This window comes from Mus caroli, unplaced genomic scaffold, assembly GCF_978045245.1.
Source record: "Mus caroli unplaced genomic scaffold, Mus_caroli_1 scaffold_2, whole genome shotgun sequence".
In the NCBI taxonomy this organism is placed as follows: domain Eukaryota; kingdom Metazoa; phylum Chordata; class Mammalia; order Rodentia; family Muridae; genus Mus; species Mus caroli.
The window spans coordinates 1,604,629-1,665,576 of NW_028227257.1; the positions used below are offsets into that span (position 1 = coordinate 1,604,629).

The 60,948-nt window shown below is 51.5% G+C and overlaps 3 protein-coding genes across 5 annotated transcripts; 2 read left to right on the plus strand and 1 right to left on the minus strand.

Moving 5' to 3' along the window:
- The first annotated feature begins 23,310 nt into the window (after nucleotides 1-23,310).
- Nucleotides 23,311-37,913, plus strand: Rbbp8nl (RBBP8 N-terminal like). The gene is made up of 14 exons (XM_085828750.1): nucleotides 23,311-23,433; nucleotides 28,337-28,471; nucleotides 29,903-29,945; nucleotides 30,682-30,777; nucleotides 31,049-31,161; nucleotides 31,527-31,599; nucleotides 31,943-32,085; nucleotides 32,188-32,270; nucleotides 32,471-32,634; nucleotides 33,837-34,548; nucleotides 34,910-35,036; nucleotides 35,369-35,439; nucleotides 35,532-35,649; nucleotides 37,450-37,913. The coding sequence occupies exons 2-14, from the start codon at nucleotides 28,411-28,413 to the stop codon at nucleotides 37,569-37,571; spliced, it is 1,926 nt and encodes a 641-aa protein (XP_085684876.1). The 5' UTR covers nucleotides 23,311-23,433; nucleotides 28,337-28,410; the 3' UTR covers nucleotides 37,572-37,913.
- A 2,494-nt stretch (nucleotides 37,914-40,407) lies between these two features.
- Cables2 (Cdk5 and Abl enzyme substrate 2) lies at nucleotides 40,408-55,934 on the plus strand. Of its 3 annotated transcripts, XM_085831672.1 has the most exons (10): nucleotides 40,408-40,766; nucleotides 49,845-49,916; nucleotides 50,013-50,105; nucleotides 51,296-51,373; nucleotides 52,216-52,324; nucleotides 52,756-52,921; nucleotides 53,257-53,360; nucleotides 53,732-53,838; nucleotides 54,003-54,207; nucleotides 54,298-55,934. In XM_085831672.1, the coding sequence occupies exons 1-10, from the start codon at nucleotides 40,411-40,413 to the stop codon at nucleotides 54,436-54,438; spliced, it is 1,431 nt and encodes a 476-aa protein (XP_085687798.1). In that variant the 5' UTR covers nucleotides 40,408-40,410; the 3' UTR covers nucleotides 54,439-55,934. The 3 variants fall into 3 exon arrangements, with proteins under 3 accessions (XP_085687798.1, XP_085687797.1, XP_085687800.1); XM_085831671.1 differs by lacking the exon at nucleotides 49,845-49,916 and having other exon boundaries at nucleotides 40,411-40,766; XM_085831674.1 differs by lacking the exons at nucleotides 49,845-49,916; nucleotides 52,756-52,921; nucleotides 53,732-53,838 and having other exon boundaries at nucleotides 40,411-40,766.
- Nucleotides 55,935-56,026: 92 nt separating this feature from the next.
- Nucleotides 56,027-57,096, minus strand: Rps21 (ribosomal protein S21). The gene is made up of 6 exons (XM_085831675.1): nucleotides 57,004-57,096; nucleotides 56,768-56,830; nucleotides 56,600-56,663; nucleotides 56,393-56,464; nucleotides 56,187-56,242; nucleotides 56,027-56,086 (listed from the first exon to the last, which is right to left on the minus strand). Exons 2-6 carry the CDS (start codon nucleotides 56,815-56,817, stop codon nucleotides 56,077-56,079), a joined length of 252 nt encoding a protein of 83 aa, XP_085687801.1. The 5' UTR covers nucleotides 56,818-56,830; nucleotides 57,004-57,096; the 3' UTR covers nucleotides 56,027-56,076.
- Nucleotides 57,097-60,948: the final 3,852 nt, after the last annotated feature.

Here is a 60,948-nt window from a genome sequence, read left to right on the forward strand (position 1 = left end):
GGAGGAGGAAAAGAGTGGATTGAAGGAAGGAAGACAAGCTGCTAAAATGGGTTAACATAAGGATAGTGAGCTGAAATGCTTCACAAATTCCAGCATCCAAAGTTCTACTTTTAAAAGCTTCACATTCTTCTTAAGCAGCGCCCCCAGCTGGGGAACAGCGCTCTCCCAAGGGAAAAACGCGTTGGAATCCAAATCCCTAGGACTTCCGTATGACCTCTGAAAACAGGGGGTCATTGCAGACACAGTAAGGAAAGACAAGGTCATGGCAGACCGGGAATGGTCCTGGTTCGATGCAGCAGGAATCTGTAAGAAGGGAAGTTAAACACAGTCTGTCAGGGAGAGCACTATGTAAACGAGAGACAGAGGTGAGAGTAATGCTTCTATACACCGGTAAGAGGATACAGAAGTTCAGAGCAGACACCTCAGCCTTAGGAGGAGCCAAAAACATAAATACATATACATGCATACATACATCAAGAAAAAGGAAGAAATAATCTTTCAGTATGTTTTAACCCAGCACATTCAAAACATCTCAGCCTGTTGTCTCCCCAGGAAGTAACAAATGACATAATTTAGCATCTCTGGGTCATTCCAGTCTATGTAACCACTGTGTTGTCTACACTGAGTCACCATATAGCAGGACCAGCCATCCCATGACAGCCACACATGCTGTGTGAGGACAGCACCCAGATGGGTTAGGTCTATCTCAGTCTTCATGTTTGGGCCAGAACTAAGATCAAGGTAAGCTGAGCCACACCAAGGACAGTTGCAAATGGCATACCCTGCCTAGCTGGATTCTTAGGTCTATCCCTGTGAGGATGATGGAACTGGTCCAGCTAAAAGAATCGGGTCTAGGTCAAGGGGTTAAATGAAGAGTACAGGCTGTGCCAGGAAGCAGAGAAAGGGGCTGGGGAGTGGGGAAGGGAAGGAGTGAGCCAGCCTCACTCAGTTCTCTCCTTGAAACTCAGGTGCAGGAGACAGGGCCTTCTTCTCACCTCGAGCTCTGGACAGCCAACCTCTTTGTTACCATTCCTCCACTGAAAATAAAAGGCCGCATGAGCATGTGGGAAGATGAGGCCTCCGCAGCAATCCCCCACCTCGGTGATGGATGGGGTGGGTTTTCCATGAGGCCTTCCAACCAGCACCCCAAAATGCTTTGGCCACCCAGGCAGGGTGAGGGTCGTGCCAGGCTGTGCTGCCAGGCTGAGCTGTCTGCTGATGGCCCTGGCCAGCAGCCGGGGAAGAGAGACTCATATTTTCCTATGAGGAGGTTGGCCTGGCAGCTGGGAGGCCATGCTGATACGAGAACCCTGGGCCTGCTCTCGTGCCTGCTCTCTGAGCAGTAGTTAGGAGCAGAACACATGCAGAGAGGAAACCCTAGCCAAGATTCACCTCACCCTGCTCCTTAATGCCTCTGTACCCCTGCTACCTGCTAGGCTAAGAAGGCATGCTGGGTATCATCAAGGCATACTAGGTGCATGCAAGTACTCAAAGGATGGGTATATATGACAGGAATGGGGAAGAAGGAGAGAGGAAGAGAGAGAAAGCTAGGCTCTTTGCTGAGGGAAGGACCTGCCCTGTTCTCACAATCAACTGATAAATTCTATAGTGAGTAGCCCACAGAGTGCCTTGCTCACTGGCCAGAATGCCACAGTGGAAGACCTAAGTCTCAAGCAAGTCTTGACCCCTGCCATGGGTCCTTCAAACAGCAGGTTGCCCAGAGAAGGACCTGTGCAGTATATCCAGGAGCCAGGACCCAAACTAGGTCCACCAGTTCAAACCCCAGCTCTCCTCAGCAGTGCTGTGTGGCAAGCCACTGATCCTCTCTGTGCCTTTACTCCATAAAACAGCTCCGAGAAAGGCCAGGGCACTTCAGCTTAAGGAACTTGGGAGAAGGCTGTGGGGAAAATAGGGATTCCTCAGCCCAGTTAACTTCTGCAAAATACAGAAGCCACAGGCAGAGCCAGAGGACCTGTGGGGCCTGGGCACCAGCCCTACGGAAACTACACAGAGCCCAGACAGACCTGCATTGTGAGCACCATGTTAAGGGAAGCTGCACAGATGAGGTTCCCAGGATGACATCCTGGAGATCGAGGCCTCCTTGTGATGGTACAGAGGGCTGGGATGGACCCACAGCCCAGCAATCTTCTTGGAAGTTAAAGTTTTTTGTTATTTGTTGTGTAGCTCAAATCTAGTGCCTGTGGCTCACCAGGAAAAATGGCACAGAACAACACCCAAGCCCCTTCTGATTCTAGTTTCTAGAGTAGGATGTGCTCTGGGTCCCCAAATAATTACATGTTAGTTTAGAAGAGAAAGCAAGCAAACCTGACCCAGGACATTGACCTCCTCACTTCCTACTGGGAGAAATTTGGGAGAGAGCGTAATGCGAAGAGCCCAGACTCCCACACAATGTTCACACATAACCTGCCTCCAAGCTGACCTCTGTCTGGTGGCTCCATTGGCCCTAGGTAGTGTATGTACTTGCCACAAGCATGGTCATATACTCAGGGGGTCCCAGGAGGCTTGTCACTGCCTGTACAGGATGGTGAGAAAGCTCTCAGACACGTAGGCTATCCTCCAACCAGTCAACAGGACTAAGCAAATGGCCAGGAATGACCACCGGGCATCTGTCTCACACAGCCAGAAACAACAGCTTCTGAAAGCTAGAAAGTAGCTGCTGAACCTCCAAAAGCTGCTTTGATAAACCTAAACCAAGCTAATCTTCACACCTGCTGAGCAACTGCCCCCTGCAACGTGCAAACACAAAAACTCCTGCTAGAAAGCAGGACACCACGCTGGGCATCACTACACTAAGACTTATACAAGCAGCTCCTAGCCCCTAGACCAGTAGTGCCCCCATTACACAAACACACACATACACGAGAGAGAGAGAGAGAGAGAGAGAGAGAGAGAGAGAGAGAGAGAGAGAGAGAGAGAGAGAGAGAGAGAGAGAGAGAGCATCTCAGGCTCCCAGGCATAGTCCCAGAATCTTGGATCCTTGAACAGGGGATTTACATACATATGATACTCAGCAGCAGCAGGCTGGTCCTGGCTTGCAGGCATGCCAGGTAATCTGGGGGTCATCCATTCTGAAGGAAGGGAGCTCATATGGGGTGAGAGATGTGAATGTGAATGGGATACACTAACCAGGTCCATATCTCATAACATCACCCAGTCAGCACCCACACCAGGAATTAAATACCAAAAACCTGGGCTCTGCCCTACTCAGGATGGCCAGGGACAAGAGCTGACCTTCCAGACAAGTCTTAGGAAGTGCTAGGCCACTTGGGAGGCTAACTGTCATTGCTAGGAGCTCATTAAAGAAATTCTGCATTCCCCGTTGTGAATCCTCCACAGAATAGTAAATGGTTTGCTGACTACATTTGTTCCTGAGGTCCTAACAAAATCAGCAGAAATCTCAGCTGTGGCCATGAGACAGATCCAAGTGTGGGCAGGGCCTTGTTCAGGCAGAGTCATACTGTCCACAAAGGTATCAGAGAGGGTCAGGAGGGTCATTCTGTTTCTTCTAGCTCATGGACACTTGGGGTACCACTCCCATCACCTCCATCTCAGTGGGACTCCCACTCATCACAGCATGGGCACACTCACATTTGATTAGGCTCCACAATGACTTCATCTTTCCTCAATCCCATCTGCAGAGACCCTGTTTCCAAATAAGGTCATATTCTTGGGTGCCAGGGCCAAGGGCTTCCCCATGTCTTGGGTGCCAGTCACATTCTGGACATGTGGTACAGCTGTGAGAGAGGCAGGCCTTCCATGCTGGAGCTCAGAACTGGAGAGACAAGTGACAGCCAGGGAAGTTGAGGCAGGGAAGTGAGGGTTGGGTTGAGGGGTTGCTGGTGTCCAGAACACATTGGCTCGTTTCTCCCAGGCAAGTAGGAACCACTGAGGATTTGGAAGAGGCAAGAGATAAGATCTCCCTCGGGACATACTGATACTGTATACGAATGGACTTCAGGGAGGCAAGAAAACACAAGAAGATGTGGTCACCCCTTGTTGGGGTGACTGGGGCTGCCTAAAGACATAGAGGATTCCCAACCTGCATCCCCAAGAAGCCAGCATCATGCTCAGAGCACAGCTGGTGCACAGCTGGAAAAGCACAGGACTGTAAGCATGAATAAGTGGGACCTTCAGCTGTGGACACACAAGCCCAGCTTCTCAGAGGGATCCTCCAAGCCAGAGCCGTAGCCCTGTGGAACAGTAGCCAGGGTTCACCTTACTCACCCCTGCCTGCCTTCCTGTCTCCCTGCCTGCTGCCCGCCCTCCCTCCCTCCCTCCCTCCCTCTCTCCCTTTGGAGAACGAGTGACCCACAGACTCTATGCTGCTGGTCTGTTAGTGCATGTCTAGACCTTCCTAAGCTGCCACTCTCACCCCTGCCCTGTCACCAGGCCAGAGACTCCATTACTCCAGATGCTTTGGGCAGAGCTCAGCAGCTTTCAGACCCTCCATATCTTCCTCTATAAAAGAGAAAGCAATTGCTCCCATGGCAGAAAACCCAGAGGGACCACACAAGAAGAGTATCCCCTTATCAGCATGCATGTGCCAGGTTAACAATTGGTATTCATCAGTGTGTGTAACCATCTCTGACATGGAGTGGGTAACTGAGGAAGCTTCACCTTCCTTCTGAACCCTCGGTCGACCTGCAGATGGAAATCCTGACACCAGCCCAGGAAAGTGGAAGTGGTTCTCACTGAGTCTCCATTCTAGCCCCAAGCTGTCCCACTGTGCCCTAGCCACTGTGGTGCTACCTCCCCAGGCAGAAAAACCAAAGCTTTTCTAGTTTTCTTTCTTTCTTTCTCTTTCTCTTTCTTTCTTTCTTTCTTTCTTTCTTTCTTTCTTTCTTTCTTTCTTTCTTCCTTCCTTCCTTCCTTCCTTCCTTCCTTCCTTTCTTTCTTTCTTTCTTTCTTTCCTTCTTTCCTTCTTTCTTTCCTTTTTTTTTTTTCCTGAGATAGGGTTTCTCTGTGTAGCCCTGGCTGTCCTGGAACTCACTCTGTAGACCAGGCTGGCTAAAACTCAGAAGTTCGCCTGCCTCTGCCTCCCAAGTGCTGGGACTAAAGGTGTATGCCACCACTGCCTGGCTAAACCAAAGCCTTTCTACAGAGGCCCCACCATCCTCTGTGCCACTCTTCAAGCTCCCCATGACCCTCCACTAAACATGTCTAGAGTAAGGAAGCCTACCTGAGCAGGCCAGTGTCCCATCCTTCCTCATTCTCCGTTACTATGTCTCCTCAGGAGGAGGACGATGGCAACTTCCAGCCCTACCAATGATACTATGTAACAACTGTTAGACTTCTAATAGGCAAGCCTGGCCTAGCAGCCCCTCAACCTAGCAGCCCTATAGGAATGTGGCCCTTACCCTTTTCCAAAGAACATGAATGTATTTTAAAAGGATGTCACAGTCTGATGAGGTCCTGCACACCTTTAATTCCAGCACTTGGGAGACAGAGGTGGTTGTCTCTTTGTGAGTTTGAGGCCAACATAGTCTACAGAGCAAGTTCCAGGACAGCCAGGGCTTCACCGAGAAACCCTGTCCAAAAATAAAAGGATGTCATGGTGCACGGCATGCTGGGCTGCAAGGCTTGGCTGCCAGCACTCTGATGCCAGTTGTGGGCTCTGAGACCAGGCAGCTGGCCAGACACTCAGCAGCTCATTGGCACTGGCACACTCACAGCCTGCACCCTGGATGCCCTTCGATGGTTATGCACAGACATCACCAGCCCAAGTCCTCCCTCCTGCCTGTCCTCTGAGCAGCTTTGGACATCACACAGCCAGGCCTGGCCAAGACTCCCTCAGAGGCCCAGTGCTCACCCCATGGCCCTGCCCACCCGGACAGGAGGGAGGTGGGGCTTCTTTCCTGTCCCCTGTCTCTCCTAAGAGCTCTTGCTCCAGCCTTTGATCTTCCATAAGCTCTGTGGCTTCTGCTCCCTGTCCACCATGACATTGACAATTGTTTATTAGTTCTGAAATAGCTGAAATCATGTCAAACATTCCGCATGTTAGAAAAATGTTTATGAAGTGTTATCATCGTTTATGTAACCGTGCGTGTTGGAAAAGAAGTGTAGATGCTGCAGACCACACAGGCCAAGCCCAGCCTGGTCATGCCAGAGGAGGGACTGTATTCTGGAGGGTGCCCAGATTCCCCAGTTCTAGGAGCAGATGCTGAGGCCAGGGCATTTCTAGGTCCTGCAAAAACCCCAGCACCTGGTCCAAGAGTATGGGATACTCCCTCATTCCCAGGCTTCATGGTTTCAAACTTTCAAAGTTTCACTGAGCTCAGTCAATGTCTAGCTCCTCTGGGCTTTGGAGGGTCCTGGCAGTGACACCTCTGTTTCAGGTGGATGCCTGGCTTTCCTGCCAGTCCTAGAGAGGATGCTGAGGGCAAGTGAAGGGCCTATGCTGTGCCCCATGTCACCAGATGGACTCCAAGGAAGATCTCACAGCCAATCAGATAGACATGGCATCTGTCCTGCCTAGCCCTTACAGAAAGCTAGATTCTGACCTTTGCTGTCATGTTGAAAGAGTTTTTCTTCATGAATGCCAAAGGAACACATGGTCCAAGTGTGTTGTTCCTGAAGAGTGAATAGGAGTGGCCAGCATGTGCAAAGGCCCTGGGGAGAGGACAGAAAAGAAAAATCAGAGTGAAGACAAGACACAAAGAGTCATCAGACAGCAGGGGACACTAGGGCTGTAGGAGCAGTGGTAGGCAGGGGATCCCACGGCACAAATGCTAGCATAGATAGCCTGGCCTGAAACACAGCTGCTGAGGAGCACAGCATGGAGCACTGGCATTGCTTGGCTGCTATAAAGTCTCAGACAGGGCTGGTGAGATGGCTCAGTGGGTAAGAGCACCCGACTGCTCTTCCAAAGGTCCAGAGTTCAAATCCCAGCAACCACATGGTGGCTCACGACCATCTGTAACGAAATCTGACTCTCTCTTCTGGAGTGTCTAAAGACAGCTACAGTGTACTTACATATAATAAATTAATTAATTAATTAAAAAAATAAGCCCTTTTAAAAAAATGTCTCAGACAGCTCACTTCACCACTCAGAGTCTGTTTTCTGGCTTTACATTGGGACAAATACCCACAGGAATGGCTAAGAGCTGACAGGAAGTATCAGGTGGCAGAAAAGCAGCCAGTGCTCTCCTGCTCTCTGGCAGGAAGGTGGACAATGTCACTGCCAAAAGGCACTTCACTATGTCATTCCGGGGAGCCACCCTGCCTGTGGCTACAGACTTACCCTCTAAAAAAACTCATACCCACAAAAGCCCTGTGCACAGATGTCTATGCAAACTCTACTCATAATGACCAGAAAGAAACAACCTGTACGCCCACCACCGGTCAGGGGAGGCACCATGGCTCATCCTCACAGGGTTCACCAGATAAGTGACTGCTCACTGACAAGAGGGAATACTATTCAGCCATAAACAGAAACGACACTCAATAGCATCCTGATCAGAAAGCAGGGAGAAGAAGCTGCAAGAGAGTGCAGTTTTCTATGAGGTCCAAGGAGACACAGATTAGCTGTGCAGTGGTCACATCTATGGAGAGGGGAAAAAAAGTCGTATGCCTAACACTTGTACCTGATCACTCCAGACCAGGTCTGACACACTATAAATCATTTACCATGCCTGTCACCAGGCAAAGATTGCTATGGTGAAGAGGATCCTGGGAAGAGGGAGAGAAGGAAAGACTTAAATCCTGCTCGAAACACCAGAAGAACTGAAAACAGGTAACCACTCAACTCTCATACCTAATGTTCACCCCACCAAAGTGGAGATGACACTCACACCCTTGGAGAGAAGAGTCGTCGGTCAGAGCGCTTCACACAGCCAAGTGTGAGCCCAGAAACATGGTGCCAAGAAAAAGAAGCCAAACCCCAGTAGCTCATGCTGAACAATTTTAGTCACATGAAGAATTCAGGGAGGTAAACCAGGTGTAGGAGGGAGTGGGGAGCAACTATTGAAAAGTCTCCACTCTCTCTTTAGTGTAAAGGAGTGTTTGCAAACAGCCAGAGGTGGAGTCAGAACTTGAGAATGTAGTAAATGCCACCGAATGTTCTTCTTGAGGTCCTAAGTTCAATTTCCAGCACTCAAAGGGATGCTCCAAAGCCGATGTAACTAGACTCACATGATCTGATGCCCTCTTCTGGTGTGTGACAGAAGTGCATCCCAAAAACTCACATACATAAAACACTTGATCAAGTGACTTGCAAGTTTCGGCAATGCTTAACCCTCATGTGCACACACCCCTGGGCTCTTCATCATGGCCCAGAGAGAGCTGAGAACAGACCTCATGGGCTCCACCTTGCTCCTGTATAGATTCCACATAGAGCAAAGACACCGGGCTCCAGTAACTGCAGCTAGCCAGCAGTTCCCAGAGCAGAAAGACCCCTCTCTCCCAGAACAGGGTATCAAGAGCTCTGGAAAGACCCTCAAGGCAGGGCTGTGGCTGTGGTGCCCTGCCAGGACTCTGCTCATACGCAGTGCCTCTCAAGACAAATTTGTTCCTTTCAAGCAGGGTCACTCAAGCTAATCCTGATGATAAAACCTTAGGATAAAATAAACGTCCTCAGACAAGGAGCATATGGCAAATAGACCTTCCCACTGAAAAGAGCAAAAAAGAGCACCCCCACCCCCACCCCCCGTAGGCACTCTAACCTGGGAGAGCCAGGTTTTTAAGGTGTTCTGCTCCCGTGGTACACTCTCCTGCCCAAGGATGTTCTAGTACTTGCCCACACCAGCCCCATTATCACAATATACCTATGTATCCCACACCTCTGCTTTCCAGACATCCCCAAGAGAACATTTCCGTGGGAGTTTGAACTTCATCGAGAGGGTCATCAGAGGGGAGACCACACCCCACATCCCATCCAGGGCGCTGAGACCCAAGGGCAAAGACAACTTCTCCCTTCCCATATCTCCATTGTTTAATTGTTTTTAGGCCATAAAATTCTGACTTTAATATTTTCAACTCTTGTTTCTCATAAAACAACATTAGTATTTCTCTAAAGACACGCAGACCATTAATGTATCTTTATGATGTGCTCAGGATCCTTGGTGCCTGGACCGTGGCCTGCTGACACCAGACCCTTGCCACGCAGCATTAGTTACAACATCTGGGTCTGACGCCGCCTCTGCGTGCACGGCAGGGCAGTGCAGTTTTACTATCTGTGACGTGCCAGCAGACAGCCCGGCCAGGTCCTAGGATCTGCTCGCTCGTCACTAACACCTCCTTGTCCCCTCCGAATGCCCTCCTCCAAAGTCACAGATCAAGTTATCCTGACCGACAGTCATTTACAGTTCCCATCACAAGCTCATTAAGTTCCTCCAACTCCAGGAAGCTGAGGCCACTCTAGGCAGACACACAAGCCTGGGAGCCCTGCCATCACAGCCCCAGGCCAGGGGACAAAGGAGCAGAAAAACAAGTCTGCGCTTCCCAGAGTTGAGTCTACAAGGAAGCCCAGAACTCTGCCCAGAAAGGCTGCCATATTACCTGCCGATATTATCCCTCAGCCCCCTTCCCCTCTGTTAGATAACAGACTAACTAGTCTGACCTCAACTAGTTAGGAACAGAAGAAGCTGCTAGGGAAAGAGTTTGCCTAGCCCAGGATGTTCTTCCTGTGACCCCCACACGGTCCAAGAGCATTCCCCTCTACTGCCTTGCCAGCAACTGAAACTACAGAGGCCAAATGTGACTGAACCATCTATGGTTTGCCCCAACCCCTGAGCCCCAGGCAAAAAAAAGTCAGCCCAGCATACTGGGATCTCCAGAAATATAGCCAAAAAGACAAGACAGGAAGGGTCAGACTGGATACAGCTGGCGCGGGTCTTGCCAGAGCTAAGACTTGGGCCAGACTTAGCCAGGCATAGTTGTGTACACCTTTAATCCCAGCATTTGGTAGGCAGAGGCAGGTGGATCTCTGAGTTCAAGGCCAGCCTGGTCTACAGAGCATGTTCCAGGACAGCCAGGGCTACACAAAGAAACCCTGTCTCTAAAATCCAAAAAGATAAAAAAGGCTTGGGATTCCAAAACCTTAGCAACCAAGAAAAATGCCAGCCATTTAAACATTTTTACTTCTTTTTGTTTGTTTTTGGATTTTGAAACAGTGTCATACGACACAAACTAGACTCAGACTTACTGTGTATCAGAGACTGGTCTTAAATTCCTATCCACCTGCCTCCACTTTCTGAGTACTGGATTATAAGCATATGTTTATACTTGTATATCAATTGAATATTTTTAAATAAGTGTGGGTTCACAAATCTTCCTGCCATCCCAGGGGTCTCTAGGCAGACCCCTAAAGACTGCTGAGCGTTCTCAGCCATACAATTAAGCCACCGAGAAGTCCAATTATTCTCCATCCTGGGAGCTGGAGAGAGAGCTCAGTGGCTAAGAGATAGTAGTTAAGAACACATACTGTGGGGGCTGGAGAGATGGCTCAGCGGTTCAGAGCACTGATTGTTCTTCCAGAGGTCCTGAGTTCAATTTTCAGCAACCACATGGTGGCTCACAACCATCTGTAGTCATATTTAATGCCCTCTTCTGGTGGGTCTGAAGACAGCAATGTACTCGTATAAATAAAATAAATAAATCTTTAAAATATTAAGAACACATACTGCTCTTGCAGAGGACTTGGACTCTGTGCCCAGTACCCATGTCAGACAGCTCACACACAACCATCTGTGAGTCCAGTGGCAAGAAAACCAGACACCTCTGGTCTCAGAGGGCACTTGCATACACATACCCACCACAAATATACACATATAAAAGATCCTTTTATTTGAGAGGGCTGGGTATGTGGCTCAGTGGTGGAGCCCTTGCCTAACACGTGGGAGGCCCTGAGTTCATTGACAAGTACCACAAGAAAAGAAATAAAACTTTAGCCTCTTGATGGGTCCTCAAAAATTAAGCATAGGACCACCATGACACATCACGTCCACACCTAAGTTTGTGTTTGTACCAAGGCAAATGAAAACAAACATTCACCCAAAAAAATGTTCATCCCTGCCCCCAAGTCTCCTGGTGGCACTTACCTCCGGCCTCAGCCCCCAGAATGCCGAGACAAGAGATCAATGACGGCCTGAGCTGTCCAGTTATCCTCTGATAGCCACAAAAGCCTTTCTTTTTCTTCTTCTGGGACAAGATTTCACTTTGTTACCCTGGCAGGCATACTATGCTCTATGTAGACTAGACCAGGCTGGCCTCGAACCCATGGAGCTCTACCTACCTCTTTCTCCCAAGTGCTGAGATTAAAGGTGTGCACCACCAAGCCTAGTCATAACAGACCTTCTGACAGCAACAACCGATAATGGAGTGATAATATTATGCTACCCACAAGGAGTGTCTTTAGCCCTGAGATGGAGGGCAGCCCTGCTGAGCACAAAAAGAGACCAGAATATTTAGATGAAATGCCCAGGGCAGGTAGATCCACAAATAAGCAAGGTCTAGTTAGGTGTCAAGGGAAAGGTGACTGCAGGTAGACCCAAGACCATCTCTGAATGGTTCGTGCTAGAGGGGCTATGCTGGCAGAGAAGGTTCTAGAAAGCTCATCCCAAGCAGAGGGGGCCCTGGAAGGAGACAAGAGGGACAATAAAAGGAGACTTTGGTCTTACTCAGCTTCAGTGCTTGTCAAAAAGGACCATCCTTACAAAGCCTGTGTTATCAAAAAGTAGCCATAAAAAGGTGAGATAGAGGCATGTGGAGGGCAGATGAGAGAGAAAGATGCCTCTCCTTCCAGTGGCCTCCCCAGCGATGTGTGTCTCCTGTTGGATATGTAGCTAGCTGCCATGAGAAAGTCCCTGCCCCTGCCCCTCCCACACAAGCAACCAGAAGCCCGTCTGCAGGAGGATAGAGACAGAGGCCCTCCTCCCGGGCCATATTAATAGGTGACACATTTATCTGGGGGGCTAGGGCTACAGGGCTGGGCTGGCTTGGTACTGGCAGCCCACCCAACCTCTTATCTATTAGTCCACTAACACAAACATCAGTGGCCCGGCAGCTTTTAAAGGTGTGCTCACAGGCAGCTGTCTTTGAAGCCTTATCTTTAGCCCTCCCTGCTCAAGGATAAAAGCCCAGGGCCGCCTCACCTCTGGGCTGGGCTTTCTGCCCCCAATTGGCTTTGGAAGTCAGGCTGGGGCTATGAAAGCTTCAGGGGTAGTAGTCTTGGTGTCTTAAGCATCAGCAGAGGTCAGAGGATCCCTCATTGGGCCAGGGGTCACCTACGTTCTCTGAAACTTGGACCACCTGCCCACTCTGACTTAACTCTCCAGCTACAGACTAGAGCCCCAGAGCTGCCCAGACTCTGATGCTGTGCTGCCTCACCTGCTGATTGGATGCATTAACAAAGGATGCTGATCTCAGCCTTTAAAGAGGGTCACAGATGAGTAAACTGGAACTTACCCGGAACATACTCCACATGCTAGTTCTAACTGTCAAAAGTGTCCTGAAGGGCCGGAGAGATGACTCAGTGGTTAAGAGCACTGACTGCTCTTCCAGAGGAGCACCCACATGGGCAGCTCACAAGTTTCTGTGGCTCCAGATCCAGGGAATCCAATAGCCTCGCTCAGACATACATGCAGCAAACACCAAATCACGGGAAATTAAAAGGCGGGGGGAAGTTTCCTGAACATGAAGATAAGAGCAGTTTCAGTGGTCATTCGGTGTCCAGAGCCAGAAATAAAATCTTGTAGGACGTCAGTGATGTGGCTGGGGGTGTGGCTTAGTTTGTAGTGTGGTTGCCTCGAATGCCTGATGCCCTGGATTCAATTTCTAGCACAAGAGGAGGTGGGAAGAAGAACAGGAGGAGGAAGTTTGAGATCCAACTCAACAGAGCAGAGGAGCAGTGGCCAAGGCTACCTTTCCTTCCTTTCCCCTTTCTGTTCATCCCTGTTACCCTATTCCTCCAACCTTGGGGTCCCAATCCTGTCTCCCCACATCATCCCCTGGTTCTTTGTACATCTATTCCTGTTCTCTGCTTCAATTTGATTATATGTAATCTGCCCCACGCGCCACCAAAGGCACCCTGAAGCTGCCTCAACCAATACCCCAAGCACTTCCACGAGCTGGCGTAGCCAGAATGGACAACCTTTTTTGGTTGGTTGGTTGGTTGGTTTTTTTGTATGAGCTCCTAAAGAAGAATCTCGTGGTGCCTTCCTGGCCTGCACACAGTGGGCACTCAGCAATGTCACCCCATTCCTCACCTCCAGTCTGTACACGGTGGGCACTCAGTAAGAACATGTAGGGGTGGTTTTTTTATGCTAAGGTCCTATTCCCCAATTGGTTATGGATCTGTCAGTAAAGAAAGCCATGGGCCAATTGCTGGGCGGAATGGATAGGCAATACTTCCAGGTCCCTGGAGGCAAGCAGAGAGACGAAGGGGGAGAGAGACAGAGCTGATGAAGAAAAGTTGACCAGCCATGTGAGGTTTCATAACAGACTGGCCACACAGGCCACTCCTGTAGTCAGGTGACCAGGGGCATTTAGCAGGGCGTAGATGTCACTGAGCCACTAAAGTTTAGGGCAGGTGGGAGAAGCAAAGATAAGAAATTGGTAAGGGCATGCTTTTCCAGGTGGGAGATAGTAGCACCCAGCAATTATGCCAAGAAGGCAAGTTGAACATGAACAACTGTGTATGTGTCTTTTGTCCAAGGATTCAAGAGAAGCCGGGTGGGGGGCTGGTAGTGAGGCCAATCCCAGACCAAAGGCAGGTAAAGCGAAACTACATGCAACAAGGACACCCTACCCTTGCCCCGGTCTCCATACAGTGGGCAGTCAGTAGAAGGCACACCACCCCATCCCCAGTAGGCATACAGTGAGAGCTCAGTAGAGGGAACCCCACACCTGCCCCAGTCTGCACACAGTACCAATAGTATCAGGCTGTAAACAGATACCAGTGAGCATACTCAGTGTGATCCTATGACTACAGGACAGAGGGTAGCCTACACTAGTACTCACCACGACCACCCATGATGCCTGACTCAGTATCCTAATCCTAAATTCAAGCCTGGGCTCTGAGGCACAGATAGGCACAGAGGAAATGGGTCACGCCCCTCTCTCAGCCTGGAAAATGGAGATTTTCCCATCCGTACACTCAGGGCCTCTTCACATGTAGCCGCTGTTCCCATGGACTGGCCTGTGTCCCTGAAGACTCACACTGCCCTCTCCTCCAGGAGACACGGTCTACCTAGTTTATCCTTCAAGAAGGCCATGGAGCCCTCCAATCTTGTAGGACCTGAACCCCACAGCCCTGCCCTTTACCAGCTTCTGCTGATAGACACGGAGGAGACAACATCCCCGGAGGACCCACTGCATGTGACATCTCAAGCATCTAGTTCCTAATTATAACTGATAGGAGAGAAAGCCAGGCTGAAGCAGGAGGACTCCAAGTTCAAGGCTGGACCTAGAAATGTAGCTCAGTGGTAGAGCACTCAGCCTAGGGTGTGAGAGTCTCTAGAGTCCATTCCAATACCACCCAAACCAAAATCCAAATTAAACAAATGAGGCCAGCTCAGACAACTTAACAAGATTCTATCTTAAAATGAGAAGAGACCTAGGGGTGTATCTCAGTAGTTGTTTGCCATGTACAAGGTTCTGGGTTCAATCCCCAGAACCACAAAAATAATAATTAATAATAATAATAATAGTAATGATGATGAAAAATAGTTTTATTTGCAAGTTTTTATAATTCATTTACTTAATGTGTATGGCTGTTTTCACTGCATGTGTACTTGTGTGCCATGTGTGTGCCTGGTAATCACAGGGGCCAAGGGACTAGAGTTACAGGTGGTTGTTCAAGAGCCACCATGTGAGTGCTAGGAATTGAACCCGGGGAAAGGCACCCTGTGTCCTAACTGCTGAGCCATTTGCCCAAACCATAAGTTTTAATTTAAAAAAAAAGGGGGGGGGGCTGGAGAGATGGCTCAGTGGTTAAGAGCATTGACTGCTCTTCCGAAGGTCATGAGTTCAAATCCCAGCAACAACATGATGGCTCACAACCATCCATAATGAAATCTGATGCCCTCTTCTGGAGTGTCTGAAGACAGCTACAGCAAGCGAGTGGGGCCGGAGTGAGAAGAAAGTGTCTGAAGACAGCTTCAGTGTACTTACATATAATTAATAAACAAATCTTTCTAAAAAATGGAAATAAAGGGGGAATCTGGTGAGGATCAACCTCACACACAGCTCCCCTATGTGGCCCTCTTACACCACCCCCAGGAGTAAGGGGACATGTTGTATGCACAAGGGTTTGTATATGCTTGGCTCAGGGAGTGGCACTATTAGAGAGTGTAGCCTTGTTGGAGTAGGTGTGTCACTTTGGATGTGGGCTTTAAGACCCTCATCCTAGCTGCCTGAAAGCCAGTATTCTGCTAGCAGCCCTCAGATGAAGCTGTAGAACTCTCAGCTCCTCCTGTGCCATGCCTGCCTAGATGCTGCCATGCTCCTGCCTTGATGGTGATAGACTGAATCTCTGAACATGTAAGTCGGTCCCAATTAAATGTGGTCCTTTATAAGACTTGCCTTGGTCATGGTGTCTGTTCACAGCAGTAAAATCCAAACTACAACCGTAACCAAGTATGTTCTAGTTTCCTTTGTGTTGAGGGAAGAAAGGGTTTATTTAGTTTATACTTCCAGGTTACAGTCTATCCTTGAGGGAAGTCAGAGCAAGAACTTGAAGCAAAAACCATGAAAGGATGTTGCTTGCTCTCTCATTCACACGCTCATGATAGCTGTTATACAAACAGCCCAGGACTGCCTTCCCAGTTAACAGTGTCACCTACAATAATCTGAGATTTCATTATAATCAAGACAATCCCCCATAGGCTAATCTGATTTAGGCAACCTCTCAATTGAGACTCCCTTCTCGGTTGGCTCTAGGCTCTGTCATTGACAATTCAAACTATGGAGGACTGTGTACACGAGTGTGTACATGAAGAGGATACATGGGGTAAGGGGGGGTATTATGCACCCCAACACACAGCATGTATACTGTAGTCAGACCTTGTGCTCTGTCAGGACTGAGGCTTTGCCCCAACACTGCCCAACATTGTATCCTAGAACCAGCCATCCCCTGACACATGGGTGGATGGATGGATGCGTGGATAGGTTCATGAATAGATGTGAGGTGTCTAGAGCCTGCTCAGATCTTGGGTGGACATAGTAAATATGAAAGAGGCTCTTTCCAGAGGATAGGAGGCACCGTGGAGTCTCCAGAGGCCAACTTCTCTGGCTCCAGCTTGCCCGGAATATGGAAAGGGGCAAGGAGTAAGAAGCTGTGGGTTAGGGGGCTGGTGAGATGGCTCAGTGGGTAAGAGCACCCAACTGATCTTCTGAAGGTCCAGAGTTCAAATCCCAGCAACCACATGGTGGCTCACAACCATCCGTAATGAGATCTGACACCCTCTTCTGGTCTGTCTGAAGACAGCTACAGTGTACTTACATATAATAAATAAATAAATCTTTAAAAAAAAAAAAAAAAGAAGCTGTGGGTTAGGGGTTCCTACACACACTTTCCAATGCAAAAGACCCCTGAGACATCGTAAGTTTCACACTTTCTCAGAATAGCAAGCAAAGCCTCTTCAAGTCCTAAGGCAGTGAGCTTGTCCTCCTGGACCAGCCTACTTCCAAGAATACTTCCTGCAGGCCTTACCACCACGGCAACTTCTGGCTCCACAGCATCTTCCCGCTCCACAGGTTTCAGGTTTTGCTCAAAGTCACCCAGGAAGGGTGAAGGGTCTGGTGAGGCATCCACTAACCTGAGTGCTCAGAGAGGGTTGGCGCTTCGTATAGGCACAGGAGGAGTTCATGTTAACAACTGAGCAAGTCATGCTGGCTGGTCTTATGTCAATTTGACACACAAACTAGAGTTATCCAAAAGGAGAGAACTTTAATTGAGAAAATGCCCCCATAAAATCTGGCTGTAAGGCATTTTTAATTACTTATTGATGGGGGAGGCCCCAGCCCATTGTGGATGGTTCTATTCCTGGGCTGGTTGTTCTGGGTTCTTTAAGAAAGCAGGCTGAGAAAGCCAGGGGAACCAAACTAGTAAGTAGCACCCTCCACGACTTCTGCCTCAGCTTCTGCCTTCAGGTTCCTGTCCTGCTTGAGTTCCTGTCCTGACTTCCATCCATGAAGAATGATGTGGAAGTGTGAACCAAATGGCTCAGTGGTTAAGAGTACTGACTGCTCTTCCAGAGGTCCTGAGTTCAATTCCCAACAACCACATGGTGGCTCACAACCATCTGTAATGGGATCCGATGCTCTCTTCTGGTATGTCTGAAGAGAGTGACAGTGTACTTATACATAAGATAAATAAATAAATCTTTAAAAAACAAAACAAAACAAACAAACAAGCAAACAAAAAAAGCCGGGCGTGGTGGGACACGCCTTTAATCCCAGCATTTGGGAGGCAGAGGCAGGCGGATTTCTGAGGTCAAGGCCAGCCTGGTCTACAGAGTGAGTTTCAGGACAGCCAGGGCTATACAGAGAAACCCTGTCTCGAAAAACCAAAAAATGAGACTATGCCGGGGCCTAGCAAACACAGAAGTGGATGCTCACAGTCAGCTATTGGATGTATCACAGGGCTCCCAATGGAGAAGCAAGAGAAAGTACCCAAGGAGCTAAAGGGATCTGCAACCCTATAGTTGGAACAACATGATGAACTAACCAGTATCCCGGAGCTCTTGTCTCTAGCTGCATATGTATCGAAAGATGACCTAGTCGGCCATCACTGGAAAGAGAGGCCCATTGGACTTGCAAACCTTATATGCCCCAATATAGGGGAATGCCAGGGCCAAAAGAATGGGAATGGGTGGGTAGGGAAGTGGGGGGGATATGGGGGACTTTTGGGATAGCATTGGAAATGTAATTGAGGAAAATATGTAATAAAAAATATTAAAAAAAAAGAAAGAAAGAAAGAAAGAAAGAAAGAAAAGAACAGCAAAAAAAAAAAAAAAAAAAAAAAAGACAGCCATGATGCTAGAGACCTCATCAGCCACATAGTCAACTAGGCTGGACATCAAATGGCCTCTGCCCTGAAAGTTACCAAGAGGAGTTCAGCCTTAAATAGTTCCAGGTCACTGAGAAGAGCAAGAGGGTCTGGTGGGACTAGCAGTATACCTACCAGCTCCGAGGCTCTGAAACAAACCTCATCCACTCAGAGGCTACAGGACTGCCCCACCATCTGCTCCACCTCCACAGCCTCTGGTGGGCCCCAGACCAGCAGTTCCAGGCAGACTGGGAGCCAGGGAGAGTGGAGCAAGTTTGACAAAAGGACTCAGTGAGCAATAAGAATAGAACTAGAGTCCTAGGCCTGACCCCACGGCGTGTGAGCTGTGGGTATACCTTCACGATGCTCCCACCATTCATTCCAGGGCCCCCTCACATAAGGGAGAGTCCCTGGGGAAGGCACGTCACTTCTCTGGCCTCAGTTTTCCCGCCTGTAAATCAGAAAAAGTTTATGGGGGAAATCACTTGGCAAAGCTGGACCAAGCAGTTGTTAGCATCATGGTCACCATGGCAACCATTCCAGCAAAGCTGGTGAGGACAGAGGGTACCACGCTGATGCTCTCCAACACCCAGTCCAAACTGGAGAAGGTCAAAGATGGATGCCACCAGTAGGTGAGGTGGGCGGCTGAATATATGCAATTCCGTGTCCTGTCCCTAAGTACCACCCTCCCCGACTTAGTTGCTAACAATGTCACAGTGAGTAGATGTTGGCTCCGGTATGACAAGGACCACTGGAGGGAGAAAGTCTGAGTGGAGGAGGCTGTGTTTGCTAAGACCCTAGCACTACTCTAAAATGTAGCTCTATATGTTCCTCGAGTCAGGGCTTCATGTATGCTAGGCTGGTCTCAAACTTTCTGTGTAATCAAGGATGACGCCCAGTTTCTGATCCTCCTGCCTCTACCTCCTAAGAGGTGAGATTAAAGACATGATCCACCACGCAGTTTACGCAGTGCCGAGAATCAAACCTAGGGTTTAATGCATGCTAGGCAGGCACTCTTCCAACCGAGCCACAACCCTTAGCCTGTTTGTTTGTTTAATGTATATGGGCACACTGTAGCTGTACTGATGGTTGTAAGCCATCATGTGGTTGCTGAAAATGAAGGTTGCTCACTCCGGTCAGTCCTGCTCACTCCTGTCAACCCCACTTGCTCCCGTTGGCCCTCTTTACTAATTTTTTAAAGCCTGATTTTATTAGTTGGTATGGTGGTGTACACCTGTAGTTAGGACTTCTTAAGACCACTTGATTTCAAGAGTTTAAAACCAACTTAGACTACATAGCAGTGCTCCTTCTCAATAAAAAAGGAAAAGGGTTGGGGGGGAGAGGAAGGAAAGAGAGAAGGAAGGGGGCAGGGAGAAAACGAAAGAAGGGAGGAAGGGAGGCAAAGGGGGAAACCAATTTAGGCCTGGTGCACACCTGTAATCCCAGTGGAAAAGTTCAGGACCAGCCTGAGCTACACCCAGTCTCAAATTTAAAAAATAAAAAATATTTCTTTTGAGACATGGTCTTCTGTAGCCCAGGCTGGCCTCAAACTCATGGAGGCTTGTACCACTACACTTGGTTTTCTGTACCGCTGGGTGTTAAGCCAGGGCTTCATGGATGGCGTATGTACAAGCACTCTACAACTGAGCTTCGTACGCCCAGCTCCTCCGTTTGTTTTTTTAAGAGCTGGGAATGTAGCTTTAGTTGTGGACCAGTGTAGGGAAACCCTGCTGCCAAGATCGAAGTTTGACATTACCACCGGACAGCCCTGAGCTCAGTGTAAAATGTCGGACTCCCTTTGTCTTCCGGGCTTCCACTTCTCTGGAGGATCCGGGACACCACCTGAGGAATGTCGTGCAGTCCTCCACCTGGGATTCCTGAAATGCCACCCCATGCTAATGGGGCAACTCAGTACCTTAGTCTTCACTCAATGACCTCTGACCACACTCTCACCCCCTTTCCCAAAACTATATAACCCTTGTCTCACCCCAAATAAAGTGTATGGGTACATGCCCACCCCAATAAAGAAATACGCACAAGCTAAGGTCGTCTCAGAGAGCTGTTTCATTGAAAATCTCAGAGAAGGCCTTTGCCTGAAAGATCCCAGGAAAAGGCCTTCTCCCCTCCCCACCCCCTACCCCACCACCACACCACACCCTACCCCCACCCCCTACCCCACCACCACTACGCCCTACTCCCACCCCCTACTTCCCACCCTCTACCCCTACCACCCCTACCCCCCATCCCACCTCCCCACACACCCCTCCATCCGACCCATCACCTCACTCCCAGCCAGACCAGGATCCTGTCTGGTCCAGACTCCACTTCATCCTTCCAGCCCAGTGTGCTGCATTTGGACACGCTGAGAGGAAAAAAACAGAGGACGCAGAACCACAGACCAGCATGTGTAAGGCCCTGGGTTCTACCCCCAACACAATTAAAAAAAAAAAAAGAAAAAGAAAGAAAGAAAGGAAGGAAGGAAAGAAGGAAGGAAGGAAGGAAGGAAGGAAGGAAGGAAGAAAGAAAGAAAGAAAGAAAGAAAGAAAGAAAGAAAGAAAGAAAGAAAGAAAGAAAGAAAATTCAGCCATTAAAGTCCAGTTGTATTAAACTAAGCCAATAGTGTTTAATTACAGGATGAATATGCCCAGATGAGTCCACCCACAACCACAACCAAGAACCTGACAGTCCCATCACCCAAGAAGCCAGTTCCCGGGCTGCTTGTCTGAGGAAATCCTGTTCTCTACCACCTAGTCTGCGCCATCTCATGTGGAGCAGAGGCATGGACATCAGAACCCAGCCTCTGGATCGGCAAGGAGTTTTCCATTTCAGAGCTTGGCTCCATTGTTTATTCCCTGGCCAGCCCAGTTGCGATTGGTTATAAATAAATACAGCTGCCAGGACATCAGCCTGGCTGCTGGGCTGCAGTTGCCAGTGTGTGTGAACTGACCTCTGAGAAAGCAGTCTCTGCTAAGTTACTGACAGGTTAACACTGGTTAACACCACTTCCCTGTCTATCCATCAAGCCCCAAGCAGGGTCTCACAGCTGAGTGCCTACTGAGGTAGACCCTGGCAAAAGCTTTAGCTGCAACCTCACCTCAGGGTTCCTTCTGAGCTGCCTACAAAGCATACTGTGCAGACAAGTCCCTGGCCAAGAGATTGTGACCCAAGTCACAGAAGAGCTAGGATTCAACTGGCTGGAGCAGGACCTGGGGACCAAGGAAACGGGACAGAATTGCAGGGTCCAAACTTCAGCTCTGGTCCAGAGATAAGCCTACACTGCTGGCATGAAGCATGTGGCTTCTCCTCCCCACAGAGAATCCACCAGACCTGTGTACACACACCCGGGCATGTACACACATCCCCAGGCATGCACACACAGAGTCCCAAGGCATGTACACACAGCCTCCAGACATGCACATTCAAACCTCTAGGCATGCACGCACAGCCCCTAGGAATATGTACAGTCCCCTAGACAGGTACACAAAGCCACTAGCCTGTAGACCCTGCCACACACATCAGAAAAAGTCCATACACATAGCACAACATAGCACCTGTCCAACAGTCATGAGCTGAGGAACTACAGCCAGCTGCTTTCAAATGCCAAGACTTGTGCACCAGACCTAGCTGAGCCAGAGGCTGCTACACAATGTCTTAGGCTAGGGCCGACAGAAGACAAAGGTATACCTCTTGTAGTCTTGGATGAAGAAAATCCAAAAGCAGATCTGATGACAACCTTCTGTCTGTGTCACCTGGCAAAGGGGGGCAGAGCTCTCTGTTCTCTGTAAGAGCACTGGTGCTATTCATGGGGCTCTGCCCTTTATGTCCTGATTGCCACCCAAGTCCCCAAGTACTACAGCCTCGGTGTTAAGAAGTCAACATATTGGGGGAGGGGAGGCACTCCAGACATTAGCCAAAAGCAGGCAAAGCCTCTGTCTACTTGCACACAAGTCCTCTTTCTCCAGACATCAGGCTGAGCCCACAGGAAATATGCCCTTTCCCTCCTGTGGAGCCCATGCAAGGAACAGATACACACATGCTGAGCAGGCAGACACCTCTCACAAAGGTCCAGACAGAAGGTAAAGAATATGCAATGTAGCCGGGAGTGGTGGCGCACGCCTGTAATCCCAGCACTTGGGAGGCAGAGGCAGGTGGATTTCTGAGTTCGAGGCCTGCCTGGTCTACAAAGTGAGTTCCAGGACAGCCAGGGCTATACAGAGAAACCCTGTCTCGAAAAACCAAAAAAAAAGAATATGCAATGTGTCTCTAGTGCTTTATGGCCTAAAACCTTCCCCTTCCTGGAGCCTAGACAGTCATCCTTACCTAAGACCATCCATTCTCACCCTAAGCTCAGGGCCAGCTGCCAGCAGCAGGAAGTCTTCTATCCTTCAAGACCTAAGACTTCCTCCTCTCCTAGTCAACGTGGTTGCTCTGACAGACCCTCATTACCTACCTTCTGTGGCTCCATGTGTGAGCGAGGGAGCCCGCTTGCTTCTGGGCAGAGTCAGGCAAGCTGGAGTAAGAGATGTTGAAAGGCATGTGAGTGAGAGAGAAGGGGGCAGGGCATTCATGGCCTCAGAGGACTCTGTTTCCTGCAGGAGTGCAGCCACGATGTCACTATCCAAGCCAGCCCCTGCCCTATGTGTCATGCCATGGTTCTACTCATCGGGGTCATCCTGAAATCCAGAGATGCCCAACCACTGTGATACCCACAACCTGAGGCTTAGCCCCTGACCACCTCTACCATGAGCAGAAGCCAACTGTCTGTCTCAGGAAGGCCACAATGGGTACTGCAGAGCCCCAGACCCAGTAAGGTCTCTAAATAGTAATCTCCAGAGGCTCACACCCTGGGTGTTTTGTTTTGTTTGTTTAATCCACAAAGTCAGGATGATTGAACTCTATCTGTCCAATGTCATTCTGGCCACAGACCAGAAATACCAAGGTTAGACAGGAAAACTTCACCTGCCCAAGGTCAGCCCAAGGCAAGCTGGATGTAGATAGCATAAGGGTCCTCCTCTAAACATCTGACCCTCGAGTGGCAAGGCCAACAGCATCGCCCCTTCCTTCATAAAGGCCCACACAGCCTGCCCGTGCTCTGGGCTGGCCAGTACTCCTGTCCAGAGTCGCACAGGATGCTGCGAAGATGGTCAAGCTGAGGCACCCAGGCGGCTCGGATTAGGGAGAAACAATTCATCTCTATGCACATGGCCAGCCGGTTCTTCCACTCTCCCAGAGATGGCCAGACCAGTCTGGCGGCTTTAGTCAGTCCCTGCCTCCTTGCAGCTCCCGGCTGGGAGAATCGGAAACCTGTCAGGCGGGTTTGGTCAAAATTCTGTCTTGCAAGTTCATACTGCTCACTCCTATCTCTCCCGGGTGGGGATCACTGAGGACCGAGGCCCCTGGAGGTCCAAGGCTGGCCAAGTGGCCATGTGAGTACACGGTTACAGCAGACAGGGCCCTTCCAGGAGCTGGGTGGACTGGAGTCGTTGGGGTGCTCACCATGAGGGCTAGAGACCCAGCTCAGGCTTCATAGCAGGAGGCCGGAGACAGGAAGCAGAAAGCCTGGGAGGCGGGAGGCAGGGACAGGCAGGCTGGCCTGCCTTCACTGTGTGTGGTATGGAGGACTACCTGATGCCTGGTCCTGGGGACCAAGCAAGGAGGAGAAAGACTCAAGGATTTCCTGGGCAGCGATTTGGGTGCAGCAAAAGCAAAGTCGGGCGTGACACTGTGGCCCCCATCTCTGCAAGGGATTCTGGTGGCCAGCACTGTGTCTTGGATCACTCACTGTCCCCTTCCTTGTGGGTCCAGAGACTTTGCAGCCATGGAAAAGAAAGGAGCACAAAGCCAGGTCCAGCCACCCCTAGCTCAGAGCTTGCCTGGGGACATTGTCAGGCCCTAAGATTGAGGCAGTGGCTGAAGTATTTCAGCAGGCATTGGGAGACAGTAAGATCAATCACTAGCCTATTCCGTCCCCCCCCCCCCCCCCCCCGCCCACAGGCCTGGAAGGCGGGAGTCAGGTTGCAGGGCCCTCTGTTACCTGACCTGTTACCTAAGCTGCCTTATTTTTTTTTTACTTGTGCCCAGGTAGGCAGCGTGCGCACAAGCATGGGGCATGCAAATGTCCGTGCCCACCTGCCTGTGTGTACACAGCCATCCTTAACCCCATGCAAGGGGTGTGCGTGGCGGGGGATGGGCTGAAGTTGTGCAAAGGCGTTTACTTTGGGCATGGACTCAGATGTGGGTTTCTCAAACTGAAAGTTGTTCTGTCTGTGGTGGCTGCCTGTCTATCGGGGCCTATGTATCAGAGAGATCCAAAGCCACCAAGAAAGCATCTCTCGATAAAGCCCACCACCTGACTGACCAAAGCAGTTGCCAGGAGGTCTTTTTGTGTCTAGGCCATATCTCGTGTGAGCTGGTGATTGTAGATATATAACATTTCTGATCTCAAGTCTATCAGATAGGAGCTTCCATGGGGGACCATGATGAGATGTGGGAACACATGGGTTAGAAGCACTCTGTTCCCTGCCCAGCCCTCTGGAGCACACATGGAAGCTCCCGCTACATACCAGGCTCCTTCTGCCTCCCCAGTCACCACTACCAGATTTATGAATGGGAAAACCAAGGCACAACCAGACAAGTAGCTTGTCTGAAACCATTGCGGGATGCTTTGTCCTTCACAGCAGCGTCCCACACAGAGAATGAGATGAGATGGACCAGCTAGACTCTGGTTGGTTCAAATCCAGCTTCTGCCTTCTTGCCTCTGGTCTGCCCCATGCCTGCAGGCTGATTCCATAGCATGAGATGCTCAGTACTTCCTCCAAGGTCAAATGGGCTCCAACCATGTTCTGGTGGTGTTGCTTGGCCCTGCCAAGGTAGGCCAAGTAACAGCTTGGCTTCCTTGGCTAAACGCTGGGACGATGTTAGCTTGCCTGAGCCTGAAAATCCCTAGTGAAATACAGGTACAGAGGTACAGTGTGCAACAGCAACTGCTGCTGTTACCACCACTGTGGTCAATGCTGACTTTTGTAACTAGGTAGGTATCTGATGAATAGACCAGCCCATCCTTAAAGACACAAAACCAGGTCTGCTAAGAGTCCTCGTCCCTTGAGGGCCTGATAAAAGACAGGGGGCTAGGCATTAAGGACAACCAGACAGGGTGGCTGTCATTGGCCTCCTCTGACTTAGCACTCCTGAGAGGGAATGAAGTCAGCTGCCATTACCCACCAGTGACATGGCCAGGCAATAGGAGGAGTCCAGGGCTCCAGCTGCCCCAGAGAACAACACCCAGATATGGCCACTGACCTATCACTTGGGCTTTGCCACTGGGCCAGATGACACTAGTCTTATTGGGAGCCACAGCTGGGACCATGAGTCTTCATCTATAGGGAATGGATGGCACCTTCCCTGGGAATGGTCACCAGACCCATGGACTAGTAAGCACTTTGTGATCACTGTTGATGACAGGCCTCTTCTCTAAACTCGGGAATGGATCTGACTTCCCAAAAGAGGTCTTTTTGTTTGTGAGATTCCGGTTGGTCATAATGAGGGAGGACACTGTTAGCTGCCAGGGGTCTATACGTGAGGGAGATAAGAAGTTCAGGGTTCCCTCTGTCACACACAGAGTTTGTGCCACCTGCCTTCTGCCTGGACCATTTAATACTGGTGAGAGTCAGTCTCACAGAAAACTCAGTATAGGACAGGGTGCGTCATTACCCCCAGATGAGGAAACATGGACTCAGGGGGTAAAGCAACTGACCCAAGACTAAGAAGGACAAGAAGCCTATTCAAAGCCCAGGCCAGCACTCAGGGCTGAGGTAGGAGCTCTCCTCAGGGACCCCAGCCTCCTGGCCTGCTGACTGACTGTGGAAAATCCCTGCCTCTTCTCAGAGGCCACTCAAGGGGAGCTGTGAGGGGCAGGTGAAGGGTCTGAGGTTCAGGTGGGGCTCCCTTGGAGACAGGTGAGACTGAGGAGCAGGTGGGGACCCTGAGAAGCAGGTGGGAGCTCTACAGAACAGATAGGGGCCCCATTGAACAGGTGTGTGGGGGAGTCTGAGGTTCAGGTAGGGCTCCTGAGAGGGAAGTAAGGGCCCTTGCAGTACTGGAGGCCTCACGAAGCACATGGGTGGCCTAGGAGGTAGATGGGGACCCCAAGTTGCAAATAGCGGCCCTTGAGATGTGTAAGGATCCTTGGAGCAAGTGAGGGACTGAGAGGGGCAGGAATGGGAGGGAACCTGAGGTTCAAATAGGCTCCCTGGGAGGCAGGCAGAGCTTACTGTGTGCCTTCCCTGTGAGGACTGTGACAGAAAGCTTCTGCTGTCCCTCAGGCTTCCTTGCTGCGCTCTCTCTCCTAGGCTCTGACAGGGGAGGCGCTCAGCTCAGGGACATGCTCTATTTGGTTCTGGGGGAACTGCACTGAGTTGGTCTGAGGAGCACTCCACCTGTCCACACAGAAGCCATACCTCACATCCAGCCTCCTTCCTCTAGGCAGCTTTGACTCCTCACAGACAAAGGGAGGCAACAGTAGGCCTGAAGGTCTGTGTAGGTGGCAGCTGCTCCCAACTTTGTACTTGCCTCCTCAACTGCCCAAGGAGCAGCAACAAATGGAGCAGAGGCCGACCCAGCAGTCTTGTCCCTCAGCCCCTCCTTCCCGAGAATGCGGTGCCTCACAGACCTTCCAGCATGGATGTCGAGAGTGAGGGGTCCCCTTACCCCTTTCCTGGGACCCTGAAGCATGGAGTTCAAGTCTCAGCTCACTTCCACCACCTCACAGGTCCAAACCCTCACACTCTCCTCGGTATCACCTTTCTGGATTTAAGGTGGCACCAAGACTTACTCTTGTAGGCTTGGTCCCCTTCATAGCTCCTTACACCTGGATGCAAAATACAGCCTTGACTTCTGAAAGGACCCACACTCACCTGCAGAGTTCCCTTCATTCCCAAGCTGCTGGTCACCATCACTAGCCTAGACTCACAGAGCCTCCATTTCCTTTCCTTGCCTAAACCCCCAACACTCCAGACTGGTGGGAGCTAGACCCAGGCATGGTAGGGTCTACTTCATCTGAGTCATATGTATCTGCTATCTGCTTACAGCACTGTTACCCAATATGCAACAGGACAACCTTGCTTGGTCTTGCCGTGGCCACGGGTCCGTGGCACCCTGGATAGGATGCATGCACCATCTACATCTGAGGGAACTAAGCCAGTGGACAGCAGAAAATGCAAGATTGCCCTTGGGACCTTGAGAGTCACAGCCAAGCCGTGTGCATAAAGATGGGCCGCAATGCACAATGAAGGCAGCATATGGACCCAGATCCCATATAGGCATCTCCCAAGCCTACAGGCACCTCAGGATCCCTTACGAGAGTTCCTTCAGTCCATAGAGCAGGTGCTAGGAGCCTGGGAAGAACCACCCGTTGGGCAAGTCTGGGTGGAATTACAGGTGTCTCGGCTCAGCCCCTTCCTAGCCCTGTTTGTCCCAGCCAGCTGGTTTCACCCTCTGGGCCTTTAGCAAGGTAGAGCCTACATAGATGAGCATACAGGCCCAATGGAAAACATCCCAGGCTCACACTGGGTGAATGAGCAAGGTCTGAGTTCAAATCTACTTCCCCCCACCCCCAATGAGAAAGGTGGAGACAGAATCTCTTTGAACCTTAGTTCTCCCACTAGGAGAGAAATCCCTTGAGATGTTTTGAGAATTAGATGGTTCTGTTGAAAGTGATAACTGTATTGAAATCAAGAGAGGAAAAGGCAACTAGAGTCCCATAAGCTAAGACTGGGGCCCTCAGCCTTGGGGTGCTTAGTTAACCCACAAGGACGTCCCTCATGAAGATGAGTCTCAGCTGCCAGTCTCCCAATTCTTCATTCCCACACCGCTCAGCCACCAAACACAGAGCCACCAACTGTCACCTCTACCACTGTAGCCAGCTATGGGGCAATTGAACCCCAGATGAGTCTGTAAAACCAGTCTGGGAGCTCATCTCCTTCCTGGTTTCTCTCCTTGTACCGTAGGTGTAGATGTCTTTGCTCAGTGAGTTCCTGTGGCCACCGGAGCCACTGTGTGAAATGGAATTCATTATACTTCAGGATCCCCAACTGTCTCTTTTCCCCACCCCTAGCCCAGCCTCCAGAAGCCAAGGCTTACACCCAATTCTCTGACCCCATGCATATTCTAGTATTAATCATTTCAGCCCCAGCCTTTATCCGTTCACTCTCTGCCTCTCCCCCCAACAGCCCCTCACAGGGAGCAGATGTGCCCCACGTGTGTAAAGTTTACATACCTTCCAGACTATAGCCCCTACCTAAACCAACCCTCTTCCCACTCCCCTCTCTGCAGGCTGGACAGAGAAGGGCAGTAGAGGTCCCAGGCCTCCTCACAGCCAGTGCAGTGTGGCCAGCGTACAAGGAGTCATGGATAGCTTCATGGAGTCGCTGAACAGGCTGAAGGAAGCCCATGAGAAAGAGGTCCTGGGTGAGTGAACACTGTGCTCATAGGAAAGTGGTCTTGGGGGGTCTTAGCCTGTCAGGGAACTTCCATGTATCCTCTCTAAAGCACAGGGAGTCTGTCTAGAGAACAGAACCCTGACCCGAGAACACAAGCTGCAAAGCGTTCGGATGCCCAACCTAGACCGCCTTACCCAGAATATCTTCAGACCATGCCCTATGGTGTGGATCAGGAGAGGGGCACGTTGAGGGGTCACTATCAACACCTCATGACCACAAGCTACATCCAGCCCCCAAGCATGTCCCTGCTGTGTCCTCTCCGAAGGCTGGCAGGTCTAGCCTAATAGCTCATAACCCAGAAGGAGAGGTCGCTCACTCTAGAGGGTCCTAAGGCCATATAAGGACATATAAAGTGTCTCTGATGCTGAACAGAGACCTCCTCCTTCCCTCCAGCCCCTGCTATGTTCCCCACTGGTCAGAGTTCCCTTGGCCCACTTCACTGCGATTACAGTTCAGACCTTGGTGGACTTTTGGAAAGGGCCACATGAAGGTCAAAGAAGCAAGCCACTCCCCCAAGCCTCATGGAAGAAGTCTTCCTCAGAATCTCTGGACCTACCCTGGTTGGGGTCAGCCTTACTGGCTCCCAAAGAACTGTGTCAGTGAGAGAAGGGTCTTGTGGGACTTGCTCTGAAAGCCTACGGGTCACACAGCTAGTGTTATGGGGAATGTTCCAGAAGCAACAGAAAAAAATGCCTACTGGGTGCACTTGGGGATTCAAGCTAGGGTTAATAGGATTTGAGCTTGGGAGACTTGGAGTCAGCACTGACCAAGAGGAGACTAGGCCACTCCCTAACAGAGTGGCAATTGGTTTGGGCTGGCAGGCAACCCTCATTATACCTAATGGACTTGGCTGGGTACACAGGAACTCAGGGAGGGGCAGAGGCTTCTGAACCCCAGGGGCTAAGAACTTGCAGCTGCTGAGAGAGTAGATAGCTAGCCCCACCCCCCAGAGATTATGTTGATTTGAAGACTAAATAGAACCTAACAAGTAGGAAAAGACAGGTACCAGATCTACCCAACCCATTCTATACACCCAATAGACAGGTCCAGGAGAAGTTAAGGGTGTATGTAGCTTCCCTTCCCTACCCCTCAAAAAGTAGCCCCTCTTGGATACTCTGCCCCTCCAGATGGCCAGCCACTTTTAGAACCAACCTCTAATCAGATGCTAAGCTAGAGTCCCAGGCCACAGCTCAGGAAACCAGGACATCTGGGCAGAGGTGTAGATGGAGTGTCCTCTCCACACCTTTCCCAGGGTCTGCTTCCAAGAGTCAGGCGGATATCAGGGGTCTGGAGATGCTAACCAGGGCAGGAGTTTCCACGGCCTGCCTCAGCCCTACCCCTGCTGTGAGGGGGCAGCTGGGCCTGGCCTGACTTGCACCTTCTCTGTCCCCTCTACCAGGCCTGCAGAACAAGCTTCTAGAACTGAACTCAGAACGGTGCCGGTGAGTCAGCCCAGCCCAGCCAGAGGAGCAGATGGGAGGGCAGCTATTCCTACAAGCCATAGTCACCAACACTGCCCATGAGGTCCCAGGATGGCAGCTCACCCAGTGTCCCAAATGAAGAAGGGAAACTGAGGCTTAGCATGGCAGGGAGGGGACAGCTAGTCCCTTGGCCAAGGTGACATACTACTCAAGTGACAGACCATTGAGACATCAGTCTCAAGCGGTCTGACATGGCCCTCCACTTGGGAACCAAGGGAGACTAAAGCAGCAGTGACAGCATTTGTGAGGTCCAACACATGGCCTCAATTGCTATGGTTGGCCTGTATGTCACCCTTCTGTGTCCCATCTCTGACTAGACCAGTGGTTCTCAACCTTCCAAATGCTGCAACCTTTTAATAGAATTCCTCATTTTGAGGTGACCCCCAACCATAACATTATTTTTGTTGCTACTTCATATAACTGTAATTTTGTTACTGTTACGGATTGTAATGTAAATACCCGTGTTTTCCAATGGTCTTAGGAGACCCGTGTGAAAAGGTTATTCAACACCCCAAAGGGGTCATAACCCACAGGTTAACAGTAGCTGAACTAGACCAAGGTTCATACATGCCATAGCTAAGGTAACACAAAGAAAAGCCTAGACAGGTCCCCACAGGGAGCTGCCCAGGAGGAGCACCAAACCCAGGCCACACTGGGCACCACAACCAGCAACCCACCTCAGCCGTTTGCCACACAGAGATGCACAGAGAGTAGAGGAGCTCTTTGCCAAGAATCACCAGCTCCGGGAGCAGCAGAAGGCACTGAAGGAGAACCTGCGGGTGCTGGAGAACAGGTGAGGGAGCTCTCCCAGCATCATCCGAGCGCCTTCAGCACAGACCAAACCAGACAGAGTCTCCACTGCAGGACTGTGCAGAACCTTAAGAGAACCAACCTCCTTTGCAAGATCCCTTTCCAAACACAATTACAGTGGGCTGCTGAGCCCTCAGCAGGAGGCAGGCCTGGGGGAGTCCATGGAACACAGTTGGGAAAGGCAGGACACATCCTAGCAATGGGGCCTGAAGGATCCAGAGTGTCTGCCTCAGCATGGCTTCTCTTGTCCCTAGGCTGAGGGCTGGCTTGTGCGATCGATGCATGGTCACCCAGGAGCTGGCCAGGAAGAAGCAGCTGGAACTGGAAAATGCACACCTGCAGAGCCTGCAGCATCTCTGCATCCTCAGTGAGCCACACCCACAGTCCAGGAACCCCAGGGCCAGCCCAGCCCACATAGAGCCACTGGGAAAGAAAGAGATGTGATACACTTTGGTTCCCAGACACATGGGAGGAGGCCCCTGGTGGCCTGTGTCTCTTCTCCTAGGCCGGGGCATCACCACTAACCTGACCTTCCTGGGGGTAGCTAGCTCTAAGCACAAGCTGGGGTACAGGTTTCATCCATTCTGCAAACCTCAGACTGGGGCTTACTTAACACTATCCCTCCTGCAATGTGCCAGGCTAGAGCAAGACAAGGAGGGCTTTCCTGAGACCTCGGGAATCTCTGTCCCCTCCCTGCTCCACTACCACTCTCACTGCCAATACTCTTTGCAGCCAATGAGATGAATGGGCTGAGAGAGGAAAACAAGATCCTGAAGGAAGAAGTGAAGCGGCTTCGGAGTCTGGGGTGAGTGGGGAGGCACAGGCCCAGACACCTACTCAGCAGGCCTGTGTCTTCCTAGAACCCTGCCCCACAGAGTGGCCTGGCTGCCCCAGGCAGGCACTATTTTTTTTTTTAAAGATTTATTTGTTTATTATATGTAAGTACACTGTAGCTGTCTTCAGACACTCCAGAAGAGGGAGTCAGATCTTATTACGGATGGTTGTGAGCCACCATGTGGTTGCTGGGATTTGAACTCCTGACCTTTGGAAGAGCAGTCGGGTGCTCTTACCCACTGAGCCATCTCACCAGCCCCCCAGGCAGGCACTATTGCATCTGCATCCCCATCATTAGCCCTGTTCCTCTCCAGAGACAAGACCGCACCGCAGGCCTGGGAGGGCACCTCAGAGCCCCCATCACCCTTGCCGCTCCCCTCCCCCAGTAGCTGGAAGGGTACCACTGAGAACCCCCCAGGAGCCCTGGAGGAGGCTGAGGAAGAGCAATTGAGCACAGGTCTGCAGGGTTTTGGAGGGAGGAGACGGGGGGCGGGGGCGTGGAGATCTAGGAGGGATCCCAGAGCATCCCCCTAACTCCCTGTCACTCCTCCTCCCATAGATAAAATATCAAGCCACAAGACATCCCCAGTGTCCAGAGTCTCCCCAGCTGCCAACCTGCCAGAGCCACGGGCTCTAGACATGGTAAGGATATAACTCCTAACCTCCCCCACACTGCGTGCCTTCCACGCAAGCGGGCTGGCAATATCATCCTACTATGTGAGAGGTACTCGCTACCAGCTTCACATCCCCAGGCCACACAGGAATAGTGAGCTTCCCATGAAGTGGGGGAAGGCAGGCCTGGGTGAGGTGCCCCGCCATGCTGACCTACCCACCCTGTACAGACCCCACAGTGCATCTCCAACCAGCTGCATTCAACGGTAGCCGTGGTGCGGCCTGGCTCCAGGGCCTGCCCGCCAGACAGCGGTTCTGCCAATGGGACACCCCCGCCATCCACGAGAAGCACCCCACCCAGCCCAACGTACGAACATGGTCTCCCTGTGGACAGGTGAGGTGTCACCCCCACCACTGGGAACAACTCTTTGCTGGTACCCCATAGTAGAGGAGCAGTCAGCAGCCTGGGAAGTGCTACTCAGCATCCCTCCAGGTACCCCACCTCTTCCTGGATTGACTTTTCTAGACATCTGGGTTGGTCCACAGCTCCCACAGCTCCTGAGTGACCAGGCCACAAGGAGGTCAGGACACTAGTATACATACACCTTGGCTAGGACCTCAGAAGCCCTATGTAAAGCCCGAGTCTCACTGCCTAGCAGAGCCAATGGGGCTGTGAGGGATGGACAGGAGGACCAGACACTCCAGGGAGCTAGTGCTCCCTCCACAGGATCTTCTAGTTCACTTTCTGTTGCTGTGGTAAACAAAACCTCTGACCAAAAGCAACTTAAGGGAGGAAAGGGTTTGTTCAGCTAACAGGTCAAAGTTCATCCTGGAAGGAAGTCAGGGCAGAAATTCAAACAGGAAGGTAAAGACAGGCCTGCTTGTTACTCTGTGCAGCATTACCTCTAGGGGGGACTTGCTCACAGCCAAGGAAATACAGCAGGAACAATGGAGGAGGATGTTAGCTACCTAGCTCCCTTATGCAGGCTAAGAGCATCTACCTACCCACCAAGGGCTGGGCTCTCCTACTTCTTTTTTTTTTTTTTTTTTTTTTTTTTTTTTGGTTTTTCGAGACAGGGTTTCTCTGTGTAGCCCCGGCTGTCCTGGAACTCACTTTGTAGACCAGGCTGGCCTCGAACTCAGAAATCCACCTGCCTCTGCCTCCCGAGTGCTGGGATTAAAGGCGTGCGCCACCACGCCCGGCTCTCCTACTTCAATTAATAATTCAAGGCAATCTCTCGTGCATCGGCCAATCACATCTGGGCAGTCCCTCAACTGACACTGTCTTCTGAGGGAGCAGTTAGGCTGTATCAAGTGACATTTAAAGCTAACTAAGACACAGGAGAAGGCCTAGGATCCAGTGTCCCGGCCTTGGGTCCTCTTTGGCCAAACTTTCTATACCCAGTGGCATCCAGAGCCAGGGCCTGAGAGCTTTCCCTCTCCCATAGCCATGTGATGTCAGGTGGCTTGCCTGACCTTCCTGGGCCTCAGCTTTCTGCTCCATGAAGTGGCATGCCTTTGTCTTCCCTCTGGGAGCTCGCTCAGCCAGTCCCTGCTAGCCAAGGATCACTTACATCACTCTTCTCTTCCTCCTAGCTTCTTACGGGTCTCCAGGCCATCAACCGTAGCCTATGAGACCCTGAAACACTCCCTCCAGACCGATCGCCTCTGCCTCCTGAACCGACAATTGTCTCTGCGCCTGCAGAGCCCCCACAGTAGCCCCCTGGCTTCTGCTGCAGCTCCCCATAGCCCCCTGCCCCGAGGCCTGAAGGCTAGAGAGGCAGAGGCATGGGAGGAGCCTGGTGCCTTGGTGGGCATGCAGGACCCACGGCTGGAAGGGGCATTACACCTGCTTCTGGTCCAGCAGCACCTGCGGGCACGGGCACGGGCAAGCACTGCCAGGTTGCAGGTCCCATCTGCACCAGAAGAGACGCCATCTTCCCCACCAGCGGGCTCGGATTCTGAGGGCTCTGACAGTGAGGCCCCCAAGTCAGCTCTGAGTACAGAGGCCCAGCCTGACGGGTGGCACCCTCAATCTACAGGCCAAGGTAGCTCCCAGAGGAAGGAGACACATGTAGCCACTCAGGACTGCCCCCCAGACAAGCCTCTGGACCTCTCTGACCGAGGACGGTGTCGGGACATCTCCAAGTCGACTGGCCAACCTTTGCCACTCAGCCCTAAAATTGTCCACACTCCCAGCCCCCAGCTGCCCACCTTGTCCAGACCCTTGGTTCACAGCTCCTATACCCTCAGTAATGTCAGCACAGAGACCAGAGCTCAGGAGTCTGAAGAATACTCTACTCCCAAGGTAAGGATCCCAGCTCTGTCCTCAGCCTCTATGCAGCTCCATTGCAGAGTAGTATTGCACCTCCTTGGGCTACCTTCTTCTCTCTGCCCCACCAGCTAATACCAAAGAGCAGCCTGTCTTGTTCACACTCGAATGGAAAGGACTGAACACCCACTATAGTCTGAAGATTGAGTTATACACAGAGAAAGAGAGAGAGAGAAGAGAGACAGACAGACACAGAGAGACAAAGAGAGACAGAGACAGACAGACAGAGACAAAGAGAGACAGAGACAGACAGACAGAGACAAAGAGAGACAGAGACAGACAGGCACAGACAGACAGACAGACAGACAGACTCAAACCATTAATTTGCCTCTCCCAGGATACCTCACACCCCCTCCCAGGAGTCTGTGTGGGCATGACCTCTCCTGGAAGGACTGCAGAGGAGGCTGGAGGAAGGCCACGGCCAGGACCTCACCTGCAGAGGCCTGACACTGGTGAGACCACAGGTAACGTTAGCACTCAGGGCACTTCCAGTCAGAAGCGATGTGCAGTGGGTAGGGAGGTGAATGGCAGCCTGCAGGCCTCCAGCAGGGTCTCCCCCACTTTGGATAGAGGCTGTGAGGTCCAGAAGACGTTGTTCTAAGGGAAGGCTCCGACTCACAGGGCTGTAGGAGCCAAGCAGGGAGCTACCTAGCAGGTGAACCTAGGTTCAGAACTCCGGCAAGATCCCCGGGGGGCAGCCCCTCTATGTCCTCATCTGAAGAGTCATTATTCTTTCTTGTCCTGGGACTGCATGCCCAAGACCGCCAGTCTGGCTGACCTCATTCGTGTCTTTTAGAGCCAAAGAAGGTCAGAGCACAAAGGCTAGCACTGGAGCAACTGGAGGAGTCAGACACATCAGACACCAAGGTGGGTCCTCAGTCACTCATTCAAGGTAGTCCTGGCGGATGCCCAGGCAGGAGAGGGTGTCCTTTGCCCTGAACGTGTCTCCTTCTGCCCAGGCGGGCCTGATTTCTGAGGCAAGTGCAGAGCCAAGCATGCCAGGGGTGGGGCATGCTGAAGACCACCAACAGAGTCAGCAACTGAAGAGGAAGCGGGCCTCAGACCTGCAGGACAAAGGTACCTACCTCCGGAAGGGGAAAGCGGGGCCTGGAATGTGATGGGCGTGTCTCTAACCACCTGGAGAATAGCATCTGGGTTCCAGTTGGAGCCTGATAGAAGTCCCGAGCCTCTCCAGGAAAGGCCTCTGTGAATCCTGGCCAAATGAACTCCTTGAGGTAATCCTGGGCCTTAGCTTCCTTCCCTCAAGAGGACCAACACTGGAGCTTCATAAACTTAAGAGTTAAGAGTTCGACTGAGAAGCCGGGCGTGGTGGCGCATGCCTTTAATCCCAGCACTCGGGAGGCAGAGGCAGGCGGATTTCTGAGTTCGAGGCCAGCCTGGTCTACAGAGTGAGTTCCAGGACAGCCAAGGCTACACAGAGAAACCCTGTCTCGAAAAACCAAAAAAAAAAAAAAAAAAAAAAAAAAAGAGTTCGACTGAGAGGGGCTGGGGTGCAGCTCAGCTGGCAGAAGGCTTGCCTAGTACCCCTGAGCCTCTGGAGCTCACGTCCCACAAGTAAAGAAATGACATCTTCCACAGAGAACAATGTGTTGTTTTTTGTTCTGATTTGTTCTTTTGTTTTGTTCTGAGGCAGGGTTTCACTATATAGCCCCGACTGGCCTGGAACTTTCTCTGTAAAAAGACCAGGCTATATTCTCAAATTCATAAACTGACCTGCCTCTGCCTCCTGAGTGCTGGAATTAAAGGTGTGCACTACCACTCCCAGCCATGGGAACAATGTAAATTACATTAGGATCCTCAACTGCCAGAAGGCCAGCCTGGGCTATATGAGCCCCAGTCTCCAAAAGAGAGATAGGGAACTGAAGACAGTTATACCGTCCCCTGTAAGCAGCTCCCTGGCGCTGGCATCTTTGGACCCTCTTGTGACCCTCTGGGCAGCCACAGAGGCACATCCAGCTGGCTCTGGGGTATGTGTTTCTTCAGTGTCAGGGCTGCTCACATGTTTGCCCAGGGCGGTACCTTTGAGTTCAACTCTGTCTGATAAGATAGCAGACTCTCAGCCTGGTCCTGGGTAAGAGTGTCAGGACACTTCCTCCTCCAGTGCACAATGGTGAGTCTTTGAACACCTAAGCTAATATGCATGTACCCTATGTTTGCCCAGGCTACAGCTCAGCAGGCTGGGCTGGGGCCACCACAATAAGCCATTGTTGCCGGAAAGGGACTGACCGCAGCCTGTGTTTGCTCCGAGTGGAGGCCAGGGTTTCTGTGTCATTTCCAAGCACTTCCTGCTATGTACGTGCAGGCTGGGGTGTGGCCCACTGAGTTACCAGTGTCTCACCTTCTGCCTTTCAGGTTGAGTAAGACAGCCAGTGAGAACAGGCTCATGTCCCGTGAGGGTCATGCTCCCACTTTGCCTAGTAGGATGTCACACATCCTAGGATTAACTCAAGCCATGCAGAATGGGAGGGGCTTGTAGCTGTCTCTGCCTGGTGCTTATAACTCTGACCAGCACATAGACTCAACACCACTTGACACACATGAGGGAAACTGAGGTTCTGCTCCACAGACCCAGCATCTCAGAAGGTCCTGGGTGTTACTTGCCCAGACCAGATGCCCACCCCTTGTGGTCATAGTCCCAGCCACGCTGGCAGTGAGAGAGATTCTGGGGTTAGGCCTGTGAGAGTCGGCCCTTTGGTCATACTTGTGGGTCCCCTCCCGTGCTCCAGCCAGTCACTACCTTGTCAGGAGCAAGAGTGGCCAACAGACTTCACCGAGTTGCGTTTTCCTGAGCCTAGAAGTAGAAAGCCAGAAAAACCGGCTGCTGCCATCTCTATTCTAACTTCATCTTTCCCACAGCCCCCAAGAAGCCATCCCAAGGGAAGAGGAAACAGAAGGAACCCCTGACACCGGCGGAAGGTCCCAGGAGCCCAAAGGAGGACTTCAGCCTCTCCCCCATTAACAGCTGTCGGGAGGCCTAACTCTCCAGACTGAGGAACACTGCATTTGCCCAGAGGTAGCTGTCACAGACTGTTGCCTGCACAAGTCAAGCCACACAACCTGAAGATAGCTCGGAATAGTCAATGCCCATAAGCTCCGCCTACATCCAGAGGGGCTGGCGAGCCAAGTCTCTTCTCAGGTCCCTGGGAAGCTCCTCCCATCTGAAGGCAGGGCCGGGAATAGGGGAGTCTCAGCCTAGCCCTGCTTCTTTTTCTGGGCAAGGTCCCCACCTCCAGAGGAGATGGAGGTCCCAGACCCTGCAGTTTTTTCCAGGCTAGGAAGGACGCTTCAGTCAGCGCGGTCTCAGGCGCCCCCTTGTGGAGTCTTGGCAAATGCAGCCAAGACTAAGAATTAAGAATCAGCCCTGAACCACTAGATCCTGATGGTATTGAAGAAACTTGGGGAAATCCCGATGTATGAAGTTTAAGAGCTGCCATTTCCAGGGAAAAAACAGGCACTGTTGGCAAAGCACCAGTCAGGGTCCAGTGTGGGGAAATAAGGGAGAAAGAAGCTGCCTTGGGGAGGTCAAGGAAAGTGGCACCTGAAGCTTAGATTTGGGTTTTGAGGGATGAATAGGAGTGTGCCAAGCAGGCAAAGTTCCTAGCATACTCTTATAAGCATCTAGATATGTGCCAAAAGGTCAGGGTGAAGGCCAAGGAGAACTCACTTGACCATAACTGAGTGAGGAAGGCTGGAACTGGCCAAACCAAGTAGAAGGACTACAGCATAAAAGGGAACCATGGGTATAATTTTAAGAGCCTGAAACTTCCAGAACTGGAGAAGCTGTCACTGGGACTGGGTGAGGCCTGGGCTTAACAGAGTACCATTCTCTACTGAGCACACCTGAGAGGCTAGAAGGACAAAATTCCAAGGGACAGCCAGGTGCATGTGTGTGTGTGTGTGTGTGTGTGTGTGTGTGTGTGTGTGTGTGTTCAAACAGTTACAAGATTCTTCAGCTTTTTCAAATTTGAATAAAACACAAGCTGTATGTTTTATCCACTTCGACCTCCTGGTCAGGTTTGGTCTGTGAGGGAAAAAAACCCACAGCACCACACCCAGGAAGAGGCCAAGTTCCTGTTTAAATGTCCCTCAATCACCTCAAGGTCCCACAGTGTCTGCCAATATTGGGGTCTAGCTCTAGGGCTATGTCCACACTCGTGGTACCCTGCCGGGAACACTCCTCCTTGTCATCCCTGTTGGACAGTGGCTTCTGTTAGCCATGATCAATTACCCATCCCAAAGCAGCTTAGGCATACAGCTAGCACCTCATGCTACCGGAAACCAAAACTCAGAAAGGTAAGCAGCATGAGTGTGAAGGACACCACCCCAGGTCAGCAGACACCATGGCCCCCTGATAGAAATGACTCTCTCTCTCTGGGAGTGCCCACCACTCAATGGACCAAGCCCTGCATTCTACTAGACAGGAAAACTGCCCACCTTGTCACTGGTTCCTGGCAGAGGGTAGCTAGGAAAAAGGCAGTGGAGAAGAGGGGGGTCAGAATAGAGTAAGGGTAAGCCTACTTGTTCAGGGATGACAGGGAGATGCCATGGATAGAGCGGGGTGTGTGACAGAATCATCCTGCCTGAGCCTTGAAAGCAGGGAAGGAACTGGCAGTATGGACTCCTATGGATCACACCACCGATGGTTTCTCCCAAGGAAAGAAGCCACTTCCCAGGGATCCCTGTCCCTCAACCAACTCCACTCCAGCACCCATTGCAAGCAGCCACAGGACCAGAGCAGGCAGTGACCATAGACCAGAAAGAACATCGGGGAGATTTTCCTTTGTGTTTCTTCAATGATCCATCAAACACTTTAAAGACAAGAAGTCGCCGGGCAATGGTGACGCATGCCTTTAATCCCAGCACTTGGGAGGTAGAGGCAGGCAGATTTCTGAGTTCAAGGCCAGGCTGGTCTACCCAGTGAGAGTTCCAGGACAGCCAGGGCTATACAGAGAAACCCTGACTTGAAAAACAAAACAAAAGAAAGACAAGAAGTCCACATAGGTTGGGAGCTGGAAAGAGCAGGTGGTGGTAGGGTGAAGACTCTGTACAGGGAAGGGTCGACATACACACACAGTACAGAGCCAGAAGGGTTTGTATACTCGAGTCCTGGACACCCTTCACGGAGGAAACTGAAACTCCAGTATCATGCAGACTCAAGACCACGTACATGATGCAACTGAAGCAACCCAGGAAGGTGTCAGCTGCCCTCGGACCGTAGACGGGTGTCAGGAGACCAGGCGGCACAGCCCGGAAGGTACAGGCTCTGGTGGAGCATGGATGGATACCTGCCCAGAAGAACCCCAGGGCTGAAGGAACACCCCGGGGCAAGTGACCACAACAGGCCCGCACCCTGAGTCTGCAGCCCATAATGAACATTCGCTGAAGGGTGCCCTGTACACCGAGTCCTGGACGGGAGAACAGGACTCAGGTTCCGTGCACCCACCGACCTTGCCCTGTTTTACAACAGACAGAAGATAACTACCTCTAGGACTCAGGGGAGCGCCGGGGCAAGGCACATATCGCTAGCCAATCGAAGGGCTCAGAGGGGCCTCATTTGCATGCAGGCGCGCCGCAACCAATGGACAGGGACCGCGGAACTATATTTGCATATGGGCGCGCCGCGGCCAGTGGGCGGGAGTGACGGGGTGGTATTTGCATACAGGCGCGCCGCAGCCAATAGACAGGGACCGCGGAACTATATTTACATATGGGCGCGCCGCAGCCAATGGGCGGGAGTGACGGGGTGGTATTTGCATGCAAGCGCGCCGCGGCCAATGGGCAGCTGCGCGGCGGCGCGGCGCGGCGGCGCACTCGAGCATGGCCGCGGCCGCGGCGGGAGGAGCCCCGGGTCCGGCCCCCGGCCCCTCCAGGCCCGCGCCGGCTGCCCGGAACCCGCCGGCCGTGCCGCGGAGGCGCGGGGACTCCCGGCGCCGTCAGGCCGCCCTCTTCTTTCTCAACAACATCTCCCTTGACGGACGGCCCCCGAGCCTGGGTCCCGGAGGCGAGAAGCCAGCGCCGCCGCCGCCACCGCCCACCGAGGCCCGCGAGGCGCCCGCGCCGCCGCCCGTTCCACCTGGAGGCCTCCCGGGGCTGCCAGCCAGGCCCGCGCCCCAGGGCCTGCTCAGCCCCACGACGGCGCCCACCGGCCTTGGCCTGGACGGGCAGCGCCAAAGGTGAGTGGGCTGGACGGGGGCGGCTGCACGCTGGGGTCAGGGTGGCCTAGAGGCCTAACCAGCACTCCGGCTGTGTGACCTATGGCCTTGGCAGCCCGGGGCACCGGTGGTGGTGAGCCAGGTCCCTCCTCCCAGGTTGTGGGGTAGTTGACCTATGGGTTCGGGTAAGCCACAAGCTCGGCAGACCTGGACATGGTTGGGATGAGGTGGGTCCATTCACCCCGCACACAGGTATGGTCACCTGGTACCCATCAACTAACACTCAGAGGTCTGGGTGAACCGGAATGGTCAGCCCAGGACACAGGGTCAAGATGACCAGCCCAAGATCAAGGTGTCCGGTAACTAGGGAAGAGGGTTCTTCAGCCCATAATGCAGGAGCCAGGGTGGTCCAAGGGTCCTTCATTCTAGTACTTGAGGGCCCATGACCTCAGCGTGCAAGAGTCAGAGTGGCTCGCAGTCCCGTCTGCCCTTGACTGGACTGAGGTGATGTGGCAGCATCAGTCCAGAATACAGGAGATGAGTTTGGGATTAACTGAAGCTGGTCTGCCTCCAGAGGGAAGGGATAGTCCCACTAAAGCTGTCAACTCCTGGATATGGGGTCAGCTCTTTACCTTGAAAGCCCCCTGAATATGGATTTCGGAGTTCCCTTGGTCTAATTGACTCTAGACACATCCCTCCCCTGGCTTCCCTACACAGGGACTCACAAACACTTTTTACAGGCTGTATGTCCAACTCAGCTTGTGGGCCAGGGTCTTACCTACCTGGTCTCATCTCTTATACACCTGACCACCTCCCTGCCTGCTGTCCCACACCTGCTGGACTCAGGGCCTGCAACATGTAACTGTTCTTCCTCCCCTGCCTGGATCCTAGGATCCTTCATCCTAGCCCAGGACAGCTCTTATTTCCCACTACTCCCCCACTCCCTGGCTATGCTCACTTCCCAGATGGCCGCAGCTACCAGGCACCATGTGGGTCTCAGCCTGCTCAGCTCCCTCTTGCATTCTCAGCCTTCACCTAACGAGTGACTGCAGGAGCTAGGTCTGGACACTGAGGTCCCTTCTGGGCAGGCTCCACTGCTATATATCCGAGCTCCTGCCAGGTGGCTGGCTCCCAGGTGTGGGAAGCCCTAGGCAGGTCTGTGATGGGAAAAGCTGTCTGACTTCTGACCCTGAATCACATATCTGTGGCCAGAAGGGCCTCAACTTTCTGTGGCTACCACCTCAGCCTACAGGTAGGGCCAGGTCATGCTTCTCCACAGGACATAGAGGGATACAGTGGGGACAAGGGGTCAGTTTGCCCCAGAGTGTTAGTTAGCTGGACCCCTTGTGAAGAGCAAGCTGAAACGTTTGTGGTTGAGGCTCCCTCTGGTACCCACGCCGCCCTAGCTCTTCCAGCCGTCCGTCCTAGCCCTTCTTCCTAGTTCTGCCCCACTTCATCCTGAGTTGTTATCCTTGTGTGGTCACAGGCCTTCAGCAGGAGGACGGTCTACCCCAGCTCCCAGTCTGTGGGTAGGAGAGACAACAGTGGCTGGCCTCCTGAAGGCTGTCACAGTGAGTGCAGACCAGCCATCCTCCATCCGGTAGCTCTGTGACCTTGAGCAGCTAATGGGTCTCTTACAGCCTCAGTCTCCTGCTCTGTGGAATAGGCTGACAAGACGCTTTGTCCTTGATCCTACCTTGGGCTCTCAGGAGTGTTTTCTAGCAATAGACAGAGTCACTGCTGGTTGTCTGCACAGGGCTTTTGAGCTGTTTATTGTCTCTCTTACTGCATGCCTGGGAGGAGGCTCACCTCTAGGCTCTATGGTCCCGTTCAAAGTGTGTATTCCAGCTACTTGCCCACTGCTGCCTTCTGGTTAGAGAGCCTGTGTGTGCACCTCTAAGGCCATGGAGACAAAGGAAGCTCCCAGCAGCAGCAGCACTTTTACCCCCAGCCCTGGATGCCAGTCACTGAAGGTCAGGCTGTAACCTGGAGGTGCTCCTGACCCTGTACAGCTTCCACAGGCCTTGGGTGCCGGTGGCTTACGCTGTGTTGAACCCTCTCCTTGTCTCCATGTGGGGCTCCTCCCTGCATGTCCTCACAGGTTTATCTTGTCCTCCTTTCACCTTGATCCCTTCCTAGAGTGTCTGTAGCTTAGGCCCTTAAAGAGGCTTTTGAAGGATCTTTTTGGGGAACTACTTCAACTCACAACAGCCCTGCTTAGTACCTGCTGGAGAAATGAAGAGGAAGGGAAAGTCCCCATAGGCTTGCAATTGCAACCTAATTGCACCCGCCATCAGAGAGCTGGGCATAGCCTAGAGGCAGGAGACTGTGTTCTGCTTGGATCTGGAAGAGGGGCCTGGGCCAGCCCTAAGTAGCACCTGAACCACTTAGAGGAGCCATTGAGCAACTTGGCACCTGGGTATTAGTCTCTGCCCAGAATCTGCTGAAAGAGGCTGAAACCCACTGGAGTAGTCAGTCCTCTAGGACAACCCAGCTGCTGACCCTGCCTCTGAGGCCCCACTCTTTCTCTGTGAAGCTGTTGGACCACAGGCCTTTCTGCATGGAGTGCTGGGACGGAGACTCACCAGGAGACCATGGAGTATTTTGCTTATTTGTTTGGTTTTTTAGCAGATACAGGTCTGTGAGGAGTCAAATGGTGTGCTCGGGCAGGGAACAGAGCCCTGGGCCCTGACGGAATGCTGTTGTGCTTCCTTAGCGGAGGAGGGTCCCAGACTCCTGAGCATGCTGGCCAGAATGGGCTCCTCACTGGGGACTTCTCTGCAACCTGTCATGTGACAGGTGGCTCCTGAGTCTGTCCCGAGCCTGCACAGCCCATCCACTCTTCCTGGATCCCTAAAGGGCACAGAATCAAAGCCACAGGCACGTGATCCTGCCTAGACCTCTCCCCATCTCCCAAGTTCCAAGCAAGGAAGCCTGTCACATACCAGTTGCTGTTTAAGGTCTGTAGTTAGGTTTCAGGTACTGACTGAAGAACAGAGGAGGGTGGACTTCAGAGGCAGCAGCAACGTTGCTAAGGGGCAGCTCTGAGCTGTTAGGACAGCTGAACTGCTCAGCGGGTAAGCCCTCTTAGCTAGCACCTTCCCTCTCACTCCTGACCCCTCCACGTCACATGTAGAGGGCTCCAGTCGTTGCCATGCGACCATGCCATGGAGCTGGAACAGACACTGTCCTGTACGTCTGCAGCTTGAGGCACTGAGCTTGGGACTTTTTAGTTGTCTGGAAAGTGTCAGCTGAGGTGACAGAAAGTCCAGATTGCTCCTCAGTGTTTATCTGCTTTTAGCTATTCTCAAATTGAGGTGCCAGGCACATGTGAACAGTACAGGAGTCCCCATGTATATTTGTGGACATGCAGTACATGCCACCGTATACACTCCATGAACAGCCCCTGCATTTCCACATACCCTCCTCAGCTGTCTCCTCACCAAGACCCCCACTGCTACATAGAGTGTCACATTATGCATCATATACACAGACATCCCACATGTCAACCATTACTCTGGCTCCCAGTGGGGTCAAGGCAGGGCACACCATGGGGTCTGATTCTTGGGGTTTTTTTTTTTTTGTTGTTGTTTTTTTTTTTTTTTTTTTTTTTGGTTTTTCGAGACAGGGTTTCTCTGTATAGCCCTGGCTGTCCTGGCACTCGCTTTGTAGACCAGGCTGGCCTCAAACTCAGAAATCCGCCTGCCTCTGCCTCCCGAGTGCTGGGATTAAAGGCGTGCGCCACCACACCCAGCTTGGGGTCTGATTCTTACGGTGTCTGAACCACAAGAACCTGGCCCTTCCTCAGAGTAGCCGAGCTATACACATGACCCTTCCTCAGAGTAGCCGAGCTATGCACATGGCCTTCCTCAGAGTAGCCGAGCTATACACATGGGCCTCTACTCATCTGTTGCTAGCTGTTTGATTTCAGACAAGTTGAATGGCTCTGTACCTCAGTTTCCCTATCTGAAACTGAATAAGAGTAGTGCCTACCTGGTACAGTTCTGACAATTGGGTTTACAAATCGCATGCTTGTGAGGAAGGAGAAAACCACAGGGAGCAAGATGTTGGACCAACTGGGAACATTGTGCAAGCTCCCAGGGGAGCATGCCGTCCCTAAAGGGACCAGAAAATAGCAGGAAGAACAAGCGGGGTGCCTGAGGAAAGATCTGCCACAGCTTTTCCACACTGTCTCTGAGGACTTGCAAATGAGATCCCAGGGCCACCATCAGCCACCTGGTTTTGCCTGGATAATTAATTACCTCAGCAAATGCCATGCCAGGCAGATGGCCCTAAGGGCCCCAGAACAGACTCTTCCCTCAGGTCCCACATTCTGATCCACCACAGGCCAGCTGCTTTTCCCTGTCCTGTGCTTCCAGCCCTTAGCTAATCCTCTCTGGGCGGTCTGCTCCCACCACCCACCATGCAGTGAGCATCCTTCCTGCCCTAGGCCCCTAGCCTTTCCCTCAGGCTATGCTTCTAGACAAGGTACCTGACCCACCTCTTCCAGAGCCTCTGGGTGGTATCTTGTTCCTAACACAGGCCCAGATGTAAGTGGCCATGTAAGAAAGAAGGGAGAGCCGGCCACACCTTTAATCCCAGCACTCGGGAGGCAGAGGCAGGCGGATTTCTGAATTCGAGGCCAGCCTGATCTACAGAGTGAGTTCCAGGACAGCCAGGGCTATACAGAGAAACCCTGTCTCGAAAAACCAAAAAAAAAAAAAAAAAGAAAGAAAGAAAGAAGGGAGAACCATGGACAGTCTCGGAGCCAAGGCTCTCTATGCCATCCCCACTCCTGTGTGAGTGTCACAGCCTTTGACATGCTGGTGTGAGGTAATGGCTATATACCTGTTTCAGCAACAAGCACAGGCAAGGACATGGTTCAGGGATCTTCATGGCTCTGCCTGGCAGGTAGGTCCTGACCGTGCCACACCTCATGTAAGCCAACTATCCTGCTGGAACAAGACCTCAGTTAATGATGTTGCAGGGACAGTATGGATCTGACATTAATCAGATACAGCTCTCCAGAGTTCATGCTCAGGAAATGGCTGCTGCCAGACGTTTGGTATAGGCCAAGGATCTGTCTACAATAAGCACACAGCAGTCCTTCAGGGCACCCTGGGAGCCCCTTTTCACAATTAAGTCTAGAGCCATTCCAAAGCCCCTGTAGACAGTGGGCTGGTAAATTATATGTGTGGATGTGTGTACCATGTATTTGCTTAGTACCCACAGGGGTCAAAATAGAGTGTTTGATTCCTTAGAACTGGTGTTACAGATGGTATTGAGCCACCATGTGGGTGCTAGGAATTGAATCTAGGTTTTCTTTTTCTTTCTTTTTTTTTTTTTTTAAGATTTATTTATTTATTATATGTAAGTACACTGTAGCTGTCTTCAGACATTCCAGAAGAGGGCGCCAGATCTCGTTACGGATGGTTGTGAGCCACCATGTAGTTGCTGGGATTTGAACTCTGGACCTTCGGAAGAGCAGTCGGGTGCTCTTACCCACTGAGCCATCTCACCAGCCCGAATCTAGGTTTTCTAGAAGAGCAACCAGGGTTCTTAACCACTCATCTGTCTCTCCAGCCCTAAGCAGCAGACTTTTATTTCTCACATTCTGGAAGCCAGAAACCCAAGAAGGTGTGGCAGGCTCTTTTTGAGGCCTTACCCTTGGCCTCATAGACTTGTCCTCCCTTGTCATCACATGGTCCTCCCTCTGTGTCTATGCCTTGATCTTAAGGATACCAGTCACACTGGATTAAGGGCCACCCCAGGTAATCTCTTTAAAGGCCATATCTCCAAGCTCAGTTATGTTCTGAGGCCCTAGGGTTAATATACAAATATGGGGGTGGGGCACATAATCCCACCAGCACCCCAGTGTGAAGGACCTGCTTCTTACAGGGCATGATCAGATCTGCAGGTGCCTATACTACAGGCCCAGAGCTCTTACTTTTAGAAGTTTCTGGTAGCAGCTGAAGTTCAGCCTGTGTGGTAGTTCAGCTTCTCCATCTGAACCTACTTTCCACATCTCCACACCTGACGGGAGATGCTTTTCTTGTCTTTGAGGATAAGCGTTTCTGAGCTGCAGTCCCTTAGACCTTTGGCATATCAGAGGCTCACGCTGAATTTCCAGGTCCAGCCAGAGGACTTCCTGATCAAGGAACTTGAGCTTAGTTGCATCAGACACACACCCAAGTCAGTGAAGCCTTTAATGTTGTAAAAGAGCTCCCCACCTGTAAATCTGAAGGACGACAGGCAGATGTGATTGGGAGCTCTCAGGGAATACTGCACTGGGGACTGACTGAGTCTCCCCTGTCTGGGAGACCCTCTGCACCCCGCAGCCACAGAACCCTGAAGGAAGCTGTAGAGAGGACCTGGTCTTGAGTCCTTGTTGGCATTCCTGCCTGGGGCTTCTGGCTCGAGGCCAACCTGGGGCTTTCCTCTCCAGGTACCTGGAAGTCCTTGGATGTCAGGCTCACCGCACCTCACTTCTGTGTCTTCAGTATGCCTTTGCCTGCTGGCCTCCAACACCACTGGAGGCTTCTTAACTATGACATAGCCACTTTGTGCTTTGTGCCCACTGGGTGAGAGGAACTTGGTACAGATTGAGGCAGAAGGACACCATGCGTACGTGGAGCAGCAGTTAGTACAACTGAGGCACTCTAACTGCCATCACCACTGACATCATCTCCACCAACAACTGCCACACATCACAGTACCACCACCATCCCCAGCAGTAGCTCCACAGCCATCAACATCTGTACCATCCCCTGCAAAGCCTTCTCCATCATCACTGTTCTAAGTGGGTGATTTTCCTAACAGTGCTGTGTGGCAGTACTTGGCCTCATCTGCTGCACTTTCAGAATGTTTTTGGTGAAGAGCAAGATTACCCATGGATCCTGCTACAGGGAAGGGGGGAGAACCAGTGTCTGTGCCTTGGCAGTTGTGTGGCCGGGAGAGACCTTTGGCTGCTTTGAACTTGTCAGAAGGCCCACACATTTTGCACAGGGCAGACTATTAGTTGGCAGAGCTGAGACAGAGAGGCTGCCTCTCATGCAGTCATCCCACAGGCAAGTGGCTCAGCTCTTTATTTGAAAATGCCTGCACAATTGCTGAAGTCCAGGCAGGAGTGGACTTATATATATATATGTTCCATATATAAGTTCATATATGCTCCAGCTTCTGTTTGGGAAGTCTCAGGCTGTATGCCCTGGTGAATTCCTTGGCCAGATATCTACTTTCAGGACTCTCTTGGAGTGAGGACTAGTGAGAGTGTTTGACATATATCATTAATCCTTCATGGCCCAGGCATCCTGCAACACAAGCTGAGTCAGGTGCATTTGACAGATGTGTTCTAGGGTCTGGAGTGTAGCTTAGTGGTAAAGCAACTTGCGTACCATGTGTGAGACTCAAGCTCTTCAACATGAGATGCATGCACTTAGATGCACACACATGTATACACATTCATATGCCATGGCAAGAAGTGATGGAATCATGGCATTTTGTGACCCTTTATCACAGTGATTGATGCCACAGTACTCCTGGTGACTTACAGGAAGTTAAGATACGTGGGTGAGTGGCTTTTGAAGGAATTCCTTTCCTTTTTTTTTTTTTTTTTTTTTTTTTTTTTTGGTTTTTCGAGACAGGGTTTCCCTGTATAGCCCTGGCTGTCCTGGAACTCACTTTGTAGACCAGGCTGGCCTCAAACTCAGAAATCCGCCTGCCTCTGCCTCCTGAGTACTGGGATTAAAGGTGTGCCCCGCCACACCCAGCTCAGGAGTTGCTTTTCTATGTAATCCCAACAGGCAGCAGTGGAGGTTGGAGTATTAGAGTTCAAAGCTATTTGCAGCTACCTATTGAGTCTGTGGCCAGTCTGGAGCACATGAGACCCTGTTTTTAAAATTAAATAATAACAAAACAAAAAGAGATGAGGTCTCATATAGCCTTGGCTAGCCTCAAACTCACCATCGTCCATATTACCACGCCTAGCTGTTCCTTATTTTTTCTTTAATAACATACCACATGGCTGATAACAGGAGAATAAAGATGGGAAACTACAGCCCACTCAGGTCTAGATACAGGCCCTCATTTTTAAGGGATGTGCGAGGGAGTCACAGTGTTTGGCATACCTCAGCCTCAGCTTGAAGCTCCTGGTGATTCTGTGTTTTCAGGGGTCCCTGGCACAAACTTGTCAATGGTGAGGTCTTGGGCAAGCTTCAAGCTCAGAACACAGACCACCCCTTCTGTTCCCACACTGTAAGCTTGTAGCTTGGCTGTTGCTCTCACTAACTATGTCCTGGAAGAACCAGATGATCTGTAACTGACTAGTCATTTGCCCATGGGACTAAAGACTTGAGTTTGTTGTCCTGGTCTCATTCGTCGGCCTGAAGAAGCCTCTCCTGGCACACAGTGCTGGGAATCTGCCTCCCTCGTCCTGGCCTCCTGGGTAAAGGCACAGGGGACCCAGGAGCCAACATGACCCACAGGGATCAGTGCTCCCAAAGCAGAGCTGTCACCTTTCTTTAGTGACAGTCACCAACAGGTCTTCCTGAGGGACAACATGGAACTAGAACCCCAAGTCCAGGCCAGGCGTGGTGGCACACGCCTTTAATCCCAGCACTTGGGAGGCAGAGGCAGGCGGATTTCTGAGTTCGAGGCCAGCCTGGGCTACAGAGTGAGTTCCAGGACAGCCACGACTACACAGAGAAACCCTGTCTCGAAAAACCAAAAAAAAAAAAAAAAAAAAAAAGAACCCCAAGTCCACAAGGAAATCTTAGTTGTACATTTGGAAAAGAATGTTCTAGACCCAGAAACAGCTCCGGGGGGGTGGGGGTGGGTTGTGCATATTTGTGTCTGTGTGCATGCGTATGTATGTACATGTGTGTGTGTTGGAACTGCCATGCACCAGTTATTCTCCCTTAGGACAAGGACAAGGACTTCCCCAGGCTGCAGTCTTGGTTCACAGGGTCTTGAAACCTCTTGGTTTCATGCCTGCCCTCCCTGCATATTCCCACATGACTTCAGTTCTGCTCAGGGACCTGCCACAAAGGCTTCCTGGAGTCTGTGTACTATCTCTTCTGAGGCCATGATGTCTTCCTACAGGAGACGAGTCACATCTCAGCGCTGTTCCCTTGAGTTTCTGGAAGATGCAGTGGGATGTGCCTCGGTGCAGAGGTATACACCCTACTTGCCCCTGCTCCAAGGCCTCTGACCCCAGGAGCCACAAGAAAGTCCAAGGAGGGCAAGAACGACCTGCTTTTTACCTTACAGAACCAAGCATGCATCTGGATCGCCAAGACACAAAGGCCTGAAGAAAACCCACTTCATCAAGAACATGAGGCAGTATGACACAAAGAACAGCAGGTGAGCGAGTGTAGGGCCAGGCCTGGGACGGCCACTGTGCTCCCGGACCAGGCCATGTCTCTGGAGGCCAAAAATATGAGACCTGAGCCCTACCCCTGTTGGCAGCAGCCCCTTCTCCATCACCCATTGTCCCCTGACCCTCTATATTATATGCTAACACTGGCTAGCATAGCCAGGCCAGCAAGCCACCACTGTATAATCCCAGGGAAGGGCCACCAGCTGGACACAGATCTTAAGAAAAAGAGACTAGGGAAAGCAAAAATGCCTCCCCACTCCCCAAATGTGCCCAGGATGGAAGGTGCAACCATATTTGGGGTGCATATAAAGGATAAGGCAGGGCTATACTTGACAGCACTAAGAGTTACATTGGGGACACACAGATGGAAATGAGGTATATTGGGGGACATATGAGAGGCTTAACTCAAACTAGTATTTGGGTCCCCAGAACAGTGCTAGGCTAGAATCTGGGCAGCTGCATATGCCTGCACTGGTGCAAACACACTACCTGTCACTCTGTTCTCAGTCCCTTCCCCGCTGTAGGTCACTGTGATAAGTATCCCCAGGAACTATTGCTGCAGGACCTGCAAATCCTAAGTCCTGAGACCACAGGGTGGCCTATGGTTATAGCTTTGAGCATCCAGGGGCCCCAGTCCTAAGCCCCCCTAGATAGCTTAGTTCTGTATTATATCTAGGTGTTCTCTATTAGCAGTAAGTCTTGTGTTTGCCTGTACTCTGTAGCCTATTGCCGATGAACTTGGCAGCTTCCTGTGCCCTCTCTTTGTGCGAATGAAGCTGCCCTTTCCTGGGTAACCTGTGCTCCCAAGAAATATGAACTCGCCGGTCGTGGTGGCGCACGCCTTTAATCCCAGTACTTGGGAGGCAGAGGCAGGCGAATTTCTGAGTTTGAGGCCAGCCTGGTCTACAAAGTGAGTTCCAGGACAGCCAGGGCTATACAGAGAAACCCTGTCTTGAAAAAAAAAAAAAAAAAAAAGAAAGAAATATGAACTCTGTGGCCCTGTGCCTGGGGAGCAGGGAGCTTCCTAAGCAGCTCTGGGGAATCTGGCCCAAGTGCGAAGATGCCAAACCTGGCTTCCGGAATCCAAGTCCCCTTGGTGGCTCTGGCAGTTTCCCATCACCCAGATGTAGACAGGACAGAGTTCCTGCCCTGCTCTGACCTTGGCCTCCCACAGGATTGTACTCATCTGTGCCAAGCGGTCCCTGTGTGCAGCCTTCTCAGTCCTGCCCTATGGAGAAGGCCTACGGATCAGGTAAGAAAATGCCCATGCTGTGAACACGGGTAAGCCCTGGTCCTGCTAAGCACGGGTGGCCCGCTCTTGAGTGTAGGCTGGGGCCTTAGACTCATGGGGCCAGCATATAATCTCCCTCCACAGCCCAGGAGCTTGCATTCCAGGTTCTTATCCCCAGAGCCACGGATTCTGTCCAGACTATCTATATGTGTGCAGGGTGTGTGTGTAGATGGATGGATAGATAGGCAGGCTACATATAGGTTGGCTACATATAGGTTAGCTATATACAGTTATGTATCAGTAGGCTATATATAGGTTGACTGAGATATTCCTGAACCTCTCTCAAATAAGCTCCTAAAACCTTTCGACCAGCCCAGGCAATTGTGTCCTGAGTGTAATTCAGGGAAGAAGGAAACAGCTGTTTGGGCGGGGCAGTGTTGTGTGTGACCCCACAGAACAATAGTCGGCACAGAGAAACCTCCTGTCCAGAGTGGGAGATAGCCAGTTCTCAGGATCCCAGGCCAGCTGCTGAACTGTGTGACTGCAGGTGAAGGGACTGAGGCACCTGGGAAGCGAATTTAAGCCAAAGTCTGGTAAGTTTTAAGGGATGTTCCAGAGTGGTGGCTCCCAGGTGCTATGACAGATGACATCTATCCTGTCATCCACAAGGCAGGAGTAAGATACAGGCTGCCCTCAGGTTAAACCTTCTGTCATGTACCTCCAAGGTCATGCCCGTCCCCTTCTCCTGTGTTGAGGACTTTGTAGCAGGAGCACTCTGTGTGGGTGGATTCCTGGTGGGCTGAGCACCCACCCACTGACCACAGGCAGAGGGACTACAGCCCTCCCTCTCATATACATTGCAGTGACCTGAGGGTGGACAGCCAGAAGCAGAGGCACCCATCCGGCGGCGTTTCTGTTTCTTCTGAGATGGTCTTTGAATTGGAAGGCGTTGAGCTGGGAGCAGATGGAAAGGCAAGAGCCCTGTGGCCAGCCATTGGCTAGCAGAGTTAGGCAGACAGGTGCTGCACATTAAGGCACAGTATTGGGAGCAAGCCACACCCTGTTACACCTGTCACTAGCTGGCTCATGCCACCCAGAGAAAGTGCCTAAAAGTACACCATACATGGCCACTGCTAGCTGTGGGTAACCCAACTGCTCCCCTGGGTTCTCCACATAGAGTCTTGCTTCTGGACCAGTAAGTAGGCCAAGGGTCTTCCAAGATGGAGACTAGCCTGACCACAGACCACAGATTAGGCATGGAAGCTAGTGCTCTGACCTTGTACCCACTCCAACTGGGTAGCAGCATGGCTTCAGGCTCCTCACTGGAGGGCAGAGGGAAGCAGAACTTGGTTGTACTTTCTGGCCTGGGAAGCAGAACTGAGCTAATGTGATTGCTTTTCCAGGTCGTGTCTTATGCAAAGTTCCTGTACCCTACTAACGCTCTGGTCATACACAAGAATGACAGCCATGGCTTGCTGCCCCAGCCTCGGCCCAGCATCCCCAGGGCTCCACCAGGTTCAAGACACAAACCTGTGCCTACCAAGTCAACACCAGCTGGCACAGAACTAGGTAGCCAAGGTCTGGGCTAGGCACAGCGATGGGCCAGACAGCAGTATAAGCCACACTCATGCCTCTGCACCGAGGCTTCTCAGAGGAAAGGACTCCAGATAATGTGGCCCTAGGCTCTGCCTGAGTCAGGCAGAAGAGAGGGTCAGTGTGAGAAGGGAAGGGGGCAGGCTCTGTCCAGACATCACTTCTTGGACCTAAGCCCTAGCTGGCCTGTGACCTGGAGCCCCTCTCAGACCTGAGCCTTGCCCTCATGCCTCTTCATTAGCTGGAATGGGAGAGGGGAGGTGTGGGTTCTGATCAGGATCTAGGCTGTCAGTGGCTGCCTCTGCCTACAGGAAGCGACGGGGGAGATGCAGTGGAATACAATCCCAACCTCCTGGACGACCCACAGTGGCCGTGTGGAAAACATAAGCGTGTACTCATCTTTGCTTCATACATGGTGAGTTCATAACCCTAACATAGTTCAAGGTTCAGGTAATACACTGAATGAGCACCCCTCCACACCAGAGACTCAGAACAGCCATTTCAGGGTGCCTTGTCCCTACCCAGCACCAACAGGTAGTGGGAAGGGATTCCTGTATCAGTAGGCTATATTGTAGCCAAGGGCAGTGTGCCCAAGCAGGATAGCCAGCCATGGTGGACATATCCTGCAGTCAGCTCTGAATGCCTGGCAGGCTGGGCCTATCCAGAGGATGGACAGACTGAGCCATGTTACCCTCTTCGAAGCCCCCCATGCTCATGTGTGTACCTCCAGGCTGCAGGGCATCCATTCCCAAGCACCTTGGCCCACTTACCTCTGCTCTGTTATAGACCACCGTTATAGAGTATGTGAAACCTGCAGACCTCAAGAAGGATATGAACGAGACCTTCAGGGAGAAGTTCCCTCATATCAAACTGACATTGAGCAAAATTAGGAGGTAAGAGAGGGCTAGGCAGATACCCCTTCCCAGCCACCTAACCTGGCTCTGGGCTTTTTCCATATGTGCTGACAGCCCACAGAACATGGCATAGCCATGGAAGGGTGGCTGTTGTCTCATGACATGGATTCGCCCCAGGGTCATGGCTCCCATCCCACCCACAGTTTAAAACGGGAGATGCGGAACCTTTCTGAAGAGTGCAGCTTGGAGCCTGTGACCGTGTCCATGGCATATGTGTACTTTGAGAAGCTCGTACTGCAGGGCAAGCTCAACAAACAGAACCGCAAACTGTGTGCTGGAGCTTGTGTTCTGTTGGCTGCCAAGATCAGCAGTGACCTCCGCAAGAGTGAAGTGAAGCAGCTTATTGACGTGAGTGTGAGGTGTGCACAGCGGGCACTGGGCCTTAGACGGGGACACAGATGGAGTTAACCCACTCACCCTTTGTTTCCCTCACTGCAGAAGCTGGAGGAAAGGTTCCGGTTCAACAGGAAAGACCTCATTGGCTTTGAGTTCACGGTGCTCGTGGCTTTGGAACTGGCTCTGTACCTCCCTGAGAACCAAGTGTTACCTCACTACAGACGCCTCACCCAGCAGTTTTAGCCCAAACAGTGCACCCACAGGGAGGCTGCTTTGGCAGGAAGGCTGAGTAGCTTGGCTAGAGCACTGACTAGAGTCCCTGTCCCTCCTGCAGTAACTGCACTTGCCCCTCACAGCCCATGGCAGCTTGGCTTCCTTGGAAAGTTTTTATTTTGGGGCGGAGCACGCCTCCACCTCCCTGTTGAGGGTTTTCCTGAAGCAAGTGAACAGTGTGGGGCTTGGTTTGCTCTTCGTGTGGCAAGGCCAGCCTGGCTTATGTTGTGAATCCTGAGGGCCAGCCTTCCTTCTGCCTACCCATGAAACCATTCCTGTAGAGACCTAGGTGTCCAGACCTTCTGAACTTGCTGCAATTGCCAGGCTTCTGTCTTCTGGTGCCTCCACCCAGGCAGTTCCCCATCAGCACTATTTTATTTTTGGTCAAGATACAGGAAAGGGCCGGCACCTTGATTCTGAGTCTGCTCTCACTGGACCTTGTTAAAGCATCTGCCACTGTGAAACCCGTGTCACATGCACAGCAGTGCTTGGCCAACCCCTGCTGCCTCCTGCCAGCACAGCTTTTCCGTGTCACTGGACAACCACTGACTGTGGGCTCTTGACTTTCCTAAGCAATATCAGGATGGAGAAAAGTCATTATAACTTGAGATTTGGTCTCTATGGGAACAGATGATGGCCCATTCAGGCCTGCTGCTGACTTTGAACCACACTTGATCCTCAAGCAGGAAGTCACTGATCCTGCTACCTACTGTCAATGAGTACATGTCATCAGGCCAACTTGCCCTGTGCCACTGTCATCATTCAAGAGCTATCCTCCACCTCCCCAGACCTGTTATCCTTCCCTAGAAACTGGTCACCAGCCTGGCAGATGCCAGCCCCGCCGCTTGGTTCCAGTCTCATGTCCCAGAGATGCTCGTCCTCAAGCCTGACACCGACCACCCAGGTCTATTGGATCAGTAACAGCTTAGACAGGAGCTTGAAGGATAGTAAACACGTCTTAGCCTGTCCATGCTTATGCTGGTATAAGCATGCCATGTTCTCAGCGCATCTCTGGGTGCAATACGTCGTTCCTGCCAACAGGTTATCTTCAGGGCAGCCCCCTCATTTTGTTTAAAATGAACTTCTTAGATATGGCTGACTGATGGGATAAATGTTATTTAAGCTTCTAGATGTAGTAAGGTGTATTCATTTTACCAAACTGGTCTGCTGTTAGTCAATCCTAGGCTACGCTAAGAGCTGCTGGTTTGTGGTATTGAGCACTGTTAAAGCCAACCCTTAAACAAAACAGGGGCTAAACAGAGTCCTATAGACTGAGTCCAGAAATCTGAGGTATATCCATGGTGTCCAGCTGGACTGTGACCCAATGCCACAGACCTGGTGCTGCACCCGCAGCGCTCAACAGGACACAGCTGTGTCAGACCTCAGAATGTTGTGTATGTCCAGTAGGTTATGAATGGAAGGTGTTAAAATGTTTTTGTTAAAGTAAAACTGGTTTTTGCAACATACTTCCTTGCTTGTCTCCTTTCAGGTAAGTGTGCAGCCCTTTTCTGGTCACAATAAAAACACCAGCCCTACATAGTAAAAACAGACTTAACTGTCACAGGTACTTAAAACTTTTATTTGTAACAAATTCCCGATTTCTTCTGCTCAAAAGTTCCTAACAAAGGGGAAAAAGTAGTATTAAAAGCTGTATCTCTTGGGAAGTCCCAAGCCACTCAACCCCAATGTGAGATTGCCCCCCCCACACACACACTTACTTTGAGACAATTCCATCAGCCTTAGCCAATCGGAGAATAGAATCATCTGACTCGCCCTTTAAAATTAAAAATAAATACCTGAGTATCCCCACAGAGCTGGCTCCCTGCTTGGCAGGCAGAGCATGCACTATCAAGCCCAAATCTATAGGACACCACCATCAGAGCTCAGATGTCACATGGGCAAAGGCCCAGGTGGTATAACTCACCATCCTGCGAATGGCCCCGCAGATGCCGTAAGTTTTAAACTGGCCATTAAACCGGCCTGTGGTCCTATCAACCTGGGGAAAAAAAAAAAAAGAGGTTGGAAGATTCGACCCCACCCCGATGTTAGTAAACACCAAAGCCAAGAGCCAGGCTAAGGCCTGCAGGCCTCGTAATTCCTTCCCTCAGGAACCGTCGGGTTCCCAGCTCACCTCGGCCACGTTCATCTGGATGGACGCGTGGTCCTTGGCAGCAATGATGCGGTTGCTTGCGGAGCTGGGTAAAGAGATGCACAGTGTGTTTAATAGGTCGCGAAATAACAGTGAATGAATGGGAGCGGGGAAAGTGGGCGCAGGGAAGATGGGGCCGCAGACACTCACCATTTCCGCGGCACGTACAGGTCCACAAACTCGCCGGCGTCGTTCTGCATCCTGAAGCCGTCCCTGCAGAGTTACCACGCGGGTCTTGAGACTGGTCAGGCCCGAACTCCGAGTCTGCGGGCCCAGCCAGACCCATGGCCCCCAAGCACTCCCGGCCATGTGACCGCGACCTCCCCAACCGCGCCCAGCCCGGCCCATCCCGGCCCCGCTCCCACACAGCCCGCACCGCGGCCTACCTGCTCACTGGTCCAGCGAGAGCGCAGAAAGGAAGTAGATCGTCCCTCCGCGGCACTATTGGGCAAGAGGGCGGGTCCTCAGTAAATGCTTCCGGGTCACGGTAATCGTATCCACCACCCCGGAGGCCTGGTTGTGCGTTTTAACTTCCGCTTCCGGTGCAAAGAAAGCCTGGCTCTTTCGCACAGGCATCGGTCCCTGTCTCCGCCTCCAGCCAAGACACGCCTCCTTCCTCAGGCTCCGCCTCCATCGCTGAGTCCAGCCCCTCCGTCCCCCGCTGGAGGGGTTGGACTTGGCGTGTCTTCCAGCCGCGCACAAGGGTAGCTTGTCAGAAGGAGCCCTGCCGCTGCTGGATCCCTGACTCCACCGACCTGGGGCGCCGCCAGAGCCTGGGAGGGGAACGGCGGAGGGAGGCGGGAACGGGAAGACCAATCCTCGGAAGAGGAAACTGAGGTTGGGTCAAATGAGCTGGACCGCTGACTTTCCGCTGCACATTCATTCTCTTCAAGAACCCCCTACTCACCCTGCGTCTTCGCCATCCTGCCCCTCCTCGCCCCAGGCCCTGCCCTACTCCTCTGGCTCCAGCCGCCACCCGGTCCACACGCCTAGGGAAGTGAGTCTGGCAGCATTCGGGATGCGGAGGCAGGTGGATATCTATTTGAGGCCACTCTGGACTACACTGAGTTCCTGTCTCAAAAAAGGAAAGTTCCCAGACCACAGTCACCATACTGCTCAGTAAACCTCCTTGTTGACGAGGTCACAGAGTAGGCCGGACACAAGACTGCCTACGCTGTTGACGACTCTCCTGAGATTACTTTTCTCCGCGAGTGGATCCTCTGCTCACTCATCTGTAGAACTTTATGCCTGATATCTCTCTGGAAACTGGAGCTGGGACATACACCCAGTTACATGGTCTTGGGGAGAGCCTCCCTGCCATGTGCACACCGACTGGTGATCACCTTCCAAGACTGTCACGGGGTCTGGTGAGATGGCTCAGTGGGTAAGAGCACCCGACTGCTCTTCCGAAGGTCCAGAGTTCAAATCCCAGCAACCACATGGTGGCTCACAACCATCCGTAACGAGATCTGGCGCCCTCTTCTGGAGTGTCTGAAGACAGCTACAGTGTACTTACATATAATAAAATAAATCTTTAACAAAAAAAAAAAAAAAGACTGTCACGGGGTCTGGTGAAACCGAGGCTACACTTTCCTCCTCACACCTGAAAACCAGTAGTCTTGTGTGCATTAAGAGTTCCCGCGAGGGGCTGGTGAGATGGCTCGGTGGGTAAGAGCACCCGACTGCTCTTCCAAAGGTCAGGAGTTCAAATCCCAGCAACCACATGGTGGCTCACAACCATCTGTAACGAGATCTGGTGCCCTCTTCTGGAGTTTCTGAAGACAGCTACAGTGTACTTACATATAATAAATAAATCTTAAAAAAAAAAAAAAAAAAGAGTTCCCGCGAGCCTGGCGTGGTGGCGCACGCCTTTAATCCCAGCACTCGGGAGGCAGAGGCAGGCGGATTTCTGAGTTCGAGGCCAGCCTGGTCTACACAGTGAGCTCCAGGACAGCCAGGGCTACACAGAGAAACCCTGTTTTGAAAAAATAATAAGTTCCCGCGCAGCAGGGGTTATCTTTCAGATTAGGCACAGACACCAGTACCCAAGCACCTGTTTTCACAGAGAGCTCCTTTAAATGGGGGGGAGGGGGGGGAAAGTTAAAGTGGCTGTTTTCTACTTGGTCAGAAAAACACAAGCAAATGACCTTGCAGGTGTAACTTTTAATAAGGGAAAAGGGGGGTTCCGTGCTTCCGTGCTAGAATGGGCTGCACAGTGGTGTATTTTGATTGGATAGGACTTTTTTTTTTTTTTGATAGGACTTTTAATAGCTGGACCTTGGTAATCAGCCTCTGGAGGAGGAAGTAGCCAAATAAGGGAATAGATCTTGGTGGCTAAGAATGGAATCTATTTTTTTTTTTTTTTTTTTTTTTTAGCAAGGCAAAAGGAATGGGCAAGAAGGAGGGCAAGGCTAGCTGGGCGTGGTGGCGCATGCCTTTAATCCCAGCACTCGGGAGACAGAGGCAGGCAGATTTCTTAGTTCAAGGCCAGTCTGGTCTACACAGTGAGTTCCAGGACAGCCAGGGCTATACAGAGAAACCCTGTCTCAAAAAACCAAAAAAAAAGTGAGGATACCAGAGCCTCTGACCTTAGGAAAATCACTGTTCATATCATCCATAAGACATGTGGACAGGGGTGGTTTTCGTTTTGAGATCTACAGCTGCTCTGGCTACATCCGTACATATTGAATTGAACCCTCAAGGCCTCCTTAGTGGCCACAGATGAAGCAGCCGATGTGCCAGGAAGGAGCACATGGCCAAAAGGAAGCCCCAGAAATCTTCAGTAGGCTCCACTCTGCAAATTCAGCAGTCCTAGAAAGGGCTGGGAATGGAGTCAAGTAGAAAAAGCTTCATGCACATGGTGCTAGGCAGAATGTTCAGAAAGGTCTAGCCTCTGGTAACTGCCCAAAACAATGCCTAGAGCCCACCTAACATGATAAAAGTAAGATTTGCAAGGATCAAAGAAGTAGTAACTCCACTGCACCTCCAAAATAAATGAAGCAGGAAGGCTGCATGAAGCCTACAACAAGGAAAATTCACATGGCCTGGTGTCCATTCAGTGACTGTCAGATTAGATGGTCATGAGAGAGAGAGAGATCCAGAACTCACTCAGATGTTAGAATTAGCAGACAGGGCTGTGATAAGGGCTTTCACAGAATGCACACCATCTGTTCCAGACCTTTGGAAGGGGCAGGACACTGCCTGCCTGCAGCTTGGCACTAGGCAGGTGTGGGCAGAAGTTTGATCTTAGTATACAAAGTAAGACCTTGTCTCAAAAATCTAAAAAAGCCGGGCGTGGTGGCTCACGCCTTTAATCCCAGCACTTGGGAGGCAGAGGCAGGCGGATTTCTGAGTTCGAGGCCAGCCTGGTCTACAAAGCGAGTGCCAGGACAGCCAGGGCTATACAGAGAAACCCTGTCTCGAAAAACCAAAAAAAATAAATAAATAAAATAATAGGAAAGTTCAAATTTTTAGTAGAAATAAAAGAGTCTAAACTACTAAATAAGGGTCCTCAGTAAGGTGGGGCAGGGGATGGCACACACCTTTGATCCCAGCATTCAGGATGCAGAGACCAGCAGATCTCTTGAGTTGAAGGCCAGCCCCATGTACAGAATGAGTTCCAGGACAGCCAGGGCTGCACAGAGAGACCCCATACCTTGTCCAGCATCACCCATACTGGGCCACATGTGGCTGCCAGCACTTACTAAATCCTGGTCCAATGTGACAGTGAAGTCATGCACAGGTAAGCACAGTGCGCTCATTAAATCAACCAGTGTAACAGTCAAGTCATTCTAGTTCACCTGGCTGCTTTGCTCCTGGTCCAGCAGGGTTCCTGTCCCCACCTGGCTGAGGAAAACATGAAACAGAGCACGTGTTCAGTACCCTGATCTTTCTGACTTAAGTCTTGGTCTCCTGTAAGATGTCAGTGAATAACCTTCACAAAAACAAAACAGTATTAAGGGGATGGGTGTGGGCAGTGCAGGTTCTCAGGCTTGTGGAAGCAACGGTCTTTACTCCCTAAGCCATCTCATTACTCAGGTAACGACAGAGCTTGCCTCTCACACTGAACTCACTGTGTAGACCAGGCTGGCCTCAAACTCACAGAGATTTGCTTGCCTCTGTCTCCTGAGTGCTGGGACTAAAGGCGTGTGCCGCCTCTGCCACCGCTACCACCTGGCAGTTTTAAACCATAAAAAGCATGGGTACAGTGTGACAGTTCATGCCTCTAATCACAACACTTCCCTTGTTTTGAAACTGACACTTCCCTTGTTTTGAAACTGAGACAGGATTGCTGCTAGTTCAAGGACAGCCTGGGCTATAGAGTGAAACCC

Coding starts and splice junctions, on each gene's coding strand:
- Rbbp8nl (XM_085828750.1), top strand. CDS start 28,411: ATGGATAGCTTCATGGAGTCGCTGAACAGGCTGAAGGAAGCCCATGAG. Junction 32,086..32,187: donor GGAAGAGCAATTGAGCACAG/GTCTGCAGGGTT, acceptor CTCCTCCCATAG/ATAAAATATCAAGCCACAAG. Junction 32,271..32,470: donor AGCCACGGGCTCTAGACATG/GTAAGGATATAA, acceptor CACCCTGTACAG/ACCCCACAGTGCATCTCCAA.
- Cables2 (XM_085831672.1), top strand. CDS start 40,411: ATGGCCGCGGCCGCGGCGGGAGGAGCCCCGGGTCCGGCCCCCGGCCCC. Junction 50,106..51,295: donor TATGACACAAAGAACAGCAG/GTGAGCGAGTGT, acceptor GGCCTCCCACAG/GATTGTACTCATCTGTGCCA. Junction 52,325..52,755: donor AGCTGGGAGCAGATGGAAAG/GCAAGAGCCCTG, acceptor TTGCTTTTCCAG/GTCGTGTCTTATGCAAAGTT.
- Rps21 (XM_085831675.1), bottom strand. CDS start 56,817: ATGCAGAACGACGCCGGCGAGTTTGTGGACCTGTACGTGCCGCGGAAA. Junction 56,664..56,767: donor CTGTACGTGCCGCGGAAATG/GTGAGTGTCTGC, acceptor CTCTTTACCCAG/CTCCGCAAGCAACCGCATCA. Junction 56,243..56,392: donor GCGGGGCCATTCGCAGGATG/GTGAGTTATACC, acceptor TTAATTTTAAAG/GGCGAGTCAGATGATTCTAT.